The 61,842-nt window shown below is 37.0% G+C and overlaps 1 protein-coding gene across 1 annotated transcript; it reads right to left on the reverse strand.

Moving 5' to 3' along the window:
• Positions 1 to 30,850: 30,850 nt before the first annotated feature.
• On the reverse strand, positions 30,851 to 37,606 carry RD3 (RD3 regulator of GUCY2D). The gene is made up of 2 exons (XM_044060250.1): positions 37,311 to 37,606; positions 30,851 to 31,148 (listed from the first exon to the last, which is right to left on the reverse strand). The coding sequence occupies exons 1-2, from the start codon at positions 37,604 to 37,606 to the stop codon at positions 30,851 to 30,853; spliced, it is 594 nt and encodes a 197-aa protein (XP_043916185.1).
• Positions 37,607 to 61,842: the final 24,236 nt, after the last annotated feature.

Genomic DNA, 61,842 nt, shown 5'->3' on the forward strand with positions numbered 1-61,842 from the left:
CCTTGACCATTCTTTTTCAATAATTTTCCTAATGTGTGGGGTACTCGCATTAAATTCCAAAACCATGGCATGGTTGAAATCTTTAGTGCATTGATTTCCATTATCAAGTTCTTTGGTGTTGTTTTTATCATTTGTGTCCCCTAAAATCGGTTTAAAGTGTGAATCCCTTTTTAAGCTCACTTCTTTCCTCAACTCTTTCAAAATTTCCTCAGGGTAACCTCTTTCCCTAAACATCTTAGTAAGGAAATCTAACTTATTGTTGAATTCTTATTCCTCTGATGTCATTCAGCTTCCTCTGACAAATTGCCCTTTCACTATGTTTTTCTTACAGTGAAAGGGGTGGGCACTATTAAAGTGTAAAAAACAATTTGTGTATGTATTTTTTCTGAATACCTTTGAATGCAAACACCCTTCCTTTTTGTATATTTCTATGTCTAGGTATTGAAGAGTGTCATTCTTTATATTCCATGTGAAATCAAGAAAAGTTGTTGAATTTTTCATTATTTCCATGAATTCTGTGATGACATCAGTATATCCTATCCAGAAAATACATATGTCATCCAGAAAACGCTTGTAAAGATGCCAACAGGTGTTGAAAGGGGAGTTCAGAATGAATTTCTCCTCCCATATAGCCAGTACAACATTAGCATACATGGGGGCGCAAGCCACCCCCATTGCTACTCCCTTAATCTGGTGGTAAAATTCTCCATGAAAAAAAAACAAATAGTTGTGTTTCAGTACTAAGTCCATAAGCTGTAAACATGTCAACCTTTTTTCATTGTTAATTTCAGTATCCTCATATAGTATTTCTTCTAACATTTTTAACCCTTCTAAATGTGGAATACTAGAAAAGAGATCTATTACATCAATAGTAATAAATGTAGTATTTGAAACTTCAAAATTCCTATCTATTTCCTTTAACAGGTCCCAAGAATCCTTAAGAATATTTTTCCTTTTAAGCCATATTTTCTTCAATTTCTTGTCAATGTATTTGGCTAAAGGTAAAGTCTTGGAACCGTCTGCAGAAACTTTTAATCACAATGGGGGATTTCTCTCATTTTTGTGGGTCTTAGGTATTCCAAATACTGATGGAATTCTAGGTTTCTCTATTGTTAAATAACCATATGTTTTTGATCTATTAGTCCTTCCAACAAAAGGTCCTTCAAAACAATATCTATTTTGCTATAACCAATATTAATTTCATTTCTTGACACAAGAGCATATCTCATAGTGTCCTTTAACATGTCATTCATTTTCCCTTCATATGACATGTTGTCCATAAGCACCATTCCACCCCCCCTTATCGGGTTTCATAACCCTTATTTCTTTATCCCTTCTTAAGTTGTTTAATACTTGTTTTTCTTTTTCACTTAAATTTCCTTTGAAGTGAATGTGCTGATACTTTTCCCTGATTTCTTTCTCTATAACTTTTTCCAAATTTCTTAATTTGGGATGTAATGGGGGGTTATTAATGCTTCATTTGTATACTTTATTTAAGTTAGTGTTATTGTCATGATTAACAAGCAAACCTAAATTTATTTTCCTAAAAAAAGTTTTAAGATCCATAAGTGTCCTTGCCACATCTCCTTTTTTCTAGGAAAATAAAGTAAAATGTTCCTGTTCCAATTTTAAAGAGCTGAAATTATAGATAGTAAAATTATTGAAAGAACTTGTATTCTCCTATTTCATTCACCATGTGTGCAGAGGTGGGGGGGACTTGTGTATGTTCTTCTCTATTTAATATCTGTCCTTCTTCCCACCTCTCCATTGAAACTTCCGGTTCTGGTTATAACTCTGTTTGTAATGTGCAAACATAGCATGGAATGTAGAGAGGCAAAATTCTCCTTTTTTGTCCTTTAGGGGGTGAAAAAAGACATCAGAGGGGGGCCTTTGGGAAGAGAGGATTGAATACAAAGAAATGTGGTGGCAATTGACACTGGAGGCAGCATCTCCCCCTGGCCTAAATTAGACCATCTCTATTAAATCTTGGTTAAAAATGAGAGCTGCTAAATTGTAAAAGAAAAAATGTTAGAATGCCGTTTCTATTTCTTTCTTTTCATTGTGTTTAATAGTGGTGCATATGTTTGGCCACAAGAGGGAGCTTGAACACTTCTTAATGTAACACAGCAAATGCATATTTTAAATTAATATATTATCGTTTTTAAACTACATTTTTAAACTACATTACTCAGCATGTTTTTAACTCAAGTTTTCTGACAATGTATCATTGAAATTAAGTTTTTAATAGGGACAAGTTTTTAAAGTTTATTTAAGACTATAAAAAAGTTTTTTTGGTACATAAGCTAAGGGAGCTTTAAATTTTTAATGAGGTAATTGTGAATGTCATTCAAATGGTTTTGTTTAAGCCTGATAGGTTGGAATGTTTTTAGTGGGAAGCTAATGTGTTTAAATAAAGACTGATTCAGGAATGTCATTATCTGAAGAAGTTACAACTACAGTGATGAAAAACATGTAGGAGATTTTCTGCATTTATGCTTTTCACTAAGTTGTTCTGCAAGTTGGAATAAAAGCACAACAGAATGCTTTGTTTTCCCTGGATGTTTTTTTTCATTTCTTTCAGATCATAATTCCATAACATTTGATCTCATAGTATATTCCACCTTTAATGTTCAGATTAAGAGGATACCTGCATCTATAACTAAACTAAAATACTTCACTAATTTTATCTCTATAGAAGTACAAATTTTTATTGAACTTAATAACACACAGGGGAACTTCTGAAGTATATATCTGTGATGTTCTAAAAGCTTACCTATATGGTAAAATTATTGATTGGTATAAAAAGAAAAGAAACTCATGGGATAAAGAACACAAAGATATACAATCAAAGCTAGATAGTTTAAGACTTGATGTTTCAAGAAATCTAGATAAAAAAACTAGAATAAATGAAATAAATATTTTGAATAAGTATTTAGAAATATTAAATCATAAAACTATGATTAATTTGGAAAAGTATAAAATTGTATTTTTTTCTATAAATCCTAGATCTATGAATATTTTAGCTAACAAAACTAAAAGATTAAATAAGTTTAATCAAATTAATGAAATATATTTCCCAACAAAAAGAAACATGTTTTCCAGTTTATCTAATATATTAAATGAGTTTAGAGAATTTTTCTTAAAAATAAATCAATCTAATAATATAATTAATGGTACAAGAGATATTCAGTCATTTATGAATAATAACATAAAGAACAGATTATCAGAAACACTAATAAAGCTAATAGATAAACAAATATCTTTTAAAGATATACAAGATCAAATTACTAAACTTAAGCAAAATAAAGCTCCTGGTAACGATGGTATAATTTCTGAAATCTACAAAATGTTACCTACCAAAGCTTTAACTTTGTTACACACAGTATTCAATGTAGCCCAAAATAAAAACACTATACCCCCTTCTTGGAAGTATACATTTATTTCTCCTATAATAAAGCCTGATAAAAACCCTACAAATTGTTCTTCATATAGGCCCATTTCATTGTTAAATACAGACTATAAAATGTTTGTCTATTTACGCTGACAGACTTAAATTTTTTTTACCTTCCCTGGTAGACATGGACCAAACAGGCTTTATAATCAATAGAACTTCCTACGATAACATAAAAAAAAATAACTTTAATTGAAAATCTTAAGGAATAATTTAACTCTAGTCAGTTTAGATATCTACCGTGCTTTTGACTCAGTTATTTGGGAATATTTTTTCATTTTATTGAAGGAGTTAAATTTCTCTAATAGTTTTATTAATCTTATCACTCAATTATATAATGGAAGTCACACCTATATAAAAACTGGTACAGATGTATTCCAGAACATACCTACTGTAAAAGGTACCAGACAAGATTGCCCTTTATCTCCTCTTTTGTTCACATTAATTATGGAACCTTGGGCAAACTTAATAAGAGATAATATACAAGGTTATAGACTAAGCTCCAACGAAACATCAAAAATTCAAATGTTTGTGATGATATATTAATTACCCTTGGTGGTACTAATCCTACCTTACAAGACTTCTTCAAAAACATGGATACATTTAAAAAAAACTCTGGTCTTACTTTTAATAACAGTAAAACTCAAATCATTCCAATTGGTTCAGAAAGTTATATTGTACAAGATGAATATAAAAAATATATACCTCAGTCTCAACAAATAACATATTTAGGTATAACTATAACTACTAATATTAAAGACATTTTACAAATAAATTATAGTAAAGGTATATCAACTATAGAGGGTTTAATAAGTAAATGGAACAAAATTCTATTCACAATGGATGAGAAACTTTCCATTAAAAAGATGATATTGCTTCCAAAAATCTTGTACATAATACAACCTATATCTATTCAAACTCTTTAATAAAAAAATTTAACACACTGATTAAAAACATTTTATGGCATCCAATAAAACCTAGAATTGCATTATCTTATCATATGTATAGTTGGAAAAATGGAGGCATATCTTTACCAAATCTAGAAAGTTACTCAATCTCATCAGTAATTAAGACAACTGTCTATCTTAAAGATGGAGAATATTTAGCAAAATGGAAAGAGATTATATTAAATGTATCTCAGAATACTAAAAATAAAGTTAATATTCATCTATTGAAACTAGTAAATCATTTATATGGAGTTTAAAGGATTACTTTTCCAATTATTTCACTCCAATGTTTAAATCTACTTATGTAGTTTTAATTCTAAAGGCCCTTAAGAACTATATATTTAGGTTTAGAATGTTTGAGAATTGGATGTATCTCATCTTCCCTATTGCCTACACACAGGGGATATTTTTCTCTACAGATTATAATAAAATGTCACTATTCAAACAAAAACATTTAATATTTTGCCATCAAATGATAGATAAAAATGAGGTAAAATCTATTAATATTCTTATAGTAGAATATAATTTTGATACTTTACTTTGGTTAGATTTGCAAGAATTTAGAAAATATATTCTAGATAAACTAGATTTAATTCCTTCAATTACTAAGAATTCAATACCCAAACATTCAATATTTGATTTTATCTACCCAGCATAATCTATCAGTTAAAAATAGTATATCATATATTTACAGAGCAATTAAGCAAGCTCTAGATGTATACTGAGATAACTATTGGAATTCATTTTCTATAATCAATATTTTTTTTCCTTCAGAGAAAGACAAATTTAATTTCCTTCAGTCAGCCAGCAAAACTACTTCACTTAAATGGAGAATCTTCACATAGAGATTTTTACATAAATCCTTTCTCACACCACAAAAAAATAATAACACAGAAATAAACGCTGATTGGAATCATATATTTTATGATTGTTTATTATTAAAGACATTTTGGGAAGAAGTTAATATTTTTTACAGGCAATATTTACAGACAATTTTTTGCTCACCAGATCACTTGTATTATTCAACACACCAGTTCCAGACTGTATAAAGAAAAACAAATATACTTTATTCTGGTCTATATTGTCCATTGCTAGGAAAATAATTACAAAAAAACTTGAAGTCTTCATCTATTCCTTCACTTAAAGAATTTAAAAGTCTTCTCTTGGAAATATCTAAGTTAGAAATGTTTACTATTAAATCCAAATCTATGAGGAATACAAATTTATATTATCAATAGAAAAGCATACATGAACTATTAGTTAAAGAACTAGATTAATGATTACTGCAGTAATCTTTCTTTTCTTCTTTATCTATCTTTTCCCTTATCCTTTTTCTACAAAAATATTAATTTAACTGATTCTGTTGTTTGATACACAGTGAACATCATTGTATACAGTTCTTTGTTATTATAATTATTATATTAATGTTTTTTTTTATTTTTAAATATTGTACTCCAAAAAATTTTGTTCAATATTTTTCAAAGTATTTGTTCATTACAATAATTTTTCAATAAAGCTGTTTTAAAAAAAGTCACACTTTATAAGAGTCTAGAAGACTGCATTTCCTTTTTAAAAAAACAAAAGGGTTGTCTCTGTACTCAAAACCAAAAGATGACTCCGCAAGAGCAATTGCTACCTCTATAGAATTCATAAAAATAATTCCTATTCATATTTATGCAGTGGCAACTTGGTAAACAGTTCATACTTTTATAATTCATTACAAGTTGGATGTACAGTCTAGAACTCGGGTCTGTATTAGATTCTCAAAAGCTGACAATGTCGAATCTGACATTGTTGACACAAGAATAGCGAATGCTGAGAATCTTGAACGCGTAAACGGAAATCTCCATAAGGGGAGATTTCCTTTTACTGCAATGTAGTGTGGTCTCAGAGTTGGCATATTTAAGTAGCGGGGGGTGTGATGGGTGCATCCCCCCATGTGGGGGGTGCAGAGGAGCTTGCCTCCCTGCTTAAACCTATTAGGGTACTTTTATCTTTTTTGGGGGGAGTCTTTTTATAAGGTCGACGTTTGAAGACATCGACCATATGGTGTTTGGTTTTCAACCATCGATGTTATAATATAGACCTCTAGAACTCATCCTTTGGCTCTGCCATTCTCAGGGATGTCCTTCCATGATACCACCCAGGTCATTTTTAGGCAGCTTAGGAATCTGTCCTAAATGTGGAATCAGACAAAAATAGATAACACTGGATATGAAAGTTATGTACTTTCCATGATGATAGATCCATGTTGTCTCATTTTTATCTGGTTCAACATCCCTCCCTCCTTCTCCCTCCCAGATTGCCATCTGCAATCTTCTGGTGTTTGGACAGACCTTAACTAAGACCCCATTTAAGGTCACCTTTCCAAGCTTAGCATGCATAGTAAGTTTTTTCATTCCATGACAATTTCTGTTCTTATCAAGATAGTTTTTCTGTGATTGAAAACAGTCTGCCAGCGTAATATGAGGTAATTTAGACAGAAGGAGGGAATTGTAGGTAAGGGAGGAGTCAAGACTCTGGGATGCAAAGTTCTGGGAGAAGGAGCCATTGTCAGATCTGACAACCCAAATATTGAACTAGACAAAAATGAGACAACACTGATCTGTTGTTATGGTAAGTACATAACTTTCATTTCTGCATATTCACCTGCCTTTCAAGAGGCTATCTTCTCCATAGGACTTGAAATTAAGATTGGAAGGCTTGCCTGTTTGTCTATTAAATAGCAGACTTGGCATTTCTGGCAGAGACATCTTTTTCTTGAATCTCCAAGCTTTCTTACTTTGTAGAAGGATTACCTCTGAACTGTCCAGATTTTTGCAGAATATCCAGATTTTTGCCTCATATTTTTGGTCAGTTTTTTCCTAAAATTGTGTTTTTCTGGCAAATTAGTGGCAAATCATTCATGATTGAAATTAGAAAATAATGGCAGTCATTTGAGTTTCAGACATTATACCCTTCATAAAATTCATGCTAATGCAAAACCTGTTATTCTATCAAGTTTCTAAGTTTGTAAGAGCAATATTTAAAAAGTGTCCTAATTTTTGGGCCTTTGTCCCACTTTTATTTATGGCTTTGTCCAGATATCTTGCTTTAAGAGGCTGAGCAGGTTATTTGCATATTTTAGGATTATCCCACCTTTCCTCCCAAAATTAGTATCAGAGTTGTCCTTAAACAAGTCATTCACCTTCATCTCTTCTTTCTGGTGGCAGTATCCAGGGGTGAGAAACTCCTTCATGCCTTGCATACTTCAGTTTAATCTGATAAAGGTGCACAAGTACTACTTTGCATCAGGTAAAAAGGGCCTGGCAAGTAGCTAAGCAAAATCTTTCCATTTGGATTACGAGCTGCATTTTGTGTTGCCAGTCATTAAGTCAGACATTATAAAATGCTATTTAGAAGGGAAAATCCTGCAGGGAAACACTTTGCCCATTTCTTGCTTCAAAAATGTTTTTATAGATAGCTGTGCACCAGTTCATACTGTAGCAACCTTTTTTCAGACTAGGAGGAAATTCATGCCCACATTTTTCCAGCTTTGACCATTGTCGAACATGTGTAAGCTACATATGCAAGGAAGAAGGCAAACAGTACAAAAGTATAAAATTATAAGTGTCTATGTCATATGTGTCACCTGAAGTGGGTGATATAGCCATCCAGCACATGGTGGACAATGACAGAGGCTAACTAAGCATTCTGTGCAATGGGTCCACTTGAGAATAGCTGACACACTGAATACTAACATATCCTCTACTTCTTATTTTGGAGGAGAGCAGTCTGTGATGTGTAGTAGCTACAAAGAATATCCACAACTCCAGAATGAGGAGAAGTCAGGCACCAGAGAGACAAATCGAATACAATGATTCAGGTGCCAAAATCCATAAGTACTGACTTGTCATAGGATGCTCTTCACCTGTAGTGGAAAGCCAAGCTATAGAATTTGAAAAAGTATGTATTAAGGACAAGGTGTATATGGAACATATGAATACAATAGGCAAATTCTTGCAGTATGTACTGAAAGGAGCTACCCCACTGGTAGAATTTTGTTTAACTACCTTGGCAGAATATAGTTCAGCAAACATTACATTCTGAAAGGTTTTTCTTTGTAATTATAGGCCCTCCTACCTAAAGTAATGAAGACATCTTAGCTGTCTTCTGTCTTCCTGTATACATGCACCCTCTAGAAGTAAAACCTCAGTTGACCATACACATTCAGAGTGTAGAGGGCTGCCTGTCCATTGGATTCTATCTCTAGCAGGAAGACAGAGAAGTGAATAGATTATTTGAGCCCTGAAATCAATTCTGGGCAAAAGTGAGGTTTCATCAGAAAACACACCTCATCTTTGTGGAAAATCATGGAAGGCTTTTTACATCTGAGGGCCATGAGGTCTTAAATCTGTATGGTGGATATTATGTCTGTTGGGAACAAAGTCTTTCAAATGACAAACGTCAGATACATGGGAACATCTGGTTGAAAGCACAGACAGGTCAGTCTGTCAGGCATAAAGTTCAAGTTCCAAGGAAGAGAAAAATTCTTCACTGGAGGATAGAGAAGATGGAAGACACTCTCCAGGGACTATTCTAGTAGCATGTGCTGTATTAAGTGTCTTGCCTCCCACAAGGTCATCATTTAATGAGATGGAAGAAGCATGTACCTTTGCCATTGTATAACTGAGACTCAAGTTGTACATCAGTGTAATATAGATTAGGCAGACCTGGAAATTAGCCATTTGTAGAGGAATACATATGGGTAGACATTTAAAATCTCTGAACCCACTACAGTGAGTCCCAAAACATGGAGACTGAATGACTGAAAGAACAGACTTACAAGTACTAAGTCTGAGATGCCATTTCTCATAATAATCCTGTTTCTTTCAGGTATGGTGATCTTGGAGTTGGTATATATAAGTTTGCCCACACACTCACATACAGAGTAATGTTTTATGAGTATTTACTTCCTGTCAGATGAGCAATATTACCATAACAGGCTTGTAATGTTCTTGGTAAAGTCAGCTGTAGAGCACTGATTTAAAATGATTTAGCAGGAAAGGAAAGTGCTAGGAGAGCTAGACCAAATGCATTAGGAGGAAGCTTGCCTAAAGGATTCAGGGATAGCTAAATATCCACCAATGTTAATTCATATCTGGACACCCTTTTTGACTGTCAACAAGTAATGTGGCTGTTTTACAAAGAACTGTACTTTAATTAATTTCACTGTCTTTTATATGCTGTTGGAACTTTGAAGAAGACTAATAGCAGTGAGTACTGTTTGAGGAAACTGTTGGATACAAATTGAGAGAGAGAAAGTATGACAGCCTGCTTCTCAGTGATACAAAACTCATTTTGTAGAACTTTGCCAGTGTTTTTTTCAACTACTGAGAATTTTAAAAGATAGCAGTAGCCAGTTTCAGTCATTCTTTTAGACAGTAATATTTATCACAGTGGGATGATTTAACATTTTCCTAAGATAACTGCCTATTTTTGTTTTATTTTTATCTGAATCACCCTGTACAATGATGCTTTTTTTCTATATATTAAATTATCAGTGTGTTTGACATAATTTCAAATAAGATATTATATTATTCAGCTATAAAAGCTCGTGGCTATCTGATCATTTAAGCATATAAGAGTATTTCCATGTTGAAATGTAATTTTGGATTCTGTTGTTTTAGGTTTGGAATCTGTCGTTTTAGATGAGACTTCATTTGCTATGGCTGCCATGAACAACTGTGATATAGTTGACTTACTTTCAGACTATGTATTTGTGATGCTGGTGTGCCAGATTGGTCTGGGTGGAGGCAGGATGCTATCATAGAAGCAGAAAAGGATGGTAGCACTAAAACAGTATTATTAGCCCCTCCTAGAAATCATTGTGTATCCATGTGAAATACTATAAGTCATCGTCATTATCATCAATTCCCTTTTTTCTCATTTTCATGGGGTTGGGGTGTCACCATTTCTCTTGATTCATTACCAATCTTTTGCCTTTCTTAACAATCATGCCTGACTGTTGCAGGTTTTCTCTCACACAATCCATCCATCTCTTTGATGGATGCCCTCATTTCCATTGCCTTCTTCCTGTCTGTCCAAATCTTCTTCACCACATTGTCTTCTGCTTTCCTGCATGTATGCTAGGACCTCCTGTTCTCTTTGACCTTCTCTGCAATTGGAGCTACTCAGGCTTCTGCTGTGATATCCTCATTTTGTCAGCTGTTCCACAATATGCATCCTACCACCCATCACAGGCACTTCCTCTCCATCACATCCAGCTTCTATAAATGTTCTGCCTTCACTGCCCAAGATTCTGTACCATATAGTAGTACTGGTCACAGCATTGCTTTGTACAACTTACTTTTCATCTTCCTTGGTATTCTTCTGTCATACACTACCCTTGGCATTCTGTACTATTTGGTTGCAACCCATTAGACCTTCTCAGTCATACTTTTCTTCTTCTCAGCCATCCTTCCCAGTTACTTGGAGCTGTTAATCTGTTCCACTATTTCCCTTTTATCTCATTTCTCAGCTTCTTCTGATTTTCCCCATTTGCGGCCATTACAACTCTTATCTGTACTCTGTTTCATCCTATGTGCCTTCAGTTTTGCATTCCATTTCCCTATCCTTTGCTGACTTTTCTGCTCAGAGTCTGCCTGTAATGCCACTGTCTGCATACAGCAACTTTTTTGATGTGCCCCCTCTTACCTGTTTGCTAATGTAGTCTATCACCAATATGAACAGTAATGGACTCACAGATGAATCCAGATGCACATCCACTCCCACTGGAAACCTCTATGTGAGTCCGAACATTATTCAAATTTGTGTCATTGAGTCCTTGCACATAGTGTGTACTAATTCTACCAAAATTTCTACAACTTTAAATCATCACATGACTGCCCAAATCAGCAGGAACCTTCTCATATGCTTTCTCAAAGTCTAGGAATGACAAATTGAACTCTTTCCTCATCTCCAGATTCTTTTCATAAATATCAGGCAGTTGTGCTGCATCCTGATCAGAATCCAAACTGATCATCTCCCATATTATTTTCTACTACTCTGCATACTCATTTATTAAACACCCTTTCCAGAACCATCATGCAGTGTGACAGGAGTTTGATACCTTTGTACTGCTCACAGTTGTGAACGTTCCCTTTGTTGTTGTACACTGGCACTACTAAACTTATTCTCCAGTCATCTGGAATACATATTTCTTTCCATACTGCTATGAGTACCTTCAGGAGCCATTTCTCCTCTAACTCACCCAACATCTTAATTATATCTGCTCTGACCTCATCTGAGCCTGCTGTCTTCCCTTAATTCATTTTCTTTAGTGCTGTTCTTACTTCTTCTAGGGTGGGATCCTCTTTTTCTTTCATCATAGGCTGTGTCAGAGCCAATGGAGCTTCTGTGGGGTTTTCTTAATTCAGAAGCTGCTGGATGTACTCTTTCCACCTGAATTTGATGTCCCGTGGACTGTTGAGCAGGTTCTTTCTGGCATCCCTTATGAAGGGTGCCTTATGACTGTCTTCTTTGTCTTTCTATCTTTGCATTGGAACCTGATAGTTTCTTTGTGCCATCTTCTGAGTCACGTTCAGAAGCTGGTAGAGTGCCTCTGATGCCTTGTTCGTCTCTATTGGAAACTGCTGTCATAGCCTCTTTGATAGCCAACCAGTATTCCTCCTTTGACTGATCCATCTTTTTTATATCCCACTTTTTCCAGCCCTCCTAAATTCTTTTGAAGATGTCTTGCACTTCTGCATCCCACCACCAACTTTCATTATGTACCTTATTTCCATACCTAGCTCAGCCACATGTCTGTTCTGTATTCCTTACACATGCTCTTTTAAGGTGTTGACATTCTTCTTCTTCATCTCCACCTATAAGCTCTTCTTCCTGAAGTGCTAGTGTCTTGAGTATTTCCTTAAACACTTGTGCTTTATCTCCAGTCAACTTTCAGGTCTTAAGCCTCCTCACACTTGTTTTTAAACCCTCCTCTAACTACTATTTGCAGCTGATTGTGGGAACCAGTGGTTTATGCTGTGGCCCAGCTGCTTCACTGGAGTTAACTTTGCAATCATTGATTCTACCCCAGTGTTCTTTCCTTACTAGGAGGAAGTCTACCTGAATTGCATGTTGGCTACTCTTGCATGTGATCATATAACAGTTTCTTTTACTAAAGCATGTGTTGGTCACCATCAATCTGTTTGCCAGATAGAAGTCCAGAATGGCTTCTCCTTCTGTATTCCTGTTGTCCTACCCATGTGGACCCATGCAGTCCTTATATCCTGTTTTGTCTATCCTGATGTGTGCATTCAGGTCTCCCTGTATCAACACCAACTCACATCGTCCTGCTTTATCTAATAGGTCCTGAAACTGCTGCCTGAATACACTCTTTTAATCTCTGTTACAACACTGCTGTGGGATATAGGCTGAAATTATGAATGCTACCATATCGTTACACTGGAATTTCATTGCCATGAGTCTGCCACTTATTCTCATGATGTCACACACTGTCTTCTGAAGCCTCTCCTTCTCCACAATTCCCAGACCATTACTAGTTTGTCCTCCTCCTGAGTAGTAGACTCAGGATCCCAATCCCTTCCATCTTGTCTGTTGTTTGCAGAGGATGTCCAGCCTCCTCCTTACCATGATTGTCATCCACTTCCAAGCTCCATCCTATCAGTGAATCTGTACTGAATGTAAAAATTCTTGGCTCCAACCAAATCACCTAGAGCCAAATTTTCCACCACCAAAAGGCTAGCCCTGACACAGTATGCAATCAATGATCTATGTTCTCCTATTTAGAGGATATTGTACACCACAACTGATGCCCAAAGTGGTTGTTGTATGCAACTCTTCCCCTGATAGGCACCATCTAGAGTCTGTGCTGCTTCCCACAACTTCATTCATGGGTGAGTTTGTGTTGGAAATACACAGCATGTTTTTGGGAGGTGGGATGAATCTCACGGAGACACAGTGCAAAACATAAAAAGTCCATAAAGGCATTGTCCAAAGATCATGATAGAACCTTGAGCCTTTGCATGGGAGGTGAAGACTTTGACCATTATTGCAATTGTGTATATAATGTCAGCTGTGCATATACTGCCATCTGTATAACACCATAAGCCAAGACTTAGTTATTATTGGTTGGATAACAACGAAAGGCACTCAGTAGAGAGTGCGGAGAATAGAATCCTGGGAATCTATCCATACAATGAGAAGTTTATCTGGGTATTGTATTTTTCATAGCCCAAGGCAGCAGTGTACATTGCTATATGATTTTAAGACCATTACCATGAGAAAATACTATATAGAACTCTACTTTCCTTAAAGATGTTAAGGCAGCCTTCCTTCAGGCTACTGTGACCAGTAATCATGAGATATCTTTTATCCCTACTGAAATGTGCAAAATTATAAGAAAAATATGTTCTTAAGGGGCTGTTTCAGATTTTAATTGTCATGCAGTTCTCTTGTGGTCCAGAGCTCTGTTTTTAGAAGTCCACAGGGGCATAAGAAGAGAGATCCCAAAATCTCCACAGGTGCCCAGAAATCTTTGACTTTTATGCAAAAAAAGGATGTTGAGCTTATTTTTCCCCCTTGTTAATACCCCCTTGCCCACTTCATTGCATCACTTCAGGAGAAAAATGATTTTGCCATCCGCTGGTATTAGACACTAGCAAATTCTGCTTTTGCTGCCCCCCCCCCCAATGCTACATGGAGGGCCTCAACCAAGGCAAATTATTGCACTTTGTTTTTATTGCAAAATGTTTACCAAAGCAAGAAAGGTATGTGCAGTACCACAGCGTGTCTATCAAGTCAAATAAGTAGCCACCTGTAAACGGATTGGGATTCCAGATTCCGAGCTTTGTTTCTGTTCATTTAAATTGCAAACACGCATGTAATGAAATAAAAAATCAAATCGTCATCACATAACAAAAATCATTATACATATAGATGTTTATGAAAAAGTGTTATTATTTCACAGAGGCTGCTTTGATTCCTCCAGTGAAGTCCCGTGGTTAATATTTCACCTATTCAGCGCCATCTCTGGTTCAATGAACAATAAATTCAGATGGTCAGTACAAATGCTGTACTCGGTTTTGTGGTTTGATAGCTTATTAGAAAGCATGGCTTTCATGGCTTCAATGCATCTGTTATGAGCCTTCATATTCATTTACTAGAACTGGAGTACCCTAACTGAGTTAATTCTACTTGAAGGATGTCCTGCCTACTGAGAACTGATATGTGCACCTGAATATATTAATTAAGATGGGAAAGCGAAATGACTGCTTTAATGGTAATCTGGATTACTGGGCTCCATTAATTCTGTCAAGGATCCACTAACTCTCTTAACCCTGGTGAGGCTCGTTTAGTTTATCTAATTTTACTTATTTGGTAAATGAGGTAAAACACTGATTTCTAAAGACCATTTCAGCCACTTCATGGAGAAGACAGTAATGCACAGTTTTAAATAATTTTCAATAAGTAGAACTGAATTGGCTACTTAGTGAGATGTTGATGAGCAAGTCAATGAAGATACAATTACATGGTGAAAAAACATAACAATAGTTGTACTGCAGTGTGAGCACAGAATAATGTGATGTTCATTAATAGTGTCAGAAATAGTTATATCTTTAATAACATTATACAGTAGTATAAAATAGAACTAAGCAATGTTTGTTAATATTTAGGCATCATAATTAACAAGAAGATAATGTGAGGTTCAGCACAAAAAATCAGATATGGAGAAAACAGTGTAATCATCATTAAAAGAGTACATCAGTGTATGATAGTTGAAATACGATATAATGATATATAAATGCAAAATTAGAGTTTGAAGACAGCAATACAGAGTTTTAAAACATTTCCATAGACTGGGAAACATACACTGCCTTCGACTTTCTGGGACAATCTTTCCTGGACTTACAGAAATACCCTTAACCAAACAGTGCACATTCCAAATAGATTCAAACATACTGGACCTGGTACTCACCAGTAAGGGAAGAGTGCTATACCAGACCCAGTGTCACATCCTCACTGGTAAGGTCAAACCACAAAACTGACTCCCTCTAAATAAAAATAAACGTGGAAAAACCAGCAAAACATGTAACAGTAACTATTCTAAAACAAACTGCATCCTGTTAAGTGACAGTTTGTCATAATTCAGTGCTCCTCCGAACCCAAGAGTTCACAGCAACCTGTGCAGAATTATTCACAGAAACCCCGTACAACCATGTAAATGGTTGCATAGAGGCAAACCCCAAAACAAACCACAGTGGTGGAATTCTAACCTTAACAGGGTATATAACAAAAGGGAAGAGGTCATGGCCAAAACCAAAAAGAGCAACTCTCATAATGACAGGAGCTCACTAATTAAAGTAAGAAGGAAACTAAGAGGACTAATTTAATCCAACAAGGCTAATTACAGCATTGAGATCTAAAGGAAACCACAAGCCTCTCAAGCTAAAGAAATCCACAAGGCATTCTACAGCTATAAAAGTAATACACATCAGTGTGCTGAACTGGTGGTAAATGGTACCACTTTCCCTGAGAAGAGTGACATAGCAAATATGCTGGCTGACAAATTCAGCTTTAACTTCACCCCAATACCCCACCATCACCCCCATGAAATCTCTACTAGTATAACCCCCCCACCCCTAGCTATTAGCATGGAGCAAGTCATAGTCAAACTCATTAAGGACAAAAATTCAATTTTAATGGGCCTAGACAACATTCTAGATTGCCTCCTAAATACCTTGAAACATGACCTATCAGAACCACTTGAGTCATGTTTCAGCTACAGCATGAGAACAGGTTAATTACCACATGAATGGAGAACTAAAACAGTTATCCCTCTTCACAAGGGTGGACCATCAACCAACCACAGAAACTACAGACCCATTAGTCTGAGAAGTCTAATATGCAAAGTCATGGAATGAATTGCCATGGAAATGATCAACAAAGACTTTGGAAACAAAAAGACACTGAGCCTATCCCAATTTGGTTTTGTCAAAGGAAGGTCATGCTTACTTAACCTGGTAGACCAAGGCAATGGATGAGGGGAAAATGGTGCATATCACTTGCCTAGACCTGGCTTAGGTATTCAATACAATACCCAACTTAGGTATGGTTGGCAAACTCACTGAACTAGGCATAAATCTCTACATAACTCACTGGATTGCCAGCCAACTCACAGATAGGATCCATTATGTCAGGAGTGGTGAGATGACCTCCACCAAGAGACCAGTCACCAGTGGAGTACCTCAGGGCTCAGTGCTGGGCCTGCTCCTATTTCGCATCTACTTTTCAGAGGTAAAGTCTAATGCCAAGGGCATCTGGTTCACCTAGTTTTCAGACAACTGCAGATTGGGAGTTATCATAGATTCTCCCCATGACATTAACATCCTGTCAAAGCATTTAACACATACAAATGACTGGTGTTAAAGTCATGGATTAAAACTCAATGCCAAGAAGTGCAGTTGTCTTTTGGGAAAATGTCCATCCACGTTCAATACTCCATCAAGAGGGCACTCATAAGAGTTAACCCAGTGGTTCGGGATTTGGGAATATATGTAGACAGTAATTTGGTATTTAACCAACATGTAGCCAAGGTAGTAAGAAAATCATTCTGTGTCACCCAACTTATAAATAATGGCATGGCATCCATGTTCATTGAAATTATAGTACCACTTTACTTGGCTCTTGTCGTTCCTATAGTTGAGTACAATACCCCCTTTGGCATGTACCTGACCAGGCATATCCAGCAGTTGGAACACACACAGAGGATTCTCACCAAGAGAATCCAGGCTATTAACACATTTTCCTATGCAAATCACCTTAAAGCCCTATCTGTATACTCAATCTCCTACAGGTTACTGAGTGGTAATCTATATCTGGCATATAAGTCATCCTTAGATCCAGCCCTGAAAGACATTTGCACATCCAAAAAATAAATAACACCAGAAACACTAGCTCCAAGTATCTCAACTTTGCTTGTGAAATAAATAGAATATTTTGACAGGACAGATATGTGTCTCAAGGGAACCCCATTCTCTGGAATAATCTCCCCATCCATGTGAAGCAGAGTTGATCTCTAACCATTTTCAAACATAACCTTGACCATCGGGATGGGGAAATTGAAAATTCACCCCCAGTTTGACCCCTATGTCTCTGACAGAGGCCAACAATAAATATTCCCTAACATACCCCCCACTAAACCTTTAGCAACCTCCTAACTACCATACCCCTCCAGACAAATGCTCATGTTACATGGGGACACAGTTATGTTGGGTTGCATGATTAGGCTTATCAAGGCCTAGCTAGTCATTAGCGTAGTATATAAGTATGGAGTAACCCAAACGCTAAGTGCAAAGGTAGTGCCATGCTGCTCAACTCTGAGAATTAAAAATCCTAATCATAATAAACAAATACAGAGCTTCTTACTGCCTACACAATTATCCAACATCCATCTGCTTGTCCAGCACTAAATACCATTCTGCACCACTATGTTCCCAATCAGTCATTATGATCCAATGACCAAAAAAACTCCACTCTGTCCACAAATCTATGAAACCTACTGGGCATGGTCTGTACTCAAGCCATGTTGCTAAGGCCTGGAACAGCTTACCTGTATCTATCAGGTCAATACTCTCCCTCCAGTCCTTTAAAACCATTCTGAAAGACTTCCTAGCCAAAATGTCTCTCTGTTCTTCCTCAACCCCAGGATGAAGTCTATCCTTAAATATGAACAAGTACCTATTCATACCTTACACTTCCTTGCTCTCCCCTCTTCCCTCTTCATTCACTTCATTATTTCAATCTATTTCTGTCATCCAAACTGTCTTTCTAAATATGACAAGATCCTGTTTTTTCTCTACATTCATATTGCAATTCCAGTTTGTGTTATGATAATTTACCTTTAATTTCTCTATAAAGTGGCTATCATTACTCAAAATATGAAATCATTATCATATAATCATACATATTATATGATATCTATTCTTAACCAATGTTTTCACATTATGTGTAATTTTGTAAACCTATTTAAACTTAGATGTTTTTGTATTATTTCTGAATGAAGATTGTAAAATTATTGTTCATAAAATATTTTTATAATACTTTGCATATTTTCTTCCCTGGGCCTCCCCTAAAAATGGGCACATACCCAGTCAGTTTTTACTAGTAATCAAATGTCAATAAATAAACAAATGAGAATGGCCTTTGAAAACCATGCAGAGGTCCAGAAAGAATCACTTTTTATTTAACAAAAAAAAAAAAAAATTTTTAGATGCTTGATCTCCACACATTTAGTGATAAGGAATGTTTGCACAAACCTGTTTCCTTTATATAATATATATGTGCACTACATATGGTCTAACATTCATAATATAACATGTATGTGATGCTGGCATAAGTGATCATATAGTAATATTATGACTTGTGCCTGTATTACTTTGTGGGAGGTTCCAGAAGAGTAGGGAGTGGGAATTTGCCCCCCAGCAAATATTTTTTTTTGGTATTTTGCATTTTCACACTTTGAGATTGGTGTTTTGATGTTCAGTGTTATTGTACTTCAATATTTTGAGGTACGTATATATAAATAGCAAAGTACAGTAACATAGAACATCAAAATACTTAAGCAGGTCTATTATTATGAAGAAAATCCATAAATTCAGGAGGAGTAGGTCTAAAACTGTGGACAAAATTCATAGTGATAGGCCTTAATCATAGCAGTTGAGAGGTAAGGTTAGTGCAGAGGTAAAATCAAGCAAGAGCAACTTGTAGCAGCGTTCAAATAATGAAAGGATTAGTGAAGCAGGTACAGGTAGCCCTTTCTTTAAGGTAAGTGATGACTTTGGCTCTTATTTCTGTGACAGTGAAACTGTCCCTTATATTAAAAGGAAGGCCGTCACAGAGGTTACTCAGTACCTAGAACTGAAAAGGAAAAGACAACTGAGTTAGCTTCTGTTGATAAAACAAGAGCTTGCTTAGTGAGCAGCTTAACTGAATGTGATGGTACCTTTGCGAGTAACCGTGGATCTGTTTCATGCAAGAAATTAAATTTTACAGTCTTAAAAGCTAAAATGGGGATCAAGGTAGATGTGATGAGTGTAGTGCAGTTGTGTTCATATTTAGGAGAAAATAGCATATATGTACAGATTCTGATGGAGAGGAAATGTTGGTAATGGACTCAGAAAGGGATATTATAGACTAAGTGAATATGTAGTATACTTCTGCCACTAACCGAGGATGCTACAGAGGTAACAAATCTACAGTTTATGACAGCCAGTGAGAATGCAGTTTTGCATTTATTGTGTTAAGAGTTGGTAACCTTCGAGAGAGTGGGATTGCAGAGAATGTCCAAATATTTAAAGGAATGGACCAGTTTACCTGGGTTGGCTATATAGGAGATAATTTGCATTGTGGTAGTGATTTTAGCATAGCAGTTGTCCTACAGACTATTCCTCTATTTTATCCGGTTAACAATTAATTGCTTGTTATTGAGGCAGCAATAGAATTTTTGGCAGTTTTGTTAAATTAAGTTTTGATAGCAAAGTGGGTAGCTGCTAATGTAAAGAAGGCAAGATCATAACCAAAAAGGATTGGAGTGAAGAGAGTTTATAAAAATGATAAAAAGAAGTGGTTGAATATTGAGCTTTTGTGAACACCAGAGTTTAAGGTGTCAGGAGAAGAGAGAGGCACTAATCCTTATATAAGGTAACTTTTAAGCCAGAAGACAGCTTCTGAATCAAAGTGATCAGCAGTTAATAAGTGAGTTAAGAGACTGTTGATAACCAGATCAAAAGGTTGTTGTAATGTCTATGAAAAGGCCAGTGGCTAGAAGACCTTCATCCATGGCATGTAGGATAGTGACACTGAGTGTGAAGATGGCAGTCTGGGCATGTCTAGCCAGATTAAATCCATGCTAGCATCATGGCAGGATATTTTATTTTTTACCCATCTCAACACTTGTTACTAAACCACCCTTTCAAGCAATTTACAAATAATGAGAAGAAGAGGGTAAGTCAGTAGCACGCTGATTTTATTGATAAGGAAAAAATGTGTTTTATCAATGGATGGAGAACAGTCAGGTTCCTCTTCATCAGAGTTATTGAAAAGTGACAGAGTGGAAAAGAGATGAACTCTTTAAACTGCTTTAGTAACCAAGGAAAGAGAGAATCAGTGCCTATTGCTCTGTAGTTGGAAGATTAGTCAGAAGTGTTTTTTTTTTCAGTTTGTTTGCAGCAGCCTTTGTTAAGATGAAAGGGAAAAAGAAAATTTGAGAAAAAGAGGGGGAGTCAGGATGTGATGAGTTGTGAGGAGAATTGTGTGGAATTTGGGCAACAGATTGGCACATTGGATATCATTGCTGCCTCAAAAGCTCTTGGTTCCCCAGTTCATTTCTTGGTTGCTGTGCCATCTCTGTGGAGTTTGCAGGTCCTCCCTGCATCTGCATGGGTTTTTGCCTAGTGCTGCAGATTCCATCCACATTGCAAGGGTATGCTAAAGCTGAACTGCCAAGCATTCAAATTCCCTATATGTTTACATTTCGTGTGTGAGTGTGTGTGAATCCAGTGATAGGCTGGCACCCACTGTCTTGTGTCAGCTGAGTTCCAAAATATGCTGCAGCTGCCCTGCAGCCTTGAACTTAATTAAGTGGATAATCTGAAAATGAATGAATGAATCAAAGAATGTTTTAAATTTGTAAAGAAGGGAAATTGTTGAAGGCTCAGATCTGCCAATCCATAACCTTTTAGGGCTGGAAGGGAGCATATCTTGTTGTACATTGTAGTAGTAAGCTTTCTGTCATTTGATGGCTTTTTGGCTTCTTCTTCCAGTATGATGTAGTGATGTTTTCCAGCGTAGCCAACTTTTACTATATCTTTGTCTTACTATTTGAAAGAGTTTGAATATCATCTAAGATTCCTTCTGCTATTTCTAAACCTTTGGATTTGTGAAACGTGTTTATTTTGAAGGCTTAGGAGAAAGTTAGTGAATACTTGACAAGCAGGGTTTACAGATAAAGACAGTTAAATTAGGACCAATTCTGTTCTTTATACTTTAAACTGTATATATATTTTTGGAAGCCCCTTTTCTGTTGGTATGTGTAACAAGTATTTTAGTCCTCTTACTAGAGTAGTGGGTTATGACTTAATAGTGCTTGCTGAAGATAAGCCAGTGCCCATAACAGACTGTGATTTATATTTTCTTTGTTAAATATCTAGGTCTATGATGGAATGATTACTTGTTTACCTGACATGAAATATGGACATAGTTCCTTAATAAGCTGGGTATAAATAGAATATATTGTCTACTAATCCTGCTAAGGCTTTCTGATGTTTTTATTGTTGCTCTGGGTCCCCTGATGTAATTCTGTAGCCCATTGGCACTGTCTAGTTGGGGGCATGTGTTCATTTTATCCTGCAAATGTTCAGATGCTATTAATCCTCTTGTGGGGTTATTATTATTATTCCTATTATTATTATGCTGGATTCTACTTTTATAAACACATATGTCCCTTTTCAGGAGTGACTTGGGAGCACTGCTTGGTTAAGTGATTTGCTTATCTTCATGCAGTAAGTAAATGGAGATAAAAAGAAAGACTCAAACCCTGTACTTTGGGTACAGGAAGCAGCTTATTGCCAGCTCAGAGAACTGAAGTCTGTGTGATAACTGCCAGGCAGAATTCACAGCTCTGTTAATTCTTATAAAATCCCTCACATTTATTCTTGTTCATGTTTCTCTGATTTTAGTGTGGCCCTTGCATCTGTTGATAGGAGTACTGGATAATATAGCAGGAAACCTGTATTCTGGCCTTAAGGGCCTATAAGGAGTACGGGTACAAAAATACTTAGTTGATAAAAGTTGGCATCAACCCAATTCCCAACAAGTTCCTTCAATAGTCTTAGTGATTTTGTTTATTCCACAAAATAGCGATGGTCTGAGTCAAGAACTTCATTCTTCTTTAGTCTCTATTTGGTGCTATAGTGGACTTCAGATTTGAATGCCTATGAGTACTCATGTTGTAAATTTCTAGACCTAGTAAGGTTCTGATGCTGCCATTGTAGATTGCACTATACAGTAAACATAGCTTTCCTTGTTATATGCCTGTAGTTAATGTAAAGTTACAGGAGTTCTAATCCAGTGCAGTATTCATAATTACTGTAATTAGCAACACATGTGGTGAATTTCCTTTGGATACTCTCCAAAAGAGCTATGACTGTTTCGTGAATCTAAAAAATGACATTTCTATGTTAACATAGGCCTAATTAAACTAGTATAAAGGCCAGTTAGTAAAGTCAAGTCATCTAAAAAACAGAGCTCATTAAGAGACCCAGCTGTCTCATCTAATGCTCTTATTTCATGCTTGTACTTTATACTTGAATGGCAATTTGCCATTTATAACTACGTGTAAATCTTTAAAGATGCTAACTATTTCCAGAGCAAAATTAAGTAAACTTGCGCATCCAAGTTTGGTTTCTCAATGGACATTATTTTATAGTACTAATCCTTAGTGTTCAAAATATTTAAATAGGTGTTCAGTTGTGCAGTATCAGAATTATTGATTACAACAGCACCTATTTTTATGTTATCTCCCAAGGCTCTTCAAGGACTCATTTTGCGGAGCTTGACCAAGCAGTTTCCAGACAGTCAGACCAACTGCCACCCCCATCAGCGGAGACAAGAAATTTAAAATACTGAACCACTACCTCCGAGGGCTGACTGAAACTTTTCAATTAAAATGACAGGAGATGAAAGACAGAGCCAGGTGGAAAAATGTAATGTTTACAAAGATTCATGAGAAGGCTGAGTGACAAGAGAGCATTTCTAACACGATGCAGAAGACTGCTGTTTGGACAAATATTCCTGCAGTGGAGCTACACATCAAGAAAGCTCATTACACGTATATAAGTTCTGCTCTGCCGGGGATTTTTTTCATCTGATTTTTGGTAAATTTTACTTTATATTTAAGAAAGGAGAGAGTCTGGAAAATATTTCAAACACCTGGGAAGATCATTACGATTGACACTTTACATATCTTGGTAAACAATGATTACTGTCTACAGACTAGGAAATTCTGGTCAGCCTTCCTGCCTGCTGTCAGGTTAATGAGGACGTTAAGGCTCAGATGCAGACAGATTTATTCAGCTGTCTTTAAAGTGCAGCTCCCAAGTGGAACTTTTTTTTTTAGACCCAAAAGAAGCTTCTGGGAAACTGAAGCAGCTTGAGAGGGACTTGAACCTTAACTCATCACAGGATCAGGGTAAAACTGATACCATCTTTGGGACAGTAACACTGAGGTGAAATAATGGATACCTGCATGTAGCTAGCTGTTTTACCAGCAAGGGGAAAGTTTTCAAATTAGTTTCTTGGACATTTTGTATTTTTGGACCTAATAGAATTGGAACCTGTACAGATAGATGTATAGAGTTATATTGGGCTAGCCACTATTCTAGTAGAGCTTTTGACCTCCTCCTCCTTGGAAGTGATTGATTTTTTTGAATATAAATAGTTTTGATAAGTAGTACTTGACATCAGGCAGCTCTGTATATATTAAACTCTTTATAGTTGTTCTAGAAATGGTTGAATCATTAACTATGTTGTTTTTTTTTCATCATTATGTTTCTTAGGTTAGGAAATGAAATCTTACAGATGGGGTGTGTCCCAAGTTCCTGGAGAACTGCCCATATCTCAGTCAGCTTGAAACCTGGTAACGACCCCCTTTCCACAATCTTATACCAACTAATCTCACTCCTCAATGCTGGCTATACATTTGACCCACTGGATATTGGGTGGTTGCTTCAAATTATTCATGTGGCTTAGTCTGACTTTATTCATGGTTACCATACTTTTGGCAATGTGGTAAGACACTTGGCTGCTAGAATACATAAGAAGAAATAAAACCCATTATTTGTGTTGAGTTTTGACTCAGAAAAGGCCTTTCATCAAATAGAATGGTACCACCTATTACATATATTAAAAGAATTTGGATTCCCAGACAATTTTTGTGAGACTACTTGAAACAATCTCTCATGGTGCAGGGGCAAAGGTTAAGATAGGCGAGTGGCTCACAGAATTTCTGGATTAGCAGAGGCACCCTTCAAGGTTGTCTGTTATCCCCAATTTTATTTGCTTTCTGTTTTGAGCCCCCAGCTTTAAGACTTCAGTCACTGGGGCATATGGGGCATAGTTGTGATGGACAAGTCTGTATTGCCTGTTTATATACTGATGATCTGTTGATCTACTTAGGAGACATGGAGAGATACTTGCCACAAATTATATAAAATCATTTGCAAGAAAACTGCAGCCCTTGTGGTGAATTATATTCCTTCTGAGTCTCTCCGAGTGGAATTTTCATATTCTGGTATCACATTAAGATTAAATACTTAGGGGTTAATCTGTTGACCAATTAACCACCATAGCACAAACAGCTTATTATTTACTCACACTGTCCTCCACTAAACTCTTCAAGAAATGGGAGATGATAAAACTTAATCTTGAACAGCATATCTTAGCAGTTCAGATGTTCATATCGCCACAAGTCCTATATATTTCACAAGTTAGATTAGCTCCCTAAAGACACCTTTACTGTTCTGATTAGGAAAGTGTGAAATTTCATTTAGGTGGAGGGCTCCAAGAGTTATATGGGATGAGCTGACTCTTCCTAAATCAAAGGTAGGACTGGGGGCCCTGATTTGAATTTATACTTGCTGCAATTTTTAAGTATACTTTCTGCCTAATTAATACTCAGTATTCAGTGACATGGAAATCCTTTATGTTGTCTGCATTAGGAGGGACAGAATGATTTTTTAATAATATCTACAAACAGCAGGTGAGATCTTACTCTACTCCCCTCTAAGCATGCAGATTACCAGTGCAGTGAGATGTGCAGTCAGCCTGGAGGAACAACCTGGATTCTATTTTGAGGGCATCTTTCTGAGGGTTGCAAGATCTCAGACTCATTCGATGGTTAAGAAACAATTAGACTCGCTCTTTTATTGGGAACAGCTGGTGGAAGGATCAGAGATCAAGAGCTGGCCAACACTGGCAGTCACATATGATTCATCCCATGGAGTTCTGGGTTTTCACAGGTGCCTTCTAGAGAAATGTAACTTAAAAAGTTTTCGGGGATAGACAACACATCTCAGGTAGAGAATCAGGATTGCTTCCTAGAGGCTAGAAACACTTCTTCTCTTCAAAAGCATTTGATAAGTTTCATATACAGTAACTTAATATCAGGGCATAATCATCAGGTTGTTAAACTTAGACATGTGTGGGAAAGAGAACTGTAGAATACTTCACAGATTAACTCTGGTATTCTATTTTGTTAACCTCGCAGTTTACTACTGTTTCCTGAAGATACGGATTTTTTGTCTGGTAATGTCAACATAAGCATTTTTATATGCCCTCCTTGCTTCACCATATTTTCCCATAGGGCTTGCCCAGTTGGAGGTGTGGAACATCTAATTTGAAAGACTGATCACATATTGTTGTTGAATGTCAGACATTTGTTCCAGTTTTTATCTAAGCAATCCTGGGCTGGTTCATCATTGACTGTGCAGTAGCCTGGTAAGAGAAGTTTTATTTTGTTTTATATTTTATTTTTACCACTTTTTTCACCATTTTTAGGAAGAAGGGGATAGCTTGTAGACAAGACTTATTTTGATTTATACATTATTTTCTCTGTGTTTTTCACTGTTTGTTGTTAGAAAGGGATAGGTTTAAGACAGGTAAACTCTAACCATCTCAAGGGGCTTAATCAGCTGTAAATTCATGCAAACTGCAGAGCTTATCTAAGCAATCCTGTGTTGGTTTGTGATTGACTATGCAGTTGCCTGGTAGAAAAGGTTTGCTTTGATTTATATTTTGTTGTTTTACCTTTTAATTTTTACTGCTTGTTGTTAGAAAGGGATAGGTTTAAGACAGGCAAACTCTAGCCATCCAAAGGGGTCTAGTCAGCTATAAATTTTAAGCAGACTGCAGAGAAGACAATCCAGTGCTTATCTGAAACAATCCTGTGTTGATTTGCAATTTATTGATCTTTAATGTTAAAAAGAGGTGCAACTGCAAGTAATAGTGAGCAGAAGCTATTTCACGCATTTGCACGGGATGTAAAGGAATTCCAGTTTTTGCATGACTGTCACAACTGGTACAGTCAGAGCAAGGACTTTATTCTACTTAATTTAATATTTAGTTGTATATTGTTGTGTGATTTGTCTCGCAGAAGTTGATTTCAAATTTGTTTGAACTCTGTGGTAACTGATTTTGGTTATCCTTTTCTTTTAGAACTCTTTATTCATTTATAGCTAAGAATAGATTCCTTAAATGAGTATGTCATTAATGATTAGCTAAAGCACAAGTATTTTGTTCCATGTACTAAATGTTATATGTAAAGGTAACACCAGATAACACTGGTGACCTGTGCTCCTCATGTCAAAAGTTGGATGATTTGCTTACCATTATCAGTAGTAAATCTAGACTTACTGATGACAATTGCACTTGTGCAATTGGTACGGCTTAGAGAACGGTTACATATATTAATGACTGGACTGATTAGATAAACAATGTTAGGCAAACCACTAATAGAACACATTTAGGAAAGGAAGTGTCTATTGTCAGCAAAGATCACTCAACCCCTTTTGAACAAGATAATACCACTGACAGCTTTGGAATTCTGGCTACAAGTATTTAATAATCTGTAGATTCAGAGCATATAGAAGGAAATAAAAAAGAAAGAGAGGAAGATGTTCACAACAAATAACAAGGAAGAAAAAGACACTGATTCATGGCTGTAAAAGAAAGAGAATATGTAGTAAAAAGGACACTGTTTTGTTATATAACAGACAGATTACAGGGAATGATAACATTTTTTTCTACCAGAAAACCTTTACAATACAGAAAAAGGCATAATGTTTTCCAAAATAGAATTTAGAAAAAAGACGCAAGGGACAGGTGTAAAGGAAGAAATCAAAACTGAATATGGAAGGATTGAAGGACATTACTGTAAGAAAATAGAGGAGAAAGAAATTGAAAACATGGCTGAAGTTGTGGATGTACAAAGCAAGATGGATGAGAATTATACGTCTGCAAATGTAATAAGCAGTGAAAACAGTGGGATTCATAAGACCAATGGTGATGAAGATCATTCCTTTGTAACAACTGATAGAATAGATATTACTGAATTAGAAGTTGATTCTTCAGTTTTGGTCAGAATAGATATTCTTGTAATTAAAGATTCAATTAATAGAGGAACTGATAATTACATTTGTGAAGAAGATAATGAAGATTGAATAATGTTATGCTTGCCAGGGGCAAAAACAGAGGATGTGAAAGTAGCCTTAGAATGCCTTCATGTAAAGAAGTACGGATCTGTTTTTATTCATGCCGTTACAAATTATCTCATCCACAAGGGCTCCCTGAATGTTAGTAGGGAGCCTACAGAACTCTTAGATAGCATAACTTGTGCAGGTGTTAGGACGTATTTTTCACAAATCACTTATAGAAAGGAGAGTCGGGTTACCCTGAATTAAAAGATTTTTTGGGGGGTAAATACCTACATGAAAAAATGTCTTGTTTTAAAAAAAGGAAATGTGTAGTGCTTCCAAGCCTAATTTTGGGAACACATGTTTAGACAGGATGGTGTGCACTGGTCAGATCAAGGAAGATCATTTTTTTCAGCAAATATTTTGCAATACTTGACAAGCACAAGGCAGGATTTTTGCAAGGTCTAAAATTTAACAGTTCACAGATAGCTATGTCTCTGATGGCTGTTAATGCTAGGAGCATTAATAATAATTTTTTTTATTGGAAAATTTGCCATGTTCCCACAAGATTGATGTTATTGTTTGTGAAACATGGTTAAAGAACAATGACTGGAAACCACTTCTGGCAGAGTATAAATGTTTTTACTGTAACATACATTCTAACAAAAAATCAGGTGGAGGTGTTATGATAGGGATTAAAGATTATAAGGTCTGTGATTATTACATGTTTAATGATAACCCCAGTCCTGTAGATTGTGTAACTGTGACAATAACGACAACACTGGAACAGATAACAATTGTTGAAGTGTATAGACCACCAAAGTCAAATGTTGATGACCTAGAGGAATTCATACATTTCTAGCATTTAACAAAGGAGGGAAGAATAACAGTGGCTGGGGACTTACATTTACCAGAAACAGATTGGAATAATATTGATTCAACAACATTAATAAGGAAATTATTTACAACGTATGCTCAGGAACAACAATAGCTTCAGATTGTAAAAAAGCCTACCAGGGAATGGAACATTCTTATCACCGAAGATAAACATAACTGGGCAAACCTGTCCCTTGTGCATTCTGCAAATAATCCTCAATTCTAATGTTAGGGCAAATTGACAACAATGTATTTGGGTTTACTACAGTAAGGAATGACAAACAATCTGGCATTTAAGAAAACATTTAGCCGACTTCTCTATCTGCAAATGAAGACAGATTGAGGATAGTTTAATACAGACACAGTAGTATATATGTGAGTTAACTTCAGTAATGAAAACCCTGAATGTTCTGGCTATAAGGAACTATAGACACCCTCCTTGACCTCAGATTAAACACTTTGTGTGACAGTATAATTTCACTAAAATGGTAAATGGAGGCTTTATAAAGTACATTTTCATGTGATTAGTTAAGTAAATCTGCAAACTAAGATATAGCAATTTAATTTACATTAACACTGGAAAAAATATGCATGACTATGCACTTGTCTTAGAATATGTTGTAAATAGCGTTATATTATTAGTACAAGTTATTATTCTCTGTTCTGAAATTAAAGTGAGGTGTTTACATCTTTGATTAACTGAATCCAAATTTGTCCTTATGCGCTGCCAGTCTGTACTTAAATAATAAAACCCCCACAAACTAAGCCACAAATGTAATTCCTTACAGCACTGTAAGTACAAGCTTGGCTGTAAGGCAGTCTTGTAGTATGTTGCAGATTACTCACTCTTACTGTTATATATTGTTTTAATACTCATGCAGTGCTCTAACTTAAAAGTACATATTAGAAATGTTTTGCTAACTTTGGTTGCCATTGTCCCACCTTCCTGAAAGTAGTTCTTGGCCACTTACTCTCAGACTGCGTAAATAAACACAGCCCAAGGGGGTAAACCCCACAAAAAGCCACTAACATAGCTGTCATGCTCAGACTCCAAGAAAAATCTAGCAATAATCAAGGACACCTTTAAAAATACTACTATTATTAAATTGAGAAGTTGATAAAGTAACGGAACATGAATTAACATGCATTTTCTGACGTAAAATTATATATTAAGTATAATCCACCTCCTTTTCTCCTAAAACTGTCAATGTTAGGAGGAACAGAGCAAAACTTTTAGCCAAAAATCAGGGGCAGTTGAGAGTTATGGCCACTAATGAGGATCTAAGCTATAAGTGACTGATAGCATCCAAGCAAGACACTTGTTAATACAGTTTGCCCGAGTGTCACACAATTAAGATCAATTAAAAAGGGTTTGGACACAGCCAAAGCAACTCATGTATAGATGTTTGTAGCAGTAATGGAACCACAAGTCAGTCTTTAAGGACTGAAAAGAAGATGTGTGGTATAAAAATCACCAGAAGGAAGTAGGCATATATATGTACTGGTATATGGAAGAGATGGAGTGATTAGAAGTAAGAGAGGAAAGAGAAATGTATAATGGAAAGGCAGGGAGAGAGCTGGGATGCTGGTAAGGGAGAATAGTTGGGAAATGGTGTTTGTGGATATGTTGGACCACAAACACCATGTGAACCTCCAAACTGTAACATACTGGGCTTCTCTAACAGCTGTCCCTAGCTGAAGTTAAACAACTTCTATTATAGTGCTTTACCACAACATATGGCAAAGGGGGGACTTTAACTGATCAGTTATATTTAAGTAATTGTACAGGCTGTGTATGCTACCTTTTCTCAGCTTGCTTCATACTTTGCAAAGTATGGCATAGCAAAACCAGGAAGCAAAATGTTTCTTGTCTTTGATGACAGATTTGTGCTTCTAGTTTTAGTGGAAAAGTATTGTATATTGGTTGTAACTTGTAGGCATCATGGTTCTCAAAGTACACTTTACAAATGTAGTAAATTAATCAAAAAAATTGTTTATAAAAGTGTGGGAAAATATTATCACGTTTGAATTTAACATTACATGCTGAAAAAATGGAAACAGTTAAGTGACTGATGTAAGGATATTTTGTTAGTAGTGCAGCTTTACCCTACCATTTTTATTTACACAAAATTACTTTTGTCATGGAAGAATCTTGATCAACTAATGTATAAATGTTTCCCTAAAATTAACAATATGGTAGGATGGGGAGGAAATGTGTCTTGTCAATTAATGATGGGGAGGAAATGTGCCTTGACAACTGATCAGGTACTTCAAATGCATATCTAAAAAAAAATGTAAGACACAACTTCTAAAACGTATATTCAGAAGTCTTTGATAGTCCTAAACTCTGGCATGCTCCATACTCTTCTGGTAGGCTCTGCAACTCTTTCCACATCTTCTGAAATTGTTTTAATGCTGTTATTAAATGGATAAATCCTTGCCCGAGATTTGAATGTTGTTAAGGAAAGACTCATTGTCCGTTTTGTGGCCCACTGCCTGGTCAGCTTTTTTGTTTCTTCTTCTGCCTGCATCTTCTCTGTGGTGTCTTGCAGGACAGATCGGAATAGCCTTGAGACTTCCTGAGCTTCGGGTTCATATTCTGATACAAGTTGTCGAAACCTTCAAGGAAGAGAGAAAATTACCTTTTATACCAAATTTAGTTAATAAATTCATTAGCAAGTACAATAGGACAGTGCTACTAGGATGTTATGCTGAACATCACCTAGCTGTTCAATTTTCTAACTCAGCTGGCTACTGCATTTTCAAACACAGTGGTGATTTGCAAGAATTTTTTTTATTACATTTCTAAGAACTTCCTAGATGTAACTTTTATTTACTTTTTTCTGAATGAGAAAGTGTGATGTATTTCAAACAGTTTTGAGGGAATGACCAGGTAGAATTTTAAGCAGGTAAGTGGTGAGTCTGTCTTTAACAGCTATCTTCTGTTCTAAAGTTATATTATTGAAGAGCTGTAATGATTTCATTTTATAATATATTGTCCAGATTTGTATCCAGAAATTCATAAGCAGTATGTGTCAGAAGTACTCTGACAACAGTTTGAAAGATGGCAGCTATGACATTTGGAAAGTGACACACAAATTATGGCTATGCTACAAATAGACATAATAAGCAACACTGAGAATCTGAGTCAGTTTAGTCATAAAATACAAGCCAAATTCATACATAATTGGCTTTCCAAATGTCTTTGTGCTACTTTTGCAACATAATCTTTTTATGTATTATATTGTGGAAAGTGGTAGTCATCTCCTAAACACAAGGCATTGCATGTAAGGTGCAAAATTACATTTCAGGCACAGACTGCTGTCAATACTTCCAAAATAACAGTACTCACTCTGATAAACTGCAGTAACATATGTCATGCTCTAAGTCTAGGACAGACATACACACCATACCTCTCAACCTCTTAGAGCAAAAAATCTGGACAAAGCCACAAATAATGGGGAGACAAAGGCCCAAAAATAGGGACACTTTTTAAATATTGCTCTTACAAACTTAAAAAGTTGATATAATAACAGAGTTTGCATTAGCATGAATTTTCTGAAGGATATGAAGTCTGAAACTCAAATATCTGCCGTTATTTTCTGACTTCAGTCCTCAATGATTTTCCATTGATTTGCCAGAAAACCGCAATTTTATGAGAAATAGACCAAAAATATCAGGCAAAAATCTGGGCATTCTGTGAAAATCTGGACAGTTAAGAGGTATGATATGCACACTCACAGTTATTACTCTGCATTAAAAACTCAGCCTAGATTCACAACCTGTTTGCATTTCAGTATTTTTTACAGACATCAGATTTTAACTTTATGAGACTAGTTTAAAAAAAGAGGAGGGTAAACTCTAGCATTTGCTCTGAATGGGCTTAATATATAATTTGCTTCATGCTTGATTCACAAAAAAGTCTCCTCTTGGGATAGAATTGATGTATAATTGTAATTATTATAGTTATTGCTATTTAAAATGTAGGTCACATCATGCTGGGAATGTGGTACTTAAACATGGCAAAGTAATCATTTTTTTGTTGAGCTTTTTCCCCTCATTGCCTGCTAACTGTCAAGCATCCTCCTCGTGATTTTGAACCTATTTGTTCCCCTGAGACTGAACAGTCCCTAGCATGAGGGAGAGAGCTAATCAGAGATGGACATCATGCAGTCAACCGTGGAAGTGGTTTATGACTTCTCCAGCATATAGTATATAGATGCCAGAGATGAAGGCATTTCATAGGCCTTAACCCCACCTCTTGTAGCTGAGATCAAAAAGATCTCAGGTCTTAGTATATATTTTTTTAAGTCTTAGTACTCTTAGCTACTCTGATAGGCTGAAGCTCTGTTCTTCTACTCAGTGTCATACAGAGTCCTGAGGGGTTATCTCTGCTTAACCTTCCATGCTATGAATGACCCTGCAGTCTTTGAACTTCTTCACCTAAACAGAACCAATAGTAACACAAACATCAATACAGGGCTAAGCCAGTGCTACCATATCAGTAACACTAAACGCCATGACAGATACTTAATCCAATGTATGTCCCTGTTTCTGGAATAGGCTGTCCTTAACTATCAAGCAGAGTACTTCCCTAACAACCTTTAAAACCTGCCTGGATGACAGGATGGGTGACTGCAAACTTTCATTTGGAAAATGGGGAACATTGTTAGTCTCCTACAGTATAAGGGCATGTGGCTGAGCTCCTCGGTGGTCTCCTTTGGCCATAAACGTAGTAAAAACCTATGAACATATTAAAATATTCTGATGACTTTAACGGGTTATATATTTTATTTTATATATAATAATCTGTCCAAATATCCATGGCAGGGCTAGCCACCCAGCAGTGTAATCCTTGGCTCTAGATGTTTGTCACTGTTGAAGTGACACCCTGACCCCATGTGCAAAAATGGGTTATGGATGGATGAATCTCTCCAAATATGTTTACTTCATTCAACTCATCTGAGTGTTTTGCACTAAGGCCAGATATCACAAGGAATACTTTTGTTGTGCATTTGTACATTTTATCAATCAGGCTAGAGATTGTCCTGCAAATACTATATAATTGGTCTTCCCCTCTCCCCTTTCCCCTCCTATCCTCCATAAACTCATGGGTTTATTTATTTATTCATGTTTGCTCTTGTCAGGTTATATACGCCCAAACCCTGGTCCTACCACTATTCCTAACACCCCACAAAATATCACCCCCAATTCTAATCAACCATCCATGCCAAAAAAGAAAATCTCCTATTCTATCAATACTCGAAGTATGCTCAACAGAAACTTGGCTTAAACCTCAAAACCAAGATAAAGATATTCTTCCCCCAGGTTATAATATACTTCACCAAGATCTCTTAAAGAAAAAAGGTGGAGGTGTTGCTTTAGTTTACTCAAACTACCTCACTCTCCCCCTTCCTAAAGAACCAATTTCCTCCTTTACACCTGCTGAAATACTAATAGCAAACTTCAAACCCAATGACTTTACTACCATCACAGTAGTAGCCATATACATTCCACCAGGGGAAAACATCCCCTTAATGGAAAGTATACTGTCATATCTCTCTAAATTTCCCTAATGAAACTATCCTTCTTGGGGATGTAAACATTAATTGGCTTAACCTTAATAATCCAAACCCTCCACAACACATAAACCTCCAAGGATTACATAACTAATCTCAAAACCTACCCATACTAATAACTCTCATTCTTCAAGCTCCTTGATAGATTGGATACTTATTTCTAAACCCAGCAAATACCATAACCCTGAAACTCTATCTGATGCCCTGAGCGACCACTCATCTATAAAAGTGCTACAATACATCACCCACCTCCCCAAACCACATCGGCTTATCAAGTGCTGCAAACCTTCAACCTTTAACCCAGACACTTTTAAAACCCTCCTCTCTAGAATTAACCGGAATTTCCTTACTCAGCTCCCACTCAGTGAAGCAGTAAATGCCTTCAACTCAATTTTCCTAAATATTTTAAGTTCTCTAGCCCCACTGAGAAAAGTTCAGTTAAAGGCAAACATTTCACCCTGGCTAACTAAAACCACCTGTACCCTTATAAAATCCAGAGATAGGGCATGGAAAACATGGTTACAAACCAAACTTCCAGCTGACCTCCTAAAGTATAAAGAACTTAGAAATCAGACAAAAAAAAACTTATCAACAAAGACAAAAAAGACTTTTATTATAATCCCCCCAAAACATTAAAATCTGATCCAAAAAATTCTGGAATGCAATAAACCAAATACTACATCCAGGTAACCCATCTTCCCCAAACCCATGTCCTGACAAGTCACCTGAAGAAACTGCCAATATATTCAACACCTACTTTATCGAATCCATTTCCAAACTATTTTACCCCAACCTCTCAAACAACACTTCAAACCTCCCTATACACCTCTCAACCACTATCTCAGTAAACTCCTTCTCCCTCAAACCTGTCTCTACTGACTATCTCAGAACTCTACTCTTAAAGCTCAAACCATGCTCTGTATCAGCAGACAATATTCCTTCTTACTTTCTCCATATTGATGCACACTCCCTTGCTATGCTTGTATCTATACTAATCAATCACTCCATCTCTGAGTCTAAAGTTCTTACTATCTGGAAACAGTTTCACACTTTTCCTATTCATAAAAGAGGTAACGCCACAGAAATATCTAATGTCAGACCTATCGCTATCCTCACCCCTCTCTCCAAAATCCTTGAGAAATGTATACACAATTAAGTTATGCATTATCTCTTACAAGAAAAACTTCTCACTCCAACACAGCATGGCTTCCGTCCCAAGCATAGTACAACCACAGCTCTACTATAATTTCTCAACACCTTAGCCCTGTTTATTCCTTGACCTTTCTAAGGCTTTTGACACTGTCCCACACACTCTGCTACTTAGTAAACGTGTAGTTCTAAACTTCTCCCCTGATACAGTTGCATGGTTCTCTAGCTATCTCTCTGATAGGTTGCAGTCAGTACGATGGGACTCAGCACTATCTACCCCTCTCTCAGTAAGAACTGGTGTACTCCAAGTTTCCATTCTTGGACCTCTACTCTTTAATATCTTCACCAACTCACTCCACTCCTCTTGTCCTCAATCTAACATTGTCCAATACGCAGATGACTCTACAGTCATAACTATTGCTAATTCCCCCTTAGAACTCCTAACAAATACCCAGACATCTTTCAGTAGAGACATGGCTCACTAATAATCAGCTCATCCTCAACCGTAAGAAAACAAAATTACTACTCTTTCTACCTAAATCTGCAAACCACATTCACTCATTCCCTCCAGTAAAACTTTTTGAGTGTGTACCTTTAACTCCTAGTGGGTGTGGCCTGAGCCTTTAAAAATTAAGTTATCACCTTACAATTCAAACAAGTACTCACTGACAGAGGTCAAATATCAATACAATTGTGTTTGCCAATATGCATGCTTCAAGATAAAATATTCTGATACCCTGTATGTAGCATGGTTTTGGAATTATTAATGCAAGTGTGAACAAGTAATGTTTGACGCCTAGAGGAGCAGTAGGAGGTACCTGCAGAAACCCCTGGAGATGTCACTCGAATGTAATGAATTAAACTTTCCTTCTCCATAAGGTCCCTAAACAACACTCCTATAGAAGTCAAAACTAGCACAAAACTCCTTGGCATTACCATTGATGACCAACTAAAATTCGATCTTCACATTAACAATTGTATCAGAAAAAAACACCAAAAGCAACTATACAGGAACAACAAATTTCTAACTACTGAAGCTAGGATTTCTGTTATCCATGCCTACCTTCTACCATGCTTAACCTATTGTTCCCAAATACTCACAAATCTGAACTCCTCCTTGCTTACCAAATTAGAATCAACCTACCACAAAATAGCTAGATTTGCAGCTCAACAAACATGTAAATCTCACCACTGTCTCTCCCTAAAATACCTGAACTGGCCCAAATTACCTCATCTGTTCCTACAATCTCAACTCCATATCATACACTCTATCCTATATCAGCCTGATTTCTGCCCAAGTCTATCTTCTCTCCTCTCTCACTACTCCCCTACCAGACCTCTGAAGCTCAACCCAAGACCTACTAAAAATCCATAAACCCAAATTCAACACAGGGTGCAACTTATATAGCTACCATCCCTCTATTGCATGGAACAAACTCCCACTAGAAATAAGATCCCTGATTCACCCCAAACAATTTAAGCTAGCAACGAAAGACCACTTTAAAAAAACACTGGTCCTGCCATTGTACTCACCCTCCCTGATTATTACCTACCTTTTATAGTACAGTCAAACTATCGTACAAAAACTTACCATTAACTACTTTATCCTATGCTTCCTATGCAACCTCCAAAGCTTCTTCTATACTCTGCTCCCTGAAATTCTTATGTAACCTTTTACGTTTCTGCTACTCTGCATACAAAACCTTATATTTACTCAATTCTTTTTTTAAACCAAAACATACAACTTGTTCTACTTTTTAACATTCTCCTTTTTGTTTATAGTACTGCTTTTATCTGTCAACAATATACATGTATCTAGCTTACATATTTTAAAATTGCTATTTTATTGAAAGGTATCTATATTATTTTTATTGCATTGCATATCTTTGGAGCTTTTCTCCCCAGGCCTATACTGAAAAAGGGCGCTAGCTCAGTTGGACACTCCTGGTCAACAAATGTAAAATAAAATAAAATAAATAAATAAACTGTGAGATCGCCACACCATGGAGGAAACAACATATAGAAGCAGGCTGGTTAACTATTGTGAACTCACCTGATGATGACTTGTCCACAACATGAGGGATGCAGTTTAGCACAGGCATCCTCCATCTCCATCCTCTCACTAGGAGTAATGTCATAGCTGTGCTTTGGATAACTGACTAACCAGCTGTAGTCCACACCAGTCTTTATCCGACGGTACTCATTCTCTCTTTCTCGTTGTCGTTTCTCAGCCTGTTTGATCTGCCAATTGAGTTCCAGCATCAGAGTCTCAGTCATCATATCTGCAGCACTCTTCTGTGGTTGGCGATAGTAAGGCTCATTCCATCGCAACCAAGACGTCAGTGACATGGCAAACTGATTACAGCCGTTGACTTCTGGCAAGAAATAGCAAACCGTTAAAAATCTGAAAGAGTTACATTTCACTGAAAACATTCTACATCTTTGATATATTTTACTGCATTTCAGTCGGCTGTACTATTTATTTATTAATTTATTTGCCATTTGTTAACCAGGTTAGTCTGGCTGGGAAAAGTGCCCTTTTTCAGCAGAGACCTGAGGAGAAAAGCTCCAGATACAAAGATTACAATTAGTTGCAAGCATAATACAGATACAAACAATAAACATACATTCGTTGCAAAGGTACATTTAGAGATCTTAAAATAACATGTAAATGATGTAGTTGTATGGGAGGTAAGAAAATGGAAGGACTAGTAAGTAGGGAGTGCTTACTTATAGCATGGTGTCAAGTAAGGGAAAAGAAATCGAAGGGAAGGGGCAAGGAATGAGGGTGAAATACATAGAGCAGAGTCGTCTTTGCTTTATAAAATATTATTTCCTTATTCTGTGGTTTGATTTGGCCTAAGGTGAATTAAGAATAGACTGCATGGTCTACAGATAGATTGCCAAATTAGGAATCACGTCATAGTTTCAAATCCAGATGAAAGCAGTTACCTGCTTATTCTTCGACCATACACTTGAATATCCTTACTTTAGGCCACACCACTCTAAGTGTGGACAAAAAGGCTTTTATGGAATGCAAGAACAAGAAAGTCTCAAATAAACTCCAATCTGAATTCATATGGCTTACTGTCATCTGGTCTGCATCTCTGCTTTTGTCGATGAGGCTATGAGAGGTTCATGCATATCTTTCAACCTCTTAGAGCAAGATATCTGGGCAAAGCCATCAATAAAGGTGGGACAAAGGCCCAAAAATAGGGACAATTTTTATGTATTGCTTTTACAAACTTAGAAAGTTGATAGAATAACAGGCTTTGCATTAACATGACTTTTCTGAAGGCTATGAAGTCTGAAACTCAAATGTTTGTCATTTTCTAACTTCAGTCTTGAATGATTTGCCACTAATTTGCCAGAAAACCATGATTTTATGAAAACAGACCAAAAATATGAGGCAAAAATCTGGACAAGCTGCAAAAATCTGTACAGTTGTGAGGGGGTCTATAGTATAAATGAGAGCGCTTACCTTATTGAATCCCTAAACGTCGACCCATCCACATCGAACCGCAAAAACACCGAATGCCCTAAACCATGAAATTCAAAACATCGAACTATCATACTTGTCCCACCCCACCGCCCGCTACATACTACCTACACAAACTAAATAAACCACATACATACACTAACCAAATCCCTACATCTAACCCTAAACTAAACCCTACGTCTAACCCTACACTAAATCTTACATATACCACCAAGTATGCACTTAACTTAACCCGCACCCTAATCCTAAGGTCCGTAACTATCGCACACTTACCCTAAAAAGCTAAACCCAAACAAACTAAATAATCAACACACATACAATTAACAAAACCCTACAATAAATCTAACATACATTACCATCCATGCACTTACCTTAACCTGCACCCTAACCCTAAGGTCTGTAACTATCCACACTTACCTTATGGAGCTATACCGCAAAAGGCCAACCATGACGATTCGAAATTTCCAGTTTCACTCTTCTGGACGGTCGATGTTTTCGCGTTTCGATACGGACGGGTTGACGTTTAGGGATTCGATAAGGTAAGCGTTCGACTTGCAAATAGGGAACCATTGTGAGGTATGGGTTTATGTAATGTATACTGAATTTGATGGCACCCTAGAACTAACAGCATTAAGCTACTATGAAAATGTAACCACCCCATCCAAACGTTTCAAAACAGTAGCAGTTTAGAGTATTGTAATGTTTGTAAACTTCACCCAGAATAGTGCAATTAACTATTTGTAAATGTAGTGCTGTGTACACTGCCTTCTAATGCTTAGAGGGCTGTACTGCAGTATCCTGTTCAAAGCATTTCCATGCTACTGAGGAGAAGACCTAATGGGTTCCTATCGCGTGTTCGAAAATTGTAAATGGTGAACGCATATTGAGTGAACCCGATTGGTCGAAACGTCACACGAGTAACACGGAAAACACCGTAGGGAATATTTTCCCTTTACTTCAATGCAGTGCGATCTCAGAGTAGGAATATTTAAGTAGCGGGGGTGTGGGGGGTGCAGGGGAGTTTGCCCCCCTGCCTACAGTGTTTAGGTAAGTATAGTTTTTTATTTTATTTTTTTTTTATTATATTTTCAAAATTTCAAACATCGCTCATATGGTGTCGACCATATGGTGTTTGATGTTTGAAACTTTTGAAAATATAATATAGACCCGACCTAATGCCTAGTAGTAGTAGTAATAATTGTCTACTCCCGTTTCTTATTCTTCTTCCTGGTGTCTTACAGCTCTCATTACCAGGCACATTTTGTAAATATTTACATTTTCTGTCACTGTCAGATTCCTCTACATATACCTCAGAACCTTTTAGCACAAGAAGTCTGGACAAAGCCAAAAAATAATACAAGAACAAAGGCCCTAGAATAGGGACACATTTTAAATATTCTCCTTATAAACTTAGAAAGTTGATAAGAGTAAAAAGTGTTTGCACTTTCTGAAGGATATGAAGTCTGAAACTCAAATGTCTGTCATTATTTAGTGATTTCAGTCGTCAATGATTTGCCAGAAAACCACAAACAAATTCATTGTGTGATGAAATATTTGCTGGCATGCAAAATCTGTTCCAAGAGGTCATTAGTTACACCTGAGTTGCTAAAAAACTTCATCCCGCAGCCTTATTACTATGCTTCTTTGAGGAAATCACTTAGCCATATCACATCTTTTTTGCCAGCCCTTGAAAACAGGCATGTGACTAGTGGATCTACATGGTTAACAGCTGAATATATAAAAAAAAACTACCAGTAGATATCACAAATACACATGATAATATAGGACAAGTAGTGAGAGCTATAACTAGTGAAGGTGATGGTGTGCATGACATCATACCGTAGAAGGATGAGGCTATTCCATAGCATACAGTGAAGCTCAGAATGGACAGCGTAATGGTCCCTTTGAATACTACATGCAAGCAGCACCCAACAGTCTCGCGTAAGCAATACATATTTGACCAGTTATGGTCCAGCAACTAAGTTACTATCAAATGGTTCTACTGCACGGCACATGCTTCTCTTTAAGACCAAACTGAATTCCTCATCTAGTGGTTTATTTTAAGCATAACTCTTAGCTCTTTAACTCCTGATGCCCTTGATGGACTCCCAGATCTTGATACTTGGTATGTTACCACTTTTTTGCTATTTGTTTGACTATATTTGCTCGACTATTGTAGCTGAAGCTTGTATGCACTATAGCTTTGCATTTTATTGCTTCTTGATCTCCTTTGGATTTGTACAGTGCTCTGTTAAAACAGCCTGCTCTATGGTAGAGAGGAATGTAGCCCTGACCATGATCCAGGTGACCCAAATTTGATTAGTGGCCAGGTCACTGAAACATCCAGATGGAAAGGGAAAGGAATGAAGAGGCATTGCCTGCGTCTCTTCTCTCTCAGGGAGAATAGGTGAGTAGAATATGTCTGGAGCACATCTCCCATTAATAAGTCAGGGGCATGTCTGCTTGAGGAGTTATGTCATCCATGTAAGAAAATGATGTCCCCAAATGTCATGACCACTATGTACTAACCTCTAGAATGTGTACTACAGCATGCAAGAAAAAGTTAAGACACACATGAAAAATCCTCTGATGGTTGCCTGTGTAATGGATGCACTGTGATCAGCTTTCAGATGGACAGGATCATGGACAAGATGGTTGCTAGGCACTGGGATACAAATATGAAAAAAATAATTTTGTTAAAATATTGTGCCTGTTATTAATTTGGTGTTTTATTTCAGTATATGTTTAACATGGACCTGAATTAGAAATTATCTTTGCTGCACTTTACCATGCCAATTAGCAAATAAATAAACAAATAAATATTTTCTTTCCTCTTGATCCGTACTGAATATATTTTAAGGATAGCCTTCTGGGTGAGATTTACTTCATTGCTCTACGACATGGCTAACAAGTATAAAAGCTGCCTGGATATTATGCCACTAAAATTGCTTAGTGCTCAAGTAATTAACTGTTCGTTATGAGATTCAGTCATAAGTGGTGTCAATGGTCCTGCATTGTAGGGGTTCAGTGATTCTCGGCAGGTGACATTGCCTGCTGAGTGCAAGAGTTCCAAGTGTTCCTTATGGTTTGGGTACTTTATTTAAAACTACAGAATAAAGTCTGTCTGGTTATTCATAAGGATGCAGTCTATCAGACATCTTAAACAGAGATTGAAATGGGGGATGTGCAATATAGATATTAGAAATGACACAAGAAAACCAAAATTAACACAGCAAGCTTCTTTTTGGACTGGATAATCAAAAACACCAACACAACCAATCCAAAAACTGAGGAGACTTAAGATGTTACTGTAAACACATTTCAATAAAATAAAAAAGTAACAAAGTTTGCACTTCTGTCTTTAAAATCTCTCACTCAGATACAAGACTTCTTCAGATTTCCATAGTACTTCTCCTGAAGCATCTTTAAATAATAGAAGTGTTTATCACATGACTACTTTTGTGACACCACATGCTTCTTTTGCAAAACACATTTATAATTAATGCTTGTATTCAATCGCTTGAACACACATGCATTTAATAACACCTGTCACTTATATTCTCAATAATTTAAATCACTGTCCCTGTTACCACCCCTTTCCATTGTTGGTGTGTAATATGACACTCCAAATTTTAGAAAATATACACACCTTTCAGAATGCCTATTAATTGCATTTAAGCAGTTATGTTTAACTGCTTGTAAATGCTCGTGTATGATATTTTTTAACTTTCTACGGGCTTTCCAACATAAAAACACTCATGTGATGTACAGACTGTATAATATGCCACATACTCTGACTAACAGCTCTGTCTTCCTGGAGCCCTATATGTTCTCATTATGTTGGCACAATAAATACCCAGACCACCCAAATGTATCTGCATGCTTTGCACCCTAAACATTTGTAAGTACTCACCTTTCTCTGTGCTACCATGTTGTTACCTTTTCTCTACCCACTAAAATGCCTTTTATGTTGTTTGCCCTTTTATTGACAAACTTGGACTGGGGTCCTATACAAGAGAATACCTCTTGGTTTCTACTAAGAATTTTCCAGTGTTCTTCAATAATGTAGTTGATTGCCTTATTATCTGTGTTTTAAGGAAAAATCATGTCAGGCCCCCAGTCTTTCCCTCCTTTATTTATATTGGAATCCAAAATTGTTGTTGCCATCACTTTTTTCCGGATACCCTCCATTTCTGAACCTGATTTTGATTCAGTTATATAATCCCTAATCTCATTTTCAGTAGTTAAATTGTGAATTCTATACTCTATGCTCTTAAATTGTTTCTTACATCTGATTGATACATGCTATTGTATTTCAAAAATGAATTGCTCTGTCTCTTTAAGACTCACAGTTGTAAATAATTTTTTACTTTCTTTGTTTTTGCATACCACCATATCCAAAAAATAATTTGTTCATTATCCACAACATATTTAAAATCCAAAACTTCTGTTGAAGACTTAATGTATTCTATAAATGCTTCAAGCTGCCCCCTGTATCCATTCATAATAAAAAATATCAATAAAGTGACATAAAAAGCTATTTTTATTATGCTCACTCAGATAAACAAGCTCCTTTTCCCAGTGTCCCATCACCAAGTTTGCATAATTGGGAGCTAATCTTGTTCCCTTGGTGACTCCCCTAACCTGCTGGTAAAATTTTTGCTTGAAACTGAAATAGTTGTGTTTTAGTATCCAGTATGTCCATTCACCAATGAATCTTAGTTCTTCAGCTATATATTCATTACTGTTCAATAACATATTACTGACCCATTTAATACCTACTTCATGCAGAATCACCATAGACTGTGATTTGGCATCTATCATTACTAATAAATCTGACCCTTTTAGCAACTCTTTTTCATGAAATTGTCTCTAATAAATGTACTTATCCTAAAAACTGCCTCCTTTAAGGCTTTATCCACAAACATGGATATGGGATCCTTGACACTTTGAACAACAGTATTGGTCATGTGAGTAGGTCTGGCTTATTGGAATGAATTTTGGGAATGCCAAAAACAAATCTGAAAATTAGATTTTCAACTCTGAAAAATGCATTCATTTCTTCACATGCCATTCAAAAAATGTTCATATAACCAACTATCTAAAATTATGTGATGTTTAAATATTTCACATTTGCTTACCCTTCTATAAAATTTATCATTTAATAAATCGTTCATCTTTTGAATTTATGTCTCATAATACATCACTACCGTAGCCCCCCTTATGTGTTCATTAGGCAAATGCTAAGGACCGTAGCATTCACCTTCATTAGTTGAATGCTGTGGTTCCTTAGATAAGTTATATAACACTTCCCTCTCTTCCTTAGACAAATTGTAAAACCTTTGATGGGTTTTGGCCATTAAAATTTTTCTGATGTCACCTACAAAACTCTTTTCAAAAGTAGTTATTGTGGGTTGCAAAGGTAGATTGAATAAACTTCACATCTGACTGAAAACTGTTTCTGAATAAACATTTTTAAGTTAAGCTTCCTCATGTAGTCTTTCAAACTATAGTCTCTAACAGCCCCTCTCTACATAAGAGAACAAGCCAAAAAAAACATTTTCTAAAGCTGCAGCTCAGTGTCATTTAACAATCTTGACGATAAGTTTAATAAGTCCAATGGTGTGCTTATTTTCTTTTTCCCTGACTTGAGGGATTCCCTTTTGATTTCTTTTTCACTCCTCCCTGTTGACATTGTTTCTTGACAAAAGGCAATGTTTGTTGGACTACCTCTGCCCATGTTGTATTCACTGTTCCTTTTGATGGAGTGGCCCTCATCTGCAAACCAAGATGAAACCCCTGGGTTTCTGTTACTTGTGTTGCTGCCTTGGCAACTTCCTTAGACAAAAAAACTCACTGGCTTCTCTCATCCTTGACTTTGGACATGTAGGTCATGTAGACCCTTGTTGATCTTTCCTCTGGAAATGGTGTAGTTTTTATTCCTGTGGCTGCAGTTGGACAGTTCCTCTGTTCATGTTGGTCATTTATCTCCCCTAATACTGCTTTGAGTACATTATTTCTTTCTTCATAGCCTCTAAAATCATGCATTATTTTTTGTTGTCCTGGAAACTGCATTTCCCTTTTTATCATAGGATCATAAGAAGTTACTAGGCTATTGGACCTGACGCCCTTAGAAGCCTAGCCAAGAATTTAGCCCATGTCCCAACAAGTCAGCACCCTATGCCACTGTCCAGCAGGAACATAGGTGGAATCCCAGGGGTGTATTTTCAGTTCCCCATCCAGTTATCCAGGTTGTGTTTAAAAAGGTTTAATGAGGTGCTCTGCTTTACGTGGAGAGGGAGTCTATTCCACAAAAGGAGGAGTCTCTGGGACACAAATCTGTTCCACCAACAAGTCCTATTGATATCACAGACCAGGTTGAGGTCTCGCGTGCAAGTTACTCGAGTGGAGCTTGACTTGCAGATATACAGCAGTCCTATCAGGGTGGGGTCTGAGATTGCTCTGTATGCCAGACAGAGGTCACCTCTGAGGAGTGTGTAGGAGACTGAGTAGAGGGACAGGGCTTTTAGCTTATCTGTGTAGGGTAGATGTTTGAGGCCTTGGATTCTCCGGGTGAGGAATCTCTGTGGTCTGTCCAACTGCTGCATATGATTTGCGAGGTACATGCCGAAAGGGGCATTGTACTCAATATTTGGTCTTATAAGGGAAGAATACAGGGATGTTATGACCAACTTATCACTAGATGAGATACCCTTACTAATGAGGTGGGCCATGTAGAAAGCTTTCTGTACAACAGAGGCAATATGGTGGTCAAAAGTCAGTTTGCTATCAGCCTGGGTTCCCAAGTCCGTCATGACTGATTGCATGCTTAGTGCCTTATTATCAATGTGATAATTTGTGTCGACATCATTCTCCCCAAAAGGGATGATGATGGATATTTTGGCATTCAGTATGAGGCCATGTTTCTGGCACCAGTCATTTGTTTGGGTGAGACCCTCTTGGAGGATGTCTACATCACTAATAGAATTGATGACAGCACCTAGCTTGCAGTCATCTGCAAACTTGGTCAACCATAGCCCACTAGATTTGGCCTGCACCTCTGAGAAGTATATACCAAACAGCAGAGGCCCCAAGACCGATCCCTTGGGTACACCACTTGGTACGGATCTACTACTTGAGGTGGCTTCCCCTATTTTGACTAAGTGGCTTCCCCTATTTTGACTAGGTGGGTTCTATCAGTAAGCCAGTTTGCTACCCATCTGGTAACATATGGATTGATGCCTAGTTGAGATAGTTGCTCTATTATACCTGAGTGGGGAATAGTATTGAAGGCTTTGGCCAGGTCAGGGTAGGTGGTGTGCACCATCTTCCCCTCGTCTATGGCCTTAGTGACTGTCTCAAAGAAGGCGACCAAATTTAACAGGCATGACCTCCCCTTGACAAAACCAAACTATGTCAAATCAAGTGTCTGGAGGTTGCCAATGTCCTTGTTAATGAGGCCCATGATAATCTGCTCCATGGCCTTGCAGAACAGGCTAGATAGGCTGATGGGTCTATACTTTCCTGGATCGGTGGATGTTCCACCTTTGTGCAAAGAAATGACAGTAGCTGTCCTCCACTTGGCTGGGACAAAGCCGGTACTCCGGCTTTGGTTGAATAGGGTACCTAATGGTGCTGCAAGTTCCTGCCTGAGTTCATGTAGGATGCAGCCTGGGATGTTATTGGATCCCATGGAGGCTGTATCTTTTGCCTTTGAGAGGGCAGTGGTGACTTGCTCCCTAGAGATAAGGGGAGGGGGCAGGTACTGGGGATGTCCTGTTTTACTGATGGGAGGGACAGAGGAGTGAATTTTCACTGAACCTTTCTGCCAGCAGGTTGGCTATATCTACAGGGTTTGTGTATGCGGTGTCCTTGACCACCAGTTCTGAGCAAATCAGGGTGCTTCCCTTGAGATTGTGGACATATGTGAAGAAAGCCTTATGATTGTCTTTAGTAGATGTGGCCAGTTTGGACTCAAAGTTTGCATTGGAAGATTTCACTAGTGCTCTTATTTTGCTTGTTCAGGCTAAGGATAGATTGCTTCCAATTAGACACCTGCTCCTTCTTGGTCCTGGACAGCAATTTTCTCCTTTTATCTCATTACATCCAATTGGCGCCTCTAGCCGCATCTGCAGTTAACTCCTACTGACACCTCTAGGCATCATATATTGCTTGTTCATATTTGCATCAATAATTCCAAAACCATGCTATATACAAGGTTTTAAAAGATTTCTTGGTACAGCTTATACAATACCAAACTCAACTGCATTAATATTTGACCTCTGTCTAGTATAAGTAAATAGATATTAATTGTTGTTTTTATTATATTAATTTGTGCAGATATAATTTTTACATTTTTCTAAATATCTCAACAACCAAGTAGCACAGACAGAACTCCTTGGCCTCATATGAAAGCTCAAAGCTAGATGAATAAAATGCTGCTAACAGTATGTATGCATGTAACTTGAGTGGTTGTTGACATGTTGTAAGTTGTTTACAAAATATTACAAATGTAATAGTTACTGTGTTTACTGTGACTTATAAAATACAGTTTAAGACCTAGAACCTAAACAATATTACCACTATAAAAATAGTTTGTGCTGAAGGGTTTGCCATTTATACTTCTTTCATAATCCCTATGGTTCCAGAGATATGAATATTTGTTTGAAATGTGAGGACACAATTTGATTTTGTCAAAAGGCTTAGGCTCCACCCATTGGAAGTTACAGTGCAAACTTCCTGAGCTCCGTTAGAGGGAATGAAATGAGTTTATTTATTGTAGATGTCCACCAGACAGGTTTGCTCTTCCTTGAGGAGGAGGATATCGTCCTGTCTGGTATTCCTGATTCTATGCAGCTATATAAATGCTCATATAGTACTTTGGTATAAGTTTGGACATATGTTTTTCTGTGGAGGGGGAGGAGGCTGTGAAGCTGTTTATACCTTCTCTCAGAAGGTTGTAATCAGCTTTGGAGAAGTATTTTTGTTTGACCCTAGCTGGGGGGAGGGGATGGTGACTTCGAAAGGACTGCTTTGTCCTCGGATCTTCCGAGTAGACTTGCTGCAATCTTAAGCATGAAATGATAAAACCCAATCTCTCCTTAACTTCGTATGGAGAGTCTGCAAGAGTTAAAACATTATGCAACACTATTAATCTGTTTAAGATGAACCATTCCCTCCTAGGTGCATTGCATAAGCAAATGAACTAACGAAAATCCTGTATTTTCTAAAAGTCTGGTGAAATGTCCCTTTGAAACATTTTAGTTTCTGTAACCTTTCCAGACATAAAGGCTTAAGCTATAGAAATCTGCAACCACTACCCTCTTTCTCAAAAGTAACAAGTCCTTCTGAACCTGGACACTACAGACACATTACTATTCTGTCTCTGTAGATAAAATATTCAAAGCATTATCTACAAGTAACTTCTCAGCCATTATGTCCCCTTCTGTACTCTTAGTGTCAGCAACAAATCAGGCTTTCATTTAATACCAATACTGCACTGCATGTGATATATGAAGAAATCTGTAGTATTGTGGATAAAAGACTATTCACAGGAACAGCCTTCATGGACCCAAAGAGAGACTTTGATCTTGTTGACTATAGCTTTCTCACCTTAAAGCTTTCTGCACTCAGTTTCACATCAAATACAGTTAATTGGTTCCAAGACGTTTATTCAACCACCCTATTATTGCTTCCACACTCTTCTCCCTTCACTGGTTCTATTCTCTTTTCACTCTATTAACTATATACTCACTGAGCTCCCCTCTCTAAAACTCATAAAAAATCCTACTATATGCCAATGGCCTCCTGATTTTCAAAGAATGCCACACCAGTACTAATATCCAGGAAGGCCTACAAAAACATACTCATGGCCTTTGTAGGTGGTTTCACCAGAACATTCTCATCAAAAATTCCAATAAACAAAGGCCTGTTTAACTGACACACCACAAGGACTCAGTGGTAATCCCGCTCTGTTTATCTCTTAAATCCACTGGGGAAATTCCATCAATTCAGACAACAATTACAAGTATCGTGAAGTCTACCTAAACTTGCTGTCTTTCCTTTCACAAGCATACAATCAAAACCACACAGAATTTAACTACTGTAGTTAAGCAAAGCCCATTTGAGATGTGCGTCAGTAAATGGCATGCTGCGGACCATTATTCAATACTTCTTGCCTCAGTCACTCATGGAGACTCCCATAAAACTTCCTTCCCCGAAAGTTATCTAGTAAAATCTGTCATTTCCTTAATATGGCCAGTTAACGGACTCACCATTATATCCCACTGTTATCAATCGAAACATTAGTAACCAGTACTGAAAGTGACAGCTTTCTGTTTGCCCCCATTCTCTTTAAGCTTCTAAACTCTGATTTCTATCAACCTCTGGTATCTTAAACTCTCTACTCATAGCATCAGAAATACTCAGTCTAGAGATCTGAATGGCTCCCTGTTGAAATGTCGATACTCGAGGTGCTGACAAGCCGAAAAAAGATCGAAAACACGGGAGAAGAACTAATTTCAAAACTCACTACATCCCCATGTGGGGACAAGCCTCCCACACCCACTGAACTTTCATGTATGAAATCTGAGATCTCCATACCTCAGAGAAAATGGAATATTTCGAAAAATGGCATCTCAGACAGTATATGTAAGTCCAATCTTTCAGCCATTCAGTCTCTGTATTTCAGGACTCACTCTAATGGATCCCGACATTTCAAATGGTTATAAATCTAAGCCTCTTCTGCAATTTTGACTGAACAATTTGGAGGGACAGGTATATCTCTCAGAAGATACTGCTGCTTGGAAACAGACTCCCCATCCACATAAAACAAAGTTCATCCCTAGCCATATTCAAGCTCAGCTTGGATCTATGAATGGGTAAAAGGAAATTTAACCCAAGACTGCCACTTGTACTACTTATGGACAGAGACAGTTCCAAAATGCTTTATCCCATGCATCTGCCCCCTCAGATTATCTATGGTATGATCCCAGTTATTTTCATTAGGGGTAATATATAACTGTTGATCATGGGATAGGTAAGTTCAATCTCTAACCAAATGGGATAGGCTAATTTGACCACAAAAAGGGAAATTGATTTGGCTTAAAATGGCCCACAAGGGCAGCTAGCCTAGTCTTTACCCATGAACCTATACCACAGCAGTCTTGATCTCCAAAACTCCTAATATTTGTAACCTAACTAGTTGATAAGAAGTCAGACAGGTGGTCCCAGAGCACGCTAAAAAGTCATGTTCTGTCATTGATTTGACAACAATAATCCACAAGCAGCAAAAAGTAAAACTCTGGGTTTTCCTCTACTCTTACCTCTCCTTTTTATTTACCAGTTTTCCCTTGTACACTCCCTCCTTACCATGTCCTTTTTCATGTGGATGTGGATGTCTAGGCTGATTAGCTTGTGGTCGGCTCTGACTAACGAGGCATTGACCTCTGGTGTGGAACACCGGTCACCCATCTTGGTAATGACCAGGTCTAGGATATTGCTGCCCCAGAAAACGTTGAGCAAAAGAGTTGGTACATGAGTAGTTTTCCCAGTTAATGGTGGGGTAGTTGAAATCGCCCATTATTAGAGTGTTGGGTTGTACCCTAATATTTTCCAGTGTATCAAGAAATGAGGAGTGGGAATCCTGGGGCATGGTGGGTGATCTGTAGCAGGTTAAAATTTGGATTGCGGTCTTGCCCAGAGTTAGTTGCACTTGGATAATCTCGGATGCATTATGCTGAGCAACTAGCCTGGTGGTGTGGATATCCTTAATGAATATGGACATGCCTCCACCTTTAGTGTTTCGGTCCAGGTTAGGTCGCCGAAAGGTGTGGTATAAATTAAAGCCTGGTAATGCAGGGGTGCTCTCTGGAACCTTGAACCAGGTCTCTGTCGCTGCACAGATGTCGATGTTCTCCATTTTAAGGAGTGTCTCGAGTTAATGCATTTTGAGGTTTAGACTTATAGCATTGAGTAGCATTACCCTCAGATTTTGCTTGCTTGTACCTGTTATGGTGGTGAATTTGTCATTTGAACCTTGCCTAAAAAAGGCACTATAGGGGTGGCAAGAGCCTTAGCCAGTATCCGGAATCCCAAGTGTGACATGTGCAGGCCATCTCTGGCAAAGCATTGTGGTCTGTTGAGCATGTCATCCCAGGCAAACAGATACTGGATTCCCTTAGAATGACACCAGAAGCTTAGCCAATTGTTGAAGTCAATCATTTTGTCTTTGTACTGTGGTATCATTCTGGGTGATGGCAGGATGCTACTCAGGGCTAGGGTCATACCTGCCTGAGCTACAAGATCGGAGAGCTCCTCCATGTCTCTTTTCATGTAGTCCAGGGAGGTACGTCTCAGGTCATTCACACCAACATGGACAATGACAGAGTCATATTTTTGCTTGTTGTGGAGTGACCTGAGTGCATGCATTATGTGGTGGATCCTGGCATCTGACAGGCAGCTGACAGTAACTTTTTTTTATGTTCAATGGAGACATTTTCCAGCAGTTGCAGGGCACTGCCATGGGGGTGGCTTTTGCCCCCATGTATGCCAATTTAGTCATGGCTAAACTTGAAGATGATTTCATTTACAGACATGATTTTTTTAGATCTAAAGTTATCTTTTATTTTAGATTTATTAATGATTTACAAGTTAATACTATGGGCTTAAGCTTTGATGGTGTGCAGCTTGGCCCACAAGTGAATTTTTTGGATATAAGCCTAGATGGATTTACTACTAGTCTCCATAGGAAATTTGAACATCGAAATATATTTTTATATGGGAATGGCTGTCACCCCAAACATTTGGTTAAGGTAGTGCCCTATAATGAATTCTTACAAATTCATAGGCCATGTAGCCTTGATATGAGCTTTGATTTAGAGATAGCTGAAGCAGAAAAAAATGTTTATTAGAAGAGGTTATGATGTCCAGCTGGTCAGGGAAGCTAAACAAAAATATTATGGACATGAGGTATTCTGTTAGCTCTCAGGGAGATTCTCATTATGTTCATACTAGTGGAAAATATAATGTTTGTATTGGTGGAAATCAATCTACCAATGCAGCTGTGAAGAATGGAGAGCAGAAGAAAGTTTTCTTAGTGACAATTTATAATGTTATAACTGAGGAAATAGTTAAAAAAGCATGTAGCTTGTGGCCTATGCTCCTGAGGGATAACATTTTGAACTCTATACTACCTGATTTTGTGAGTATTGCACATAAAAGAGCTAGGAATGTGTCTGACATTCTGGTACATAACCAATTTTATTTTGTTATATTGTTAATGTCAGTCAAAGCTTAAGCATAAATAAAGGCACTGTTCCATGTGATGGTTGTTCCATCTGTAAGTATGTAGTAAACTCTTTTCCCTATATTAATGGCATCAAGTTTACAGCTAGGCATAGATACAGTTGTAATACGGAGGGGTTAGTGTATGTGTTGAGATGTGAATGTAAGAAGTTTTACATAGGGGAAACTTACAGGAGTTTTAGGGTCCAGTTTCAGGAACATACTAGGGACATAAAAAATAAAAAATTAGAGAGTCCCCTTGGGAGTCATTTTTTGACAGCACACAACTCTAACCCTGATTCTCTTAGGGGTTGTGTCTTGGAAAAATTGCAAGTTGGCATAGGTGAATGTGTATCTTTAAAAAACAAACTCTTAAAAAAAGGAACTCTGTTGATTTTAAAGTATGGTACTTTGGAGCCTCAGAGACTCAACAAAGAATGTAACTGGAAGTATGTTATTCGAACTGTATGCTTCATTGATTAATTGTTTTGTGCAATATGCTGTATATAAGCAAACAGTATTTTGTAGTGTTTTTACTCTTGGAAGGCTGTGTAAGCTGAGATGCTAAGTGTTTCATTAAATTAGCTTACTTCTTGGATCGATGGTCTTGGTGGTATTTTATTAGTAACTTTCTCCTTGTTTAGTCTGGTGAGTGGAACATCAGTGTGCCTGACTATAGAGTCACCTATGACTAGAGTGTTGGGTACGTTATTATGCCTTATGGGCTGTGGTTGAGTGGCACACTGAGTTTGTGGGCTATGTGTCATTTGGGTTGTGTTGGGGGGTGGAGTTTGCATGCGTTTCTGCTTTGGAGGTCTCTGCTGCTTGAGCAGATTTTTATTGAGAGCTTCCGCGAATGTAGGTGTGTGTCTTGTGTTGCTATGTGTGTGTTTTGGTGATGTAGATTTTGAGGGACTATGTGATGAGTGTGGTCTGGTGTAAGTGTTTACCTTCTCCTCTTGACTGTCTTGTCCAGTCTTGGGTGAAGAGAGCTTTGCTTCCAGTTTGGCTATATAAGTGCATCTCACACAGGTTGTAGTGTTGGGTGGTAGGAGGAGAGGGTTGTCTGTGTACATGAGGTAATTGCTGCATTGCCCCAAGATGCCCAGATGCATCAGGTAGACAGGAGAAAACACAGAGAGCTGACCCTTAGACATGCCTGGATAGGTGCTTATTTATTAAGTACTAAAAACTGTTTTCGTCTAGACAAGTGAGGAAAGTTGAGTGCTGTAGTAATTTGTAGCTTATTTAGTGCTTACAATGAGTTCTGAACAAGTGCTGAGCTCAAAGAAACAGATATGAGTGCTAAAACTAAAAGGCTGGCTAGTTCTAAGGGAAAATTTGAAGAGCAGACTTTATGGCCCCAGGAATAGTTTAACCCTAGCTAAGCGGCGATGCATAAAGTGTTTTTTTTAAATATAACAGTAGCAAATGAGCAAACTGATTTAAATAAATTAACCAATAAAAAGCTACAAACTGAGCCCTGTTCCAGCAGTCTTCGATCAGACAAGTTCTAACTGCACACTCCTGCAGGAGAACCTTCTCCAAAAAAAGGTCTGGATTAGTGCTCAAGTTATACAAACAAAGCTACATTCAGCAGGTCTAAATTTAGTCTATGCTACAGGAAACAAGGCATACCAATTTCAGAAAGAAACAGTTCAAATAAGCAGGCACAATAAGCCTTTAACCAGAAACTCCCAGCTCAGAAGGGCAGAATCTACCCTCTCCTCCCACAAGAGTGCAGATCACACCTTCTTAATGTAAAATAACTGGCCCGAAGCCCAAGTGCTTAAACCAGAACAAATACACTCTTAGAATAACAGACACTAAGCCTTCAATCAGCAACTCCCAACTTAGAAGGATGTAAGCTACTTGTCCTGCTACAACAGTGCAGACCACAAACCTTCTTAATGTAAAACAACTGGTCCGAAGCCCAAGTGCTACAACCAAAGGCTTAGAATAACAGTTACAATTTAATCAGGCTACTAACAAGAAGTAATAAATGCAGCAGAATAAATGCAATAAAGTAGGAAGAAACACAAATACAGTAAAAACAGATGAATAAAGTGCATTTTTTTATATAGCAATAGAAAATGAGCTTCATCACACCTGGCCTTACTGTGAGTACATACTTCAGCACTCCCGGCCTGACTATGAGTACATGCTTCTAAGAGGAATTGATTCTGCAAGAATCTCTCAGTGCAGTGACAGTTTTAACACCTCTGCAGTAATCTGTATGTATGTGTGGGAGACTCTTAATTCCTCTTGAACTACAAAAGAAAACACTGAACAAAGGCCTGCAATTTAGTTACCTTTCTGGCTGTAGCTGGATAACTTCTAAGTATAGTGTAAAACAAGGTCTGAGCCAAACATAAATGAGAGTGATTAGAGACAGGAAAGAAGCAGTCCTTTTACAGAAGGTAAAGAAAACAACAATGAACCTCACAAATTCCATTATATGTCAATGGCATGGGAATTCAAAGTTACTTCCTTATGTCTGGCATGAATCATACAAAGCATTATGGGAAATAGAAAGGGCTGAGGGAGAAAAAGATCACATTGATACATCAAGCCCCATTGGTAGCCATGTTGTGGAAAATAAATAAAGACTATAAAGGACTTTGAATGATTTTGAGGATTTAAAATAGGTCAGGAAACAAATATAGAGTGAAAAAACAGATTTTTAGTTCTAGGGTAGAGGATTCCTTTAAATGTATAAACTGCCCACTAATGATATTCCCTTTCTTTTAATAAGCTTGTTGATTTATTTATAAATCATGGTTATTCTGTAGATGAATTAAACAGTATTGCTAATGAAATCAAAAATAAATGAGCAAATAAATGTCCACCTATTTTATTAAGTGAAAATCCAAAAGAAGGAGGCAGAAGTGAACTCAAGATTCTTTTATTCCATGACAATGGGTGCTTTCATCTGAATTACATAGACTTCTTCAGAAAAAACTGCCATTGTGCACACGACTCTTTAAATACAAGTAACAAGTCACATGTCAAGTTAACAAACAAGCTGGTTAATTAGCGTGCCCTCTCTGTAATTTGAAGAGCCCTTTACAGTTTTTTGAAAAACCATACTCCTTGTTAAGTTCAGTCATAAAAATACAATCAATTTTTTGAGCAAGCAGAATGCTTTTTAAGTAAAAACTCTAAATCACCTATTATTAGTGTGCAAAACACACTAAGCCTCTAAAACTCTTAATAATTAATCAAGTTTAGCTAACAAAATATAGCTGACAAAATATAAATACTTGAACAGGAATTCATACACAGTTTGTTTATAACTTTGTAAAATCAAGAATAACCCCCCAACCTGTATTCTAAACAGTACACTCATGTCCATATTACAGAAATTCACAAGTGTGTGTAAATATTTATAGACACATTATAAATCAAAACAACAATGAGAAAAAAATAAAGAAATGAAAAACTGACATAAACACATAACCATAACAACAGAGAAATACATCTTACATAGAACACATTGCATACTGTTATTATGGTAATGATTATTCAGGTCCCTATAAGAAAGTTAACCATGCTAAAAATAATTACAAATAATAGGCATGCTGTAGGTGGATTGGATACTCTAAATTGGCCGTAGATGTGTGTGTGTGTGTGTGTGTGTGTGTGTGTGTGTGTGTGTGTGTGTGTGTGTGTGTGTGTGTGTGTGTGTGTATGTGTGTGTGTCTGTGCCTTCTTTGGAAGGTTGGGTGCTGGGCTAGCAACATGACACCGTAAAACTCCACTGCCAATCATTAGCGGACACGTGATCCACTGTGGTGACCCCTAACCGGGAAAAGCCGAAAGAAGAAGGAGAAGGCAGACTTCAGCCTTAACAAGCTGGCTAGGGAAACATTCTCATTTAAACTTGGTGGTTTCATGGCATTACATCTAATCTACCTTTTAAGTTCTTTGTACTCTAAGTAATGATCACTTGGACCCCTCTGGGACCTCTCTGGTACCTAGGTCAGCATGGTCAATAACGCAATCTTTAAAATAATGCCCAGGGTGTGCTTTTACATGTTTACTAAGTGCATTTTTTCATCCTATGTATGCTGGGTAATCCTATTGTTAAATGTTCTCTTAGTTTTCCCTATGTAATAACTGTCACATAATTGGAACTTGGTCGTGTATACCACTCCCTTTGATTAGCAAAAATATGTTTTTGTTAACCTAACATAACCCAGTCCTGGTATCCTGAATCTCTCCCCTTCTGCTATAAGTTTACAATGAGAACAGTTTCCACACCCTTCTCTTTTTTTCAAATGGGTAACTTCAAATAATGTCTTAAAATGATTGTCTTTTTTTATAAATGATGCAAGGCTTGTCACCTACAATATTTAAATATTCCTGATCAACTTTAAACAAATTCTAGTTTCTTCTCACAATACACTGTATCTCACTGAACTGTAGATTATAGGCAAGGATCAATGACCTTTGAAATTGTTCCTTTGGTTCTTGCAGTCTTATCTGATGCCCAGCAGGAATAAGGTCTGCACCAGACCCAAGTAACAGTTTGTACATGTTCATGCACGTGCTCCTTCATTCTAGACACTTCAGAAACAATGTTTTGCACAAAAGGTTCTGGGTAACCCCTCTTCTTTAACATACCTCGAAGTTTTTCACATTCTTTTGCATATACTTGGTCATCTGTAACCATTCTTGCCACCCGAACATACTGTCCCTTCACAAGGGATTTCTTTAGGTGTATAGGGTGACAACTCTCATAATGAAGGAGGAAATTTGTGTATGTTGGTTTTCTACATAGGGTTGATTCAAGCCTGTGCAGTAGTGTGTTCTTGCAGATACTCACGTCTAAACAGTTTACTTTTTGCTCCTGGACCTCCATTTTAAATCTTAAAAAAAGGCAGTTGAATGTAGATATTGGAGGAATTCATCCAGACTACTAAGGTTATCTCTCAAAAAATATATCATCCAGGTACCTACCATACAAAATCCAAGAATCGTTGAAGAATCTTTGAATTTAGAACTAAATACATAAAGTTTTTTCTCATTAGGCAAAAACAGTATTGGCAAAAACAGGGATACATATTGCCCCCATTGCCACTCCTTGGGTCTGTTTGAACAACTGATATGTGGGCAACTTAGCTGAAGTTAAATCCAAATTTTCTGAAAGGAACTCAAAAAACAATTCCAGTTCTCCATGATGGGGGATAACTCAGTACATGTCACAAACATCGACAGTAACAAACCAAAGGTTGTCAGAGTAAATCTCATTAGTTATTTTTGATAAAATATTCAATGAGTCCTTATATAAATAAGCAAATTTATCCAGTATCCCCTTAATACTCTTGTCAATATACTTAGCCAGAGGGGCATAAGAAAAGCTTTTGCTTCCACAATGGGACATAAGGGGTGGGGTTGTTTAAATCCTTATGAGCTTTTGGGATACCAAATATGGTGGGTATCTTAGGGCAGGGAACTTTCAAAAAATTATATTCATCTAGAAAAATCTCTTGGTTCAACATGTCCTCTGACATCTAATTTATATTTCTGTGAGCTATTATTTAACTCATTCCTCGAAATTTCTGATAAGTGACAGTGTATAATAAAGAGAACATTTTGCTAACGTAATCATTTGAGTTCATCACAACTATCCCCCATCCTTGTTAGGTTTCATTACTCATATATTTTTGTCAGTACTAATGTTACTCAGTAGTTCTTCTTCCCATTTTGAAAGATTAGAATGTGTACCTTGCATATTTCTATCTTTTTTCATGACTTCGATGTCACTTTCGCAAAGTTTTTCAAAAATACCAACCACAGGGTATATAGGTGGAATAAAGGTGCTGGGTCTTCTCATGCCTGAAGGTGTGTCAGGATTGTTCCCGCTAAACAAAAAAGGAAGTCCAAGTGTCCTACAAAAAAGTTTCAGTTGTAACAATGTCTCCACTACATCAGCCCCTTTTATTGGGACAAAGGTCAAACCTTTCTCCAGTAGGTGAGCCCATTTACTAGTAACTGGGGCATCGCTATAGTTAAAAGATTTTAACATCACCCTTACAATTCTAAACAAATTTAAAAAAATCTCCTGTTACCTCTCCCTCTCACCCTCCTTCTTTCCTGCCCAGCTTGCAGTTGTCTGTAATTCCCCCTCCTTTTGTTCAATAACCTCTGGGACCTCCTCAAAGAGGGGTACTCTAAAGGGTTAGCTATGTCTTCAGATTCATTACTGTCACCTATTTCATCCATGTAGGTATCAGAATTAACATTGTTGCTATTGTTTGTACCATCACTTACTACCTGACACTTTAGAAATGGGGGAGAGTGTAGGTCTGACCCTTCTCATATTCTGTCTTGTCTCAGTTTTACTTTCTTTCCTTCTTGTTTTTAAACTCACTAATACTCCTATCAACAGTGACAAAAATATTTTTGTGCAAATTAATTTTAGATTCAAATAACAAATCTGACTGAATGCTCTCATCCAGTCATGCAATATCATTACTTAATACACAAAGTTTTCTCTCATTGTCATTAATTAACACAGTAAGCAACTCACAACCATGACAGTTAAATAAAGAAATCAACTCACAGTATAAAGGAGAGTCCTTTATAAGTCCGTTAGGATACTTCTAGCAGCGTAGTCCTTTCAGAATTTGCTCTCTCTTCACACATATTTTTAAATAGCAGTTCTCTAATTGAAGCTTTTTATATTTCAAAACCAAATCCTGAAAAAGCTTTAGCTGCTGGTCTAATGTCCCTCATTCCTCTTTCCTTTCCTGTGTTCCAGTTCTCCATTTACCCCACTTTATTAAGTGGATACACCAAAAAGCTGATGTTTTAATAAACATCCTGTTCCAGAATTCTTTTCCCTTGCCTATCAGTTCAGATATGCAACACATTAAGAATATTATTACAACTAACTGGAATATAATTTTAGTTAATCATGATCTTGTTCAAATGATTCGTAAAGTCCAAATATATTAATTTGGCAACTTAATTCAGTAAGTCAGATTCTATAAAATCTATTTCTAATTATTCTGGACCATTTGGAACTTATTGTTGTTAGTCTTGTAGACACTGTTGTTGTATGTCCAACAGCAGTTCCATAGTTTTAAAACTTTCACGTTATGTTTTAAATGTTGTAGACAGATACACTTGTAAATCTATAAATGTTGTATATTTAACTTATTGTGTTGCCTAGCTAGCATTTTATATAGGAAAAACTAATAGAAAACTAGCAGACAGGACTTATAAGCATGTATTAGCTGTTAAAAACAATGATCATAATAATGTGTTAGCTAAACATGCCTCTGTCTGCCTTTGTTTTAAGAAGTTTGAGTTTTTCGTTCTAAAATATATCAGTTTGTTACTATGTCTTTAAATAGTTCTGCATTGATTGATTTGATAATGTTATGTGACTTTAATGTTTCTTATTTAAATGTTAGTTTGATTTGTCACAGTGTATCCCTTATGGAGACTAGGGATACATAAGGATATTGTTGTTTGCAAGGGGGAGAAGGGTATCGGCTAAGTTGTACTCAGAGGTTTGGACATATGATACAGTACCCCATTGCAAGCCAAAGCCTTGGACAATATGTGCATATACAGATAGCAGGGTTAGGCCATAAGGGAAAAACAGTCCCTTAACACTAGTATGATACTGCCCCAGGATCCCTTCATCTCCTTAGTGGTCCTGAACATAGTCATAGGAAGTCTGGGAGGGCACACAGGATTGGTTGACCCACTAAACAAGGGTAACCAATGGGAACAGCAGATTGTCAAATGTGGGGAATTCAGAAATACAGTAAAAAATTGTTTAAAGTGGATAAGTTTGAAATGTTGAGTTCAGCTCATTGATGTTGAACTTCCATCACTGCTTTCCTTAGGAAATCATTGCTGGTACAGATTCTGTTTATGTCTCAGCAGTGGTTCCTCTGTCTCATTTTCTGTTTACCATTGGTTGTATTACCATGGAGTTAGTGTATAAAAGAAAGGAGTTACACGGGCAGAGTCTCCCACATTAGGGTGGCATAGGTCACGTGACCCCTTGCAAAAATGCTTTTTACAAAGTTTTGGCTAGCTCAAGCTTTGACTGGATTAATTCATCAAGTTGAAGTTTCACAGGAATTGACACTCAACAAAATTCAGGAGGAAGAGTTTAAAGATCCTGACAGATTTCTATAGCCACCAGGTTCAGTAAGACAAACTCATTCACGTGGGGGATCATAATGTACTTTTCTATTTTTTTGTATCCATTACACAGGTCACTATGAAAGAACATGGTTTTCTGCAGCTTCTTCACGCTCACAATCTTACACAAATAATACATATTCCAAACAGAATGAACCATATCCAGGATATTGTATTTATTAACTAAATAGGATGGTATGGAATTATGATGTCTTATTCTAACTGTAGCAACAGTCATAATGTCATTAAAATTATATGTTTTCATAGTGAAAACCCCTCAGCCATTCCAAGACAACCCATGGATATGTCACAGAGTAAGTCAGTAAAGGATTATTGAGAGACAAGAAACATGTTAAAATTAGTACTAGAAAGCAGAAGCAGATGATATGGTTGTACAAGTCGGATGGAAGCGTATTCAATCAGGGTTTGAGGTCTACAGTCAGATCTGCCCATTCTGATTGCAGTTAAACAGTGAAGTAGCAGAAGAACAAAATGGCAGACAGTGCAGGGTTTGATGTCAGCAGCATTGTCCCAAGGACATTCACAAATTTGAGTTTTGTGTAAGTGACTTAGTATCAAATATCAATAGAGTGAACAGAGAGAAGGCTCTGATGTGTTTGATTATACAACACAACATGATATGACATGAATATCTGGATCTGATGGTGGGTTTTCATGTTTTCTCAATCTGTAGAATTCAATTCATATGTGCTCTCAATTATGCCAACTGCAGTCAGTATGTGCTCAGAGTTTTGCTTCTTTGTAGACTGATATCAGAGTGTGTGGTTTCAAATCCTCTGCAGTTACTGCATTTTGTGCATGTATTTAATAGATATGATTGAATAACATAGGAAATATTGTTCTGTAAGCAAACAGCTCTTTTTACAAAACATACTCAGTGAATCACATTTCAAAAACTTCCTCTTCAACCATTCTTCACGCTCCCAGTTATATATATGATATAAACAGCCAATCTAACACAAAGTGGGGTAGGTTAATTCTAGCTCCAAAATGGAAATTGCCTTGGCTTAGACTGGTCTACAAGGGCAGCTAGCCTAGTGCTTACTTATGAACCTATACAGGACTGGGCTGCAGAACAGAAATTAAACTTAATATGTCTAAAGAAAATATCCTTTGGGAAGGCAGTAGCTAGAAATGTCATACACTGTAGGTAGTCACAGAATAATTAAAGATAATCAAATATTGAAATGGAATATTAAAATATTTAATCCATAAACCCACTGGCTGTGCGTGAGAGACCATACTTCCCAGAAAAGGGGAAAAGAAGTAATCCCACAAGGAAAGAAACTTATTAATTCTATACATTACCATGATAATCTAAATTAGAGTATGAAACCCCATCAGAATACCAAACAAGATTAAGGTCATAAATACATTAAAATGCATATGATGCAATCTGACCAGACAAACAGATGTAATAAGCTACCATTCATGTACTGACAAACTGAATATATCAAATATCAATAGCCTTAGTTTTGGGTGCTTACGAGATTGTGTAATTTTTTTAACAGTTTTATTGATTTTGATTATAACAAATGTATAAGCAATCATATAGAAGTGTATAAGATAATATATATTACAAATTTAAGAAAAGATGGTGTAATTTTGACAT

Source organism: Protopterus annectens, chromosome 1.part2, assembly GCF_019279795.1.
Source record: "Protopterus annectens isolate FY-2018-M chromosome 1.part2, PAN1.0, whole genome shotgun sequence".
Taxonomy (NCBI): Eukaryota; Metazoa; Chordata; order Ceratodontiformes; family Protopteridae; genus Protopterus; species Protopterus annectens.

What these genes read in the sequence shown, in the direction of transcription:
- RD3 (XM_044060250.1), bottom strand. Translation starts at nt 37,606, where the DNA reads ATGTCACTGACGTCTTGGTTGCGATGGAATGAGCCTTACTATCGCCAA. An exon ending in TGTGGACAAGTCATCATCAG is followed by an intron (nt 31,149 to 37,310) that starts GTGAGTTCACAA and finishes TCTTCCTTGAAG; the next exon opens with GTTTCGACAACTTGTATCAG.